Consider the following 72,089-nt stretch of genomic DNA (forward strand, 5'->3'; position numbering starts at 1 on the left):
GTATGCGCCACAAGATGCGCGTACTTATCCTCGTTTTTATTAACCTTTAGAGCATGCTCCCTAAGCCGGTCATTTAGGCATCTCTCGGTCATCCCGATGTACTCTTTTCCGCAGGATAATGGAATAGAGTATACAACTCCCGTGGAACATTTGACGTAGGCTTTCTCATGTTTCTTCAGGCAACCGCGTCTCTTGCTATCGCAAATGCGCGGACACAACTTGGCTAGCTTCTCTGGCGCCGAAAAGACCAGAGCCAATCCATGCCTAGCAGCACCTTCTTCAGCTTATGGGAGAGCTTGTGCACGTACGGCATAAACATGAAGCTTAGAACCCAATGGGTCCCAAGCAGCTCCAATCCCTTTGTGTTCCACGTTTCATCTTCTGCATGAGAGCCTCAGCGACCGTGTTTATGAACGACGAAGGGAAGCGCGCCGCCGTTAACCGGTGGATCTGATCATAAAAAATACTGCGCATGTGGTGTGGACACGACTTTGTCAACGAGATTCCAGGCAAAGTGAAGCTATTCCTCTTTTAACATATGCATAACGTTAAGCGCAATACTGAATCGACGAGGACGGGACAGGGAGTGACCACACACACAGCACTAACTTTCAACAATGCTTATTGTGAGCCGGATCACTGCATAAATACATGAAAATTGCGGACATCAGGCATGCGCAAATGTGAAGGATCTAGAAATGACAATTCTTTTCTGGACAATGATAATGAAGGTGCGCTGACACAATCTTGGCCTAACTCGTGTATGGTGGCTGATTCAACTATCAACCGCGTGGTCTCACCTTTGTGCGTGCGTACGACAGAGCACTCATGAAAAGCAGGCGAACACCCACACGTGCTGCAATGTGCGGTTAACAAACCATCGCCACCCTTCTTTACATTGTTTTTGTGTTCTCTAAGCCTGTCGTTAAGACAGCGCCCTGTCTGCCCCACGTAGAATTTCCCACACGAAAGGGGGAGCTTGTACACGACCCCTTCTTTGCATTCCACGTGGCGAACTCTGTGATTTTTTACGCAGCCGCGCGCTTTGTGAGCAGTTGGGTTGCTGAGCCTGCACAGCTTTCCGAGCTTGTTTGGAGCCGTAAAAGCGACGCCAATGTTTGCTCGAGCGCCCACTTTTTTTAAGTTGTGGGAAATCTTGTGAAGGTATGGCATGACAGCGAACCTCTTCCGGGAATTCTCACCTGCGGCGGCGTTCTGTTGGCGACTTGAAGGCTTTTTGAGCAGGGATTCTGCCACTGACACCAGAAGGTAGCCAGGGTAGCCTGCTTGTGCGAGGCGAGCCTTTTGGCGATCAAGGCTGGTTGTCATTAAATGGCGGCATGATTTGTTTATATTATCATTATTTATATAATGATAATATATGTTTATATATTATCATTGTCCAGAAAAGAATTGTCATTTCTAGACCCTTCACATTTGCGCATGCCTGATGTCTGCAATTTTCATGTATTTATGCAGTGATCCGGCTCACAATAAAGCATTGTTGAAAGTTAGCGCTTGTGTGTGTGGTCACTCCCTGTCCCGTCCTCGTCGATTCAGTATTGCGCTTAACGTTATGCAAATGTCGCACCAACAAGGCCAAAGATCCACCCTTGCTCTTTTAACAATCTTAGAGTGCGCAGAATCATACGGCAACAGCCCCTTTTTCACACGAGGATGGTAATACCAACAAAATGTTCACGGTCCCACAGTAGCTTGAGGTCTAAAAACTGTAGGCATGTCTCTGCGGGTACCTCGGAAGTGAAACTAAGTCCGCGTCCAAATTCTTTAAAAGCACTTAGTACGTCGTCACAATAAGCACGCTCAACTTCATAAAAGGCATCCTTGATACACACACTTATCGAAGTAAAACCATCCTCTTGAAAAATCTAAAATGTGATCGGGGAGTGTATAGGCTCCCGTTTGTCTAAAAGAATTAAGAAATCGTCAACATATCTAAAAATCTTTAAAACCTTCCCCCCACTTAAAAAGTTATCCAACGCCCTATCTACGTCAGCTAAAAAATGTCACACAGAACTGGGGCGACACACGAACCTATACAGATTCCTTGTCACTGCAGATAGGGCTTGTCGTCAAAAGTAATAAAAGTGACGTTAAGATAAAATTGTAAAAGCGCTAAAAAGTTCTCAACGGACACACCCGCGTTGTTCATAAAAGAAACGTCGCCATTATCTTCTATGCACTTTCGGACCGAGGCCAAAAGCTTATCGTGAGGAACAGAATAGAACAGGTCTTCAACATCTACTGAAAAAGCAAAGGAAATCTGCTGGTTAGTCCGAATGAAATCGCAGACATCACTAGAACTTTTGGTGCGGAAAGGGTCATTGACATAAAGCGTTTTTAGTTTGCTTAAAAGTAATTTGCTAACGTTCACCTGCCATGAACCACTTTCACTAACGATTGTTCTGAAGGGTATGTCCACTTTGTGGGTTTTCGCGGAAAAAAACACATTCAGATTTTAGCTTTTGCAGCCTGCTAAGGCTGCAAAAGCAGAAATCTTTATGTCAATGCTTTATGTCGAACGCTTTATGTCAATGACCCTTTCCGCACCAAAAGTTCTAGTGATGTCTGCGATTTCATTCGGACTAACCAGCAGATTTCCTTTGCTTTTTCAGTAGATGTTGAAGACCTGTTCTATTCTGTTCCTCACGATAAGCTTTTGGCCTCGGTCCGAAAGTGCATAGAAGATAATGGCGACGTTTCTTTTATGAACAACGCGGGTGTGTCCGTTGAGAACTTTTTAGCGCTTTTACAATTTATCTTAACGTCACTTTTATTACTTTTGACGACAAGCCCTATCTGCAGTGACAAGGAATCTGTATAGGTTCGTGTGTCGCCCCAGTTCTGTGTGACATTTTTTAGCTGACGTAGATAGGGCGTTGGATAACTTTTTATGTGGGGGGAAGGTTTTAAAGATTTTTAGATATGTTGACGATTTCTTAATTCTTTTAGACAAACGGGCGCCCTATACACTCCCCGATCACATTTTAGATTTTCAAGAGGATGGTTTTACTTCGATAAGTGTGTGTATCAAGGATGCCTTTTATGAAGTTGAGCGTGCTTATTGTGACGACGTACTAAGTGCTTTTAAAGAATTTGGACGCGGACTTAGTTTCACTTCCGAGGTACCCACAGAGACCTGCCTACAGTTTTTAGACCTCAAGCTACTGTGGGACCGTGAACATTTTTGTTGGTATTACCATCCTCGTGTGAAAAAGGGGCTGTTGCCGTGTGATTCTGCGCACTCTAAGATTGTTAAAAGAGGAATTGCTTCACTTTGCCTGGAATCTTCGTTGACAAAGTCGTGTCCACACCACATGCGCAGTAGTTTTTATGATCAGATCCACCGGTTAACGGCGGCGCGCTTCCCTTCGTCGGTCATAAACACGGTCGCCGAGGCTCTCATGCAGCAGATGAAACGTGGAACACAAAGGGATGGAGCTGCTTGGGACCCATTGGGTTCTAAGCTTCATGTTATGCCGTACGTGCACAAGCTCTCCCATAACCTGAAGAAGGTTGCTGCTAGGCATGGAGTGGCTCTGGTCTTTTCGGCGCCAGAGAAGCTAGCCAAGTTGTGTCCGCGCATTTGCGATAGCAAGAGACGCGGTTGCCTGAAGAAACATGAGAAAGCCTACGTCAAATGTTCCACGGGAGTTGTATACTCTATTCCATTATCCTGCGGAAAAGAGTACATCGGGATGACCGAGAGATGCCTAAATGACCGGCTTAGGGAGCATGCTCTAAAGGTTAATAAAAACGAGGATAAGTACGCGCATCTTGTGGCGCATACTTCCGCATGTGGGTGTGAACCACGATTTACAGACACGCAGGTTCTTGGAAGAAGCTTGAAATCATCTGCACTTCTGCTGTTGGAAGCATATTTATTGGAAAATATAAGGACAATTGTGTTAGCGAGCCGTCGTTGGTGTTACATCAACAGGAAATTGGACAATTGTGTTAGCGAGCCGTCGTTGGTGTTACATCAACAGGAAATATCTTTTCTCGAGGCAAGGTTTTAGTGATCTGCTGGTTTATCTGCTTTTTCGTATTTCTTTTTCAATTTGTTTAATTTTTTTGCCTGGTGGGGTGGGGGCGCTCATACTTCGCTTGTGTGTTGCTTTCCACATGCGCACCTTCCTTCTTCATTGGTTTTGCGCATTTTTCTGTACCTATATAAGAGGGTCATTCAAGTGCAATAAACAGTTGGTAGTGAGCGCTGAGTGTCGTGTGTGTTCCTCGAGTGGATGTGTGAGTGTTTGTGTGAGTGTTGCGGGAGTCAAGGTTGCGCTGATCATCCTACACTATGTCGAACTTGCAGCTCACCTGCAGACAGTGTCACAACCTGCCCTGGTACAAACGCACAAGTGAGACCAGGCTCGCTACTTCAGGTCTCACACTCGGCGTCGGTATCCAACACCATAGTATGTCTGACAGACGCCCAGACCACATCCATTCACAGCCTATGGAGAAGCGATCCCGAAGCTCACCATCGTATGAGCACGTCAGTGCGACTTCTTTCCACCAGTGACAGTCGGAGAAGCGGGCATCACGTCACACGCAGCCATACTGGAAGCGTGACCTATCTGCGAATTCTTGGAGAGAGTTCCTTCTTGTCGCGTCAAGCATGGTCCTCCGCTTTCAACGTAGCCATGGGCTCAATTCGCAGACGCTCAGTTACTGCTAAGCGGCATATCGCTTCAAGAATTCAAAACGATACAATTTGTCGCATTCGTCAAGGGTCAGTACGCTTCATCAAGCGCGTACCAAAGCATGGCTGAGCCTACCGATACACCCCCAGCTCTTAGAAGCCGATGTCCGCGAGCCCTGCACCCTGGCGTGTGAGCCTGCTTCCGACAAGAACCACTTCACTCGGACTGCCAGTGTGTTGCCTGAACGCCACGTGGATCGCAATGGAGTGGTTGTTCCTATGGGATACGTCGCTGATCGACCGGGTGTCGACAAGGTCGGCGGGAGAAGCAGCGAGATCGCGATTCCTTTGGACACCCGTCACAATATTGGCGTAGAGTGCAGATATGTCCGAGCTCGCTTGCATCCTTTGTCCAGCCAGTACGTGCCGACTCGAGAAGCAAACGCGGAAGAGGACAATTTAGATTATCCGTGCGACCGCAATCGTCATGCGACAAGCTCACGCGTGTGACCACAACGGCACAGTCAGCGCCACCAAGCAGAACCATCGTCATCGGCAGTATTTTAATCCAGACCTCAGCGCGTCCGAGACCTTTGACCGCTACGAAATAGCCAGTTACGGCCACCTTTGGCTAATTTCCAAACAAATTCTCAGCGGGGCCGAGCCCGGCCACTCTGAAATAGCCAGTGTCACCCACCAGACACACTTGTGGCCGATCCACGAGCCAAGTCGCGCCGTGGTTGGGACAGACCGCCGCGATGCAGCCAAAGTTCCCACGAAAGACACCGTCAGCAGCCCTGCGCAATCAGTCATGGCCGAGTGTAATGACGAAGAGCAGCACCGGGGCGCGGGCGCGCGCGCGTTGCGACCAGACGCACGAAGGCGAAGAGGAAGACGACGTGGCAGAGAATACAACAACCGGCCCGCAGCAAGGGTGCTGTCTCTTCATATGGTATCCCATCAACGCCTGGAGCTGTACGAGCTATAGCCTTGTCGATAGCCGCCAACAGCTCGGCCGTAGTAAACGCTGACTCCATACCTTCGAGATCTTCGGCGCTTGGGACTGCTCCCGCCTGTGTCGGAATGAAGAATGGGCGTTTGAAGGTGGCTGGCGCACTGTCGAAGTTTGGATACAGGGATCTTGCAACCTCTGCTGCAAAGAGAGCAGGACCTTTCCCAGATGCCAGGCACGCACTGGATACTGAATCGGGTACTCGTGCACCTCGTTCCATCGCCTGAAAGGTACGCCAGATCGAATAGGTTGTCGAAGAAGTGCCAAGCGACGCACATCATTGCACCCAGTTGCTTCTAGAAAAACGCTTTTCATGTCTGCGAGCCGCTGCAGTCAGTCGGTTGAGGCAGTACCGGTCCACAACATAGCATTTGTAGATCAGGTGTGGGGCTGCACTTGTCGACCGAAGAAATTACGGTAGCTTTGGAAACCGACGGTACGGAATGTCTTTAGGCTCTTCCTCTTGACTACACGGACTTCGAATGGAGTTCGGATGATATCTAATGGATCTTCGCTAGCGGCCGCCGCAGTTGCTGATATCCACTCATTTAAGTGTATTTCGTTAGCATCACGCTTCCTTTTCCTTCATGCAACCGAGCAATGCATCTAGCGACACAAATGTCACGGTCTAGCAGCAGACGCTGATCGCTCTCGGTGACAGCTTCGATGTCTTCAGCTTTTTCGGCGCGGACAAGAATTATGACGCTGGAGCGAGGCGGAATGGTGACTTGGTCTTCGAGCACGTTCAGGGCACGTTGATATGAGTTCGTGTCCGACAGGTTCGTAACGTCGCTCTTTCGAGGTGCGTAGCATTGGCCTGCAGGCGGGCGGAATGGCGTCGGAGGTGCCGGTTGACGGCGCGGGGCTTTGGGGATTGCGCGGAGGGGCGACAACGCGGTGTGCAATGGCGGCATAGCTCATGGCTTCCAGCTCAGGTTGCGGCGGCACAGCAACTACCAGCGAATTCCGAAGTTCCTCGCGAACGACGTCGGCTATGGAGTGCAGCTCGGGTTGCGATGCAGGAAAGATCTTTCGCAGATCTTCACGCATGACCAGCGTGATCGTCTCACGCAGGTCGTCGGTAAAGTCCCTAGATTTTTTCCCTTTTACGTAAGTACCGACAACTGCCTCCTCTCCCGACCCTCTCTCACGCGCAGCTGACGTCTGCCACCATTTTCTTCCTGACTTGGAAGATTTACAAAGCCACTTACGTCTAAGTACATTAGCCACGCATCTTTCCGCGGGCAATATGCTAGCGTGGCGCGCATTTCTCCTCCCGCCAATCCCCCGTCATTAGTGAGCGGGGGACGTGTTTCACCAGGTGCTTGAAAAACGTTAGGAAGAACATGGCTACCGAAAACGAGCGTTCGCCAATGAGATTCGTCGGCGGCGCTTCAATTGTTGTCGGTACTGAAGAACGAACCGGGAAAAATCTAGGGACTTTAGTCGTCGGTGCCCAGGGCATGTATTTCGCCGTAGTTCGTCATCGGCATGCGGCGGTTGTATTGCCTTGTAGGCATTGTATATCCTTTTCACTCGTTTTGGCCTCCTAAATGCATTCCGTGACTGTTTTGGGCGGGTTTCTTACAAGTCCGCCAAAGAGCGCTTGCTCCACTCTCCGCATTAGGAAACCAAACTTTTTTTCTATGGATATAACAGGGTCGGCGTGCCGCAACAATCAGGTCATTAGTTCGGTGTAAATCCCGATGCTTTCGTTCGGCAGCTGTACACGGGTCTCCGACAGGGTTTCGGCTCTTTGCTTACGGCCCACGCTGGCGAAGATGTCCAGAAATGCGGCGCGAAAAAGGTCCCAGATCGTCAGCGTGGCTTCTCTGTTCTCGAACCATGTCCGAGTGATGTCTTCCAGGGCAAAATAAACATGCCGTAGTTTGTCTCCCCTGGTCCAATTGTTGACAACGGCGACCCGTTCGTACCTTTCAAGCCAGCTCTCCGGATCTTCTAGCGATGACCCGTGGAAGTTTGGTTGCTCCCGAGGCTAATATAGCCGGAACGATGCAGGGGCCACTGGGTCATCGTTGCGATCTAGGCGACAGCCTTAGGCTGCCTGTCGTTTTCTGGAAGGGGTCCGTACTCTGGCTCGAGTCCTAGCTGCCTGCGGCTAGTTCGATGGTCCGGGATGTCTTTAGGCTCTTCCTCTTGACTACTCGGACTTCGATCCCGACTTCGGGAGGGCGTCCGGAACATGGACGAACCAGCAGCTCCACCAGATATCACGTAGTCATGACGGTGAAGACTGCAGCAGAACTCGGAAATACGTAACTCTTTATTTGGCCGAACCTCTGGCCTGGAAACGGAAAGTCAAACTGCAAGCGAACAATGCACGCTGTATACTGATAGCGGTGAACAGTGTTGGCCGTCGATAATCTTACAAGCAGTAAAACGCGCCGGCTTTTATACATGTGATATTGAACATTCCAGCGTTATCGCTGGTGGCCGCGTGAGCTCTCCATCGGCTGCGGGCAAGGTACTCGTCAAAGACGACACCAAGGTGCCTGTTAACTCGTTAACGGATTTGTCAGTCTCTCCGAGACCGTTGCACTCCTCTCGCCATCTGACCATGTTTGCACGGGGAAAGGCTTGCTCGTGCCTTTGGCGACCGTGGAAGTCACTCGTGGCAGCACCTCTATATTTTGTTATGAACCCATACCAGTACAGTATTACGTTGTTGCGAGGGGAATGCCTCGGCAGCGTGGAACCCCTCGAAGACGCACAAGTTATGGACGAACCAGAGGACACGCACTGCCCAAGTTCCAGTACGTTCAGTGCTGTTTCCACGACTGGGTCATCACCCACTGATGTATTTAGTTCCTCCATTGCTGACAACCTTACGCCGGTCCAGCGTTCCCAGCTTCTAAGCTTGCTCGAAGAATTTCACTCTTTCCATGTCGCTCAAACTTCTCTCGGCCGCACGTCCGTCGTTACCCATCGCATCGACACTGGCGCCCAATCGCCACTGCGGCAATGTCCATATCGCTTATCTCCCACAGAACGCTGCGTAATCAACGAGCAAGTCGACGACATACTTCGACGCGATGTTATTCGACCCTCTAACAGCCCCTGGGCGTCTCCTGTCGTTCTTGATGCGAAGGGTGGTTCTGTGCGGTACTGTGTGGACTTCTGACGACTCAGCAAGATCACTCTTAAGGGCGTTTATCGCCTACCTCGAATAGACGACGCGATTGACAGCCTGCAAGGAGCAGAATTCCTTTCATCTCTCGGTTTGCGGTCAGGGTATTGGCAAGTACCTATGGCTCATGACGCTCGACCGAAGACGAAATTTGTCACGCTGGATGGCTTGTACGAATTCAACGTCATGCCTTTTGGGCTGTGTAATGCGCCCGCGACCTTTGAGCGCAGACAGCCTTTGTCACGCCGGATGGCTTGTACGAATTCAACGTCATGCCGTTTGGGCTGTGTAATGCGCCCGCGACCTTTGAGCGCATGATGGATACCGTTCTGCGCAACTTGAAATTGCACACGTGCCTGTGCTACCTCGACGACGTCGTTTTCGCCCCGGACTTGTCCACGCATCTTCAACGCCTGCGGCATGTGTTGACGCGTTTGAGCGACGCCGGGCTACAACTGAATCTAAAGAAGTGCCGATTTGCAGCCAGGCAGCTGACAATGCTGGGCTACGTCGTCTCCAAGGACGGAATTCTCCCCGAGCCAGCCAAGCTTCGGGCCATGACAGAGTACCCCACACCTACTTCGGTCAAAGAACTGCGCAGTTTCTTAGGACTATGCTCCTACTTTCGGCGCTTCATCCGAAACTTCGCGACTATCATATCGCCGCTGACGAAGCTCCTTGGCAGCAACGGGCCCCTCAATTAGTGGTCATCAAAGTGCGACGACGCTTTCGCAAAGCTCCGTAGTTTGTTAACGTCTCCTCTCACACTACGCCACTACGACCCTACGGCCCCTACAGAGGTACACACGGACGCCAGCGGTGTTGGCCTCGGCGCTGCCCTTGCGCAGCGCAAATCTCTGTTCCCGGAATACGTCGTGGCATATGCAAGCCGTACGCTTAATTAAGCTGAGACCCACTATACCGTTACGGAGAAAGAATGCCTGGCAATCATCTGCGCCCTTACGAAGTTCCGACCTTATTTGTATGGTCGCCCATTTGATGTCGTCGCCGACCATCATGCACTGTGCTAGGTTGTCGTCCTTGAAGGATCCCTGAGGCCGTCTCGCCCGGTGGGCACTTCGCCTGCAAGACTACGACATCCGCCTGCTGTACCGCAACGGACGCCAGCATGCTGACGCCGACGCGCTGTCCCGCTCTCCGTCGCCTGGCGACAATGCCCACAGCTCAGTGTGTCAATTTGCCGTTTCTTCCCTTGACATTCACACCATCGCTACCGAACAGCGCCAGGATCAATGGATTGCCTCACTGATAGACCTGCTGACTGATCTATCGGCCACACCATCCTTTCGCGCGTTGCGTGGTCAAGCCCACCATTTCGCCATTCGCGACGACCTCCTCCACCGACGCCATTACGACGGCGATGGCTGTCGTAATGGCGCAGCGAAGGCTACTAGTAATACCCCGCAGTCTGCGTTCTCACATATGCGAGTCGTTCCACTCTACTCCGCAGTGTGCACACTCGGTAGTATCGAAAACCTACCACCCCATTCGCCAACGGTGCTTTTGGCGAGGAATGTACCGCTACGTGCATAAATTCGTTCGCTCCTGCATCGATTGTCAGCGCCGCAAAACTTCAATGCACCTGTCGCCGGCAGATCTGCAACCTCTACCTTGCCCTGACCGACCGTTTGGGCGCGTTGGCGTCGATTTGTACGGGCCACTTCCTCTGACGTCCGCTGGTAACCGCTGGGCCATCGTCGCTGTAGACCACACTCTAAGCCAAAATCGAGTATTTGGGGAGTATTTCTGCCACACAACAATAATCGTCATCTGGCTTGCTCGCGTTTCTTTCTTGAAAACCCAGCTCTCGTCACTTTCCTGTCAAGAATGCTATGTCACGCTGATAACGCGCGTGCCGTTCGTGACCGGGAAGTGCCGTGACCGCGGTGATAACACGAGGAAAGCACGCGAGGTGGATGACTATTGTTTTTGTGTGGCAGAAACACACCCAAAATGCTCGATTTTGGCTTAGAGTGCACTTCACGCGATACGCTGAAACTGCCGCCCTCCCTGCGGCTACAGCGCGCTATGTGGCCTCCTTCTTGCTCCACCGATTCATGCTGCGTCACGGTCCACCCCAGGAGCTGCTCAGTGATCGAGGCTGTGTCTTCTTGTCGGAAGTCGTCGAAGCCATTCTCAAAGAGTGCAACGTTGTTCACCGCAAAACTACTGCTTACCACCCGCAGACGAATGGCCTCACTGAACGCTTTAACCGCACGCTTGGCGACATGCTCTCGATGTACGTCGCCGCCGACCACACAAATTGGGATGCTATTCTGCCCTTCGTCACGTACGCCTATAATACCGCCCCTCAGAGCACTACTGGTTTCTCACCCTTTTTCTTATTGTACGGCAGGCACCCGTCGCACGCAATCGACACCATCCTTCCATACACGCCGGATCGATCGGAGTGTGCGCCTATTTCTGCCACAGCCAGACTTGCTGAGGAGTGTCGTGAGCTCTCCAAGACCTTCACTACGCATAACCAAGAGCGGCAGAACACCATTCGCGGTGCCACCACCACTTCTCCGCCCACGTGGCTCCCTGGAGCGCTCGTTTGGCTCTCTGTCCCTACCACTGCAACTGGCCTCTCTTCCAAACTACTGCCCAAATACGAAGGCCCCTACCGTGTCGTCGAACGCACGTCCGCGGTCAACTACCTGATCGAACCCATAGAACCATATTCTGACATGCGCCGTCGAGGGCGCGACATTGTCAACGTGGAGCGCCTGAAGCCCTACCACGACCCCGTCATAGTGACAAGTTGCTAGGTCGCCAGGCGGCTCTCTTTTCGTACCCGGAGTAATTGTAGCGAAGCGTTGGAACTCGGTAATGGGTCGTCCTCTCGAGCACCTTCTAGTGGGTCGCCCTCTTCGGCTCTTTTCGGAGAACGCAGCTCGTGCTGAGAGTCGGCCCCGCCTTGACTGTCGCTGTCGAGTATCTTCGTCGAGTGCCCGCTAATAAACCTCTTTATAATATATATATATATATATATATATATATATATATATATATATATATATATATATATATATATATATATATTATCAAGCACAGTTTAAGAAAACGCTTTTAATTAAGGTATCGCAATAGGTATTACTAAGTATCAAAAGGACTGTCTTCCCACGGAGTCTCACACCTCTTCATCGTCTGGAGTCCCGCGCCGTTCGCACGCGCCTTTGTTGGCAGAGCCCATGGCATCCACCGGTAATTGTCTTTCTTTTCCGTGCACAACTAGGAGGGCGTAGGAAACGTCCGGCGCGCGTACTTTGAACGTGGGATGTTACACCCTTTCTGAGAATGCATAGTCATGATGCTTGCTGTAAGCTAGTTTCCAGGGTGGCATTCATGACCCTTGTTGGCGAAAGTAGACATTGTCCAGCAGTGGTGCTTGTTGTATCACTGTATGTCGTAGTACGGCTTCATTCGGACGACATGCACAATTTCTGTGCGATGCCACCGCCTCGATAATGCTACTTGTTCTTCTACGACAACTTCGTAGTACAGTGGACCAAGCTGGTGAAGCACTTTAGAGGGGCCAAATTAACGTCTGATTAGCTTTTCGGAGAGCCCACGTACACGTACTCGAGTCCACACCCATATTTTCTCTACAGAAGAGTACTTGACGTCTCTTCGTCGTACATTATAACGACAGGCGTCGGCTTCCTGTTGCTGTTGGATGCGATGTCGCGCAAGCTGTCTTGCTTCTTCGGCTCTTTGCGTGAAGTCACTGGTATTTTGGACGCTGTCAAAATCTTCATCAACTGGCAGCATTTCATCTAGGGCCGTGGTAACTGCTCTGGCAAAAACAAGTTGAAGAGGTGTCATTCGAGTCGTCTCCTGTACAGCGGATTTGTAGGCGAACGTTGCGCACGGTAATATTATACTCAAAGTTCGATGCTCTGTGTCCACGTACATAGACAACATATCAGTCAATGTTCTATTGAGCCGCTCGGCGATTTCATTTGCTTGGGGATGATACGCTGTTGTTTTTCTGCGACTGATGTGTGTCAATCTCATAATGGAGTTTGTCAAATCAGCCGTGAATGCGGTTCCTCGATCCGTTATCAGCACTGAAGGAGCGCCATGCCGCCGTGCGATGTTCGTCACAAAGAATTCGGCTGCATCAGCAGCAGTTCCCCTCACAAGAAAAACTGTCTCGACATATCAAGTTAAATAGTCCATTGCGACGATGATCCATCGCTTCCTTGACGTCAACGTAGGAAATGAGTCGAGTAAGTCCATTCCCACATGTGCGGATGGGACTTCTGGTGGATCTATAGTCTGCAGGAGACCAACTGGTTTCAGCGGTGGTGTTTTGCGCCTTTGGCAATCCCGGCAAGTTCTTACATAGTTCTGCACAGAATTCAGCAACGTTGGCCAGCAGTATTTCGTGCGAATGCGTACTAATGTTCAGGTCACTCCTAAGTGTCCTGCTGATGGTCATCGCGGTACGCTTCCAAGATCTCGGGTCGTAACCCTTAAGGGACGACAAGCAGGAAGGTCTCTGTACTGTGTTCAAAGTTTCTTTTGTACAAGACGTTATTTCTGAGTACGAGTGACGACAAGCCAAGGGAAAAACACGTGGAACATCAACAAGTTGTCCCTCTAAGTACTTCATTAGGATAACTATCAGGGCTGATTCTTTGCCATTTGCGACGAAGTCAGAGCTCCCAAAAAAGGAAAGCCTTGCCCGTTTCCCGTCGAAGTAGGGCCACTGCATTCATTCAGTGCGCGCGAGTAACAGTCATCATCACTGTGCTTACGCCCGGATTGCAGAGAGAGTTATATCATATTCCTGCAGCCGTAGGCTCCATCTTGCTGGACGTCCTGACGGGTCTTTGAGATTCGCCAGCCAGCACAGTAAATGGTGGTCACTGGTGGCTCGAAAAGGTCTGCCGTAGAAGTATGGCCGAAATTTACTGATGGTCCACGCTACCGCAAGGCATTCTTTTTCTGTCGTCGAGTAGTTTACATCCGGCGTGCATACTTTGAATGTAGGTCGCGTCACTATATATATATATATATATATATATATATATATATATATATATATATATATATATATATATATATATATTCCTTTTCTTCGTTCAGCGAACTGGGAGCGCGGAAAATACACAAAGGACGAAGCGAGGAACCACATAAGACGAGCGCTCACTAACAACTGATTTATTTTCCACATCGGAAGGACACATTTACACACAAATTGCGCATGTCAAGAAAGATTATGACTACGGCATGAATAGCATGCGACGCGTATAATCAAGGCACATGTCTAACGGTTATCTAGGTAGCTCAATTCACAGTCATGCAGTGACAGGGAAGGATGACTTATACATTGATCTGTATTCCTGGAAATGTGATATGCTTCAGATATTTCGCGCGTAGTTTGATGAGGATGCCGGAACAACACAACTGTATTCTCAAACAGAGGTTGGCACTTGCACGAAAAGCAATGTGACGCTAAATGGGAGTAAGGCGTGTTCTTCAACGAGCTTTTGTGTTCTCTGAGACGCACGTTCACACATCGGCCGGTTTGGCCAATGTGCATACGTCCACAAGAAAGGGGTATCTTATATACCACTCCGGTGTTGCACTTAACAAACTTGTTTGCATGCTTCTGGAGGCATCTTCTACCTTTAGATGCATTCTGTGCCCTCCTGTGCACCATTGAATATATACTGCCCAATTTATTGGGTGCAGAGAAAACAACGCGCACGCCAAACCGGTTTCCCACATTTTTTAACCCATGGGCCATTTTATGAATGTAAAGGATTACAGCCGCACGCTTCTTTTTTTCTTCATCCCTGTTCCCTGACGAAGCCACTGTGCCACGATGCTACTCTTGCCCGACATGTGACCAAGACTTGTGACCAAGACGGACATAGAAGCAACAACCGCGGTTCGTATCGCGACTGGTGCAAAACTTCGACATCTGTCACGGAAACCCTGTGGAATTGCATCAGACCACAACTACCTGTCAGGAAAGAACAAGCTTCAGGCGAGGGACGTTTCTTGAACCTAAGTGATGTGTCTGTGCCAGAAGAAATTCAGCAAGTTCTGCGAAAAGGCCCGAAGTTCTCCGTGGAACCTACCCTTCGACCTGAAGAAAAGATTGCCACAGCAAGGACCGTCTCCAAGCTGGCCAAGGAGGAAGAACGTTATAGGTGTGTAACAGAATGTGTTCAAGCAGTTTCGAGCAGTGTTAGCCATTTCAGTAGAAAATTGAGCATTCAACCAGTTGTTAAGTTTTGTTTGAACAATCAGCTAAGGGTACTCATTTCTGACAAGGAAGGGTTCTTCGTCATCATTAATGAACAAGATTTTTTTAAGAAGGCCGAGGAAGCCATAGAAAGGAATTTCAAACCACTTTCTGTGAAAAGCAAGGAAGTAAAGACAAGAGCGATATCGCTGCTAAAAAGGCTTAACCTGGGAAAGCTTGGTTCTTCAGTAGAAAAGGCGAAAGGTGTAGAGCTGGAAATTTTTTACTCCATTAAAACACACAAACCGGAAATGCCGCTGCGCGCTATTGTTTCAGAAAGGGATACGTGGCAGTTGGCTGTATCTCAGTATCTGCAAAAACATCTTTCTGCGTTGCGCGTAAATGATCCTTTTCACGTAAAAAATTCTGGTGTCGTGGTTGAATACCTCAACAAATGTGAATGCTCCGGTGTTACAGCTTTTAGTCTTGATGTAGTCGACTTATATTACTCTTTGCCGCATGATCAACTGTTAAACAGCGTAGAGCAGTGCATTGTGGAAGACAATGATGAGATATCGTTCAGGAATAGCACAGGAGTGTCGACTCAGTCTTTTTTAGAAATTCTGACGTTCTATTTGAAGTCCACCTTCGTCGTATGGCTTGGGAACCTGTACATGCAAAAATCAGGTGTTTGTATAGGTTCAAGTGTGGCCCCTGTTTTAAGCCAAATTTTTCTTGGGAAGGTGGATGCAGCCCTAAGCACTAAACTTCAGCCAAACACAAAAGTATTCCGTTATGTTGACGATTATCTAATCATCATCAAAAAGGGTTCAGCAGTGGACGTTGAAAGTGTCAAGGCATGCTTCGAGAATGAAGGCATGGGCCTCCGGTTTACCTCCGAGGTTCCCAAAGATAACAAATTGCAGTTCCTAGACCTTTCCCTGTTTTTCGGTAATAAGCATCTTTGTTGGAGATATAATCCTCGTTCTGCAAAACCCGTTCTAGACTACTCTTCTGGTCATTCCAAGCTCGTTAAACGCGGAATAGTAATGTCGTGCTTACGTTCAGCCCTCGAAAAATGTTGCCTTCATACCATGCAAAGTGGTTTCGTAGCACAGTTAGAACGGCTAATAGGTGCTGGATACCCTTCCTACGTAATAGCCTCAGTCTGTGAAAAGCTCTTGTGTACGGTCAAAAATAAAGAAAGACGCACATGCACTTCGTCAGGGAACAGGGATGAAGAAAAAAAGAAGCGTGCGGCTGTAATCCCTTACATTCATAAAATGGCCCATGGGTTAAAAAATGCGGGAAACCGGTTTGGCGTGCGCGTTGTTTTCTCTGCACCCAATAAATTGGGCAGTATATGTTCAATGGTGCACAGCAGGGCACAGAATGCATCTAAAGGTAGAAGATGCCTCCAGAAGCATGTAAACAAGTTTGTTAAGTGCAACACCGGAGTGGTATATAAGATACCCCTTTCTTGTGGACGTATGTACATTGGCCAAACCGGCCGATGTGTGAACGTGCGTCTCAGAGAACTCAAAAGCTCGTTGAAGAACACGCCTTACTCCCATTTAGCGTCACATTGCTTTTCGTGCAAGTGCCAACCTCTGTTTGAGAATACAGTTGTGTTGTTCCGGCATCCTCATCAAACTACGCGCGAAATATCTGAAGCATATCACATTTCCAGGAATACAGATCAATGTATAAGTCATCCTTCCCTGTCACTGCATGACTGTGAATTGAGCTACCTAGATAACCGTTAGACATGTGCCTTGATTATACGCGTCGCATGCTATTCATGCCGTCGTCATAATCTTTCTTGACATGCGCAATTTGTGTGTAAATGTGTCCTTCCGATGTGGAAAATAAATCAGTTGTTAGTGAGCGCTCGTCTTATGTGGTTCCTCGCTTCGTCCTTTGTGTATTTTCCGCGCTCCCAGTTCGCTGAACGAAGAAAATGAATTACCAACTGGCCCACCTTTCGATCCTCCTGCGATATATATATATATCTATATATATATATATATATATATATATATATATATATATATATATATATATATATATATATATATATATATATATATATATATATATATATATATTTTTTTTTTTTTTCAGCAGTTCTGAACTGCTGGTCAGACTTGCTGGTCAGGGCGAAAACACAAACATCCGACTACCATCAGGGCTGTACACCATGGGAGAAACCTCGCTGCAGAGTGTGCAAACACATGGTGACCACAAATACGGCCGAAGCCTCCTATTCGGACTTTATAAAATTAAAGACGACCTTAATTGCGACTCGTGCAATGTGGTATACAAAATTCGCTGTGAAGTGTGCAAGCAGGAATATGTTGGACAGACAGAAACCGCGTTCCGTTTACGTTTTAACAACCACAGGGAACACGTGAAAGGCCTCCTTAATTTGCCGTTCTCCAAGCACATTAATCTACCTGGTCACTCTTTTGAGTACATAAGTGTTACACTTCTACAATCCGGCTTCCAGAACACACGGGAGCGCGAACAGCGGGAGTCCTATTTCATAAACAAATTCAAATCACTCCCACGGAATCAACGAGAGCCCTGGGCGACTGACGTGCCTCCGTGACCAATGGTAGCGCCCAGCAAGGGAATTAATTAATTAATGTATTTATTTAAACACACGTTAGTCCAGACTCACGGGACGCTAAGGAAACGATCGAGCGCGTGAAAACAGACCCAATCATTACCACATGTATCAGCCGGCTCCACTCTCTCTTTTTTTTTTCAAAAGGGAAAGGGGGAGGGCGCACTTTTAGCCTTGTATCGTGGCCAGAGTCTTTCGACAGCTGGAACGGATCGTATGTGTGTACGCGGCCCGGCGCCGCGAGCTAACCGCCGAACCATCGGAACTTGTACGCCGTGCTTGTGATGTGTAGAAGCGACGTTTGTCTTTTCCCCTTGCTCACGCCGCTTTTTATCTACCGTACAAAGATAAGACGGGCATAGCCTGCAGCCTCTCCTGCCGCTGTTCTTTCCCTCCCTCGTTTTGTCACTGTTGCTTCCTTCGTGAGTTCTCGCTTCCTCTTTCTATTTTCTCTCTCTCTTTTTTTTAAGTATTGTCTGGCCCCCAAACTGGGTGGGCGGCCCTTGTGCAGCGGGTTCGGCAATGGCCGTTTCATTTCACTTACATCCTTTGAACAAGGCTGGTCCTCCAGCCGAGACTGTCAGGGTAAAATAAATATTTGTTTTGTTTCTCATATTGCAGTACGAAGTTTTTCACAATTTTTATTTCAGTAGCCAGAAGAAGTTCTCTTTATCCATCCTATATATATATATATATATATATATATAAGGAATGAAGAAAGAAACTACGACTTTGGTTGGTTTGGCACTGTATATTTTCACTAACGTTTCGTCTGGTGGACCAGACTTTGTCAAAGTGACACTTTCAAATTGCCATGGTTTCTACCGCGTGGACCGCACGTCATCCGTCAATTACGCCACTGAACCGTTTACGCAGCTCGGTGACCGTCGTCGGCGTGGACATGATATTGTCACGTGGTCGTGACGTCGACGAAGACAGCAGTTAGCACGTCCGAGATGAAACTGTTTATTTGGCCGAACTTGTGGCCGGGAAAATGAAAGTCAAACTACAGCAATACACTGATAGCGTCGAACAGAGCGTCGACCGTCGATCAACTGACAAGCGGTCACGCGCGTCGGCTTTTATACAGGCGCTATCGAACTTTCCAGCAATATCGCTGGTGGCGGCGTAATCTCTAGACAAAGCTGGAACATCCGCGTGCGGGGCGCAATCTTAACAAACCGATCTACTACAATCGCGACGCTTCTAGAACACTACTTCGCGGACAGCGTCGAGCGTTGATAACCGTCCCTGCCGGTCAAACCCGAATACATCAAAACAAGACAAGAAGTGGGCGTGGCATTGCCCCCCTCTGAAAAAGCATCGTCCCGATGCTTGTAAAAGAACATAGAAGAGAAAAAAACAAGTGCACACACAAATAAATTAGTACAATAACAAAGGAAAAAAAACAGAGTCCCCAGGATCGCTAACGTGCAAAAAACGGCTTAAGGCGCACGACATGGACGACTTCAGGTCGCGCACGGCGCCGCTGAGAGTTCGTAATGCCGTCAGGGACAACCTCATAGTCGAGTGCACCGAGGCGTCGAAGTACCCTGTACGGTCCGAAGTATCGTCGAAGAAGCTTCCCACTAAGTCCTCGTCGGCGTATTGGCGTCCATACCCATACACGGTCACCGGGTTGGTATTCCATGTGGCGTCGTCGAAGGTTGTAGCGGCGGCTGTCAGTCGTCTGCTGGTTCTTGATCCGTAGGCGGGCGAGCTGTCGTGCTTCTTCGGCGCGCTGTAGGTAGGTGGTCACGTCGATGTTTTCCTCGTCGGTCACGTTTGGTAGCATGGCGTCGAGCGTCGTTGCCGGGCTCCGTCCGTAGACCAACTTGTATGGCGTTATCTGCGTCGTTTCCTGTACGGCCGTGTTGTACGCGAAGGTCACGTACGGAAGGATGGCGTCCCACGTCTTGTGTTCGACGTCGACGTACATGGCCAGCATGTCGGCGATGGTCTTATTTAGACGCTCGGTGAGGCCATTGGTCTGTGGGTGCTAGGCGGTGGTGCGGCGGTGGCTTGTGTGGCTGTATTCCAAGATCGCCTTAGTCAGGTCAACCGTGAACGCCGTACCTCTGTCGGTGATGAGAACCTCTGGGGCGCCGTGTCGAAGGACGATGTTCTCAACGAAGAACTTGGCTACCTCAGCGGCACTGCCTTTGGGCAGGGCTTTTGTTTCGGCGTAGCGGGTGAGGTAGTCGGTTGCTACGACGATCCACTTGTTGCCGGAAGTCGACGTCGGGAACGGCCCCAGTAGGTCCATCCCGATTTGCTGGAACGGCCGGTGAGGTGGTTCGATTGGCTGCAGAAGTCCCGCGGGCCTCGTCGGTGGTGTCTTCCGTCGCTGGCAATCTCGGCAAGTCTTAACGTAGTGGGCGATGTCGGCAGCAAGGCGTGGCCAGTAGTATTTTTCCTGTATTCTGGCGAGCGTGCGGGAAACACCGAGGTGCCCAGCCGTCGGGTCGTCGTGTAGGGCCTGGAGGACCTCTGGTCGCAATGATGAGGGCACGACAAAAAGGTAGTCGGTTCGAATTGCCGAAAAGTTCTGCTTCATGAGAACGCCGTTCCGTAAGAAAAACGACGGCAGTGCTCGCTTGAATACCTTCGGAACAACGGCGGTCTTGCACTCGAGGTACTCCATAAGGCCCCCCAGTTCCGCGTCGGCTCGTTGTCTTTCGGCGAAGTCGTCGGCACTTATAGTTCCGAGGAAGCAGTCGTCGTCGTCCTCTTGCGGCGGCGCGTCGACGGGGGCTCGGGACAGGCAGTCGGCGTCAGAGTGTTTTCGTCCGGACTTGTACACGACGGTGATGTCAAATTCTTGAAGTCTGAGACTCCATCGTGCGAGACGACCAGAAGGGTCCTTCAAGTTAGCTAGCCAACATAAGGCGTGATGGTCACTGACAAATTTGAAGGGCCTACCATAGAGGTAGGGGCGAAACTTTGACGTAGCCCAGATGATGGCAAGGCATTCCTTTTCTGTTGTGGAATAGTTGGCCTCTGCATTGGATAGTGACCGGCTAGCATAACTGATAACCCTTTCAAGCCCGTCAGTCTTTTGCACAAGGACGGCACCGAGTCCTACGCTGCTTGCGTCGGTGTGTATTTCCGTATCGGCGCAATCGTTGAAATGCGCAAGTATGGGTGACGTCTGCAGGCGTCGTTTAAGTTCTTGAAATGCTTGCACTTGCGCCGTTTCCCACCTGAATTCCACGTTAGCCTTCGTGAGAAGCGTCAGTGGTTCGGCGATCCGTGAAAAGTTTTTGACGAAGCGTCTGTAATAGGCGCATAAGCCGAGAAATCGGCGCACTGCCTTCTTGTCAGTGGGTGGCGCGAAGTCGGCGATGGCAGCTGTTTTCCGTGGGTCTGGGCGCACTCCAGACTTGCTGATCACATGACGCAGAAACAGAAGCTCGTCGTATGCGAATCGGCACTTTTCTGGCTTCAGGGTCAGTCCAGAGGTCTTGATTGCTTGAAGTACTGCCTCAAGCCGCCGGAGATGCTCGTCGAAGGACGAGGAAAACACGACGATGTCGTCCAAATACACAAGGCACGTCTGCCACTTCAGTCCGGCCAGTACGGTGTCCATGACGCGCTGGAACGTCGCAGGTGCCGAGCAAAGACCGAAAGGCATGACCTTGAACTCAAAGAGGCCGTCGGGCGTTATAAAAGCGGTCTTTTCTCGATCTCTTTCGTCTACTTCGATCTGCCAATAGCCGGTCTTGAGGTCCATCGACGAAAAGTACGTCGCGTTGTGAAGTCGATCCAGGGTGTCGTCTATCCGTGGGAGGGGGTACACGTCCTTCTTCGTGATTTTATTCAGGCGCCGATAATCAACGCAGAAGCGCAGTGTCCCATCCTTCTTCTTCACTAACACCACAGGTGATGCCCACGGACTCTTTGAAGGCTGAATGATGTCGTCGCGAAGCATTTCGTCCACTTGTTTTTTTATGGCCTCACGTTCTCGCGTCGAAACTCTGTAGGGGCTCTGTCGGAGTGGTAGAGAATTTTCTTCTGTTATAATTCGGTGCTTAGCAAGGAGCGTTTGTCGGACCCGCGATGACGACGAGAAACAGTCCTTGTATTGCAGGAGCAGGGTTTTGAGCTGGTCTTGCTTGACCTTCGGAAGGCTCGGGTTGACGTCAAAATCCGGTTCGGGACCTCTATTCGTCGAAGCAGGCTCGGCAGCATCGAAGAGGACGAAAGCATCGCTGGCGGCTACACATTCGTCGATGTAGGCAACCGTCGCACCCATGTTGAGGTGCCTATATTCGTGGCTGAAGTTTGTGAGCAGTACCTTTGCTTTACCGCCATGCAGCTCGGCGATACCTCTTGCGACGCAAATTTGACGGTTCAGGAGTAGTTGCTGATCGCCGTCGATTGCGCCTTCAAGGTTCGCAGGTTTTTCGGTGCCGACGGAAATAATGACGCTGGAGTGCGGCGGAACGGTCACCTGCTCTTCTATCACCTTCAGTGCATGGTTCCCTGGCGTCGCGTGGGGTGGGAGCGCTTTGTCTGAGCTTAGTGTTATCGACTCAGACCTCAGGTCGATAACGGCGCCGTGGTCACTTAGGAAGTCCATTCCGAGTATCACATCCCTGGAGCAGTTTCGTAGGATTACGAAGCTCGCAGGATAAGTCCGGTTATTGATGGTGACTCTCGCCGTGCAGATACCAATCGGCGTTATCAGGTGGCCTCCAGCTGTCCGGATTTCGGGTCCACTCCAAGCGGTCTTTACTTTCTTCAGCTTGGTGGCGAATGGCCCACTGACGACGGAATAGTCGGCTCCGGTGTCGACGAGAGCTGTGACGCTGTGGCCGTCGATAAGAACATTGCGGTCGCTAGTACGTCGTCTTGCGTTGCGGTTAGGTCGTGGCGTCGGATCACGGCTTCGTTGATTGGTCCCGCTGTTTCGACGTTGCGTCGTCAGGTTTTCTTCGGGCCGCGAAATTTCGTCGTGAGGGCTCCGTCCGTTTTGCGTCGTGTTCTGAAGGTCTCGTCGCGTTGTCGTCGGCGGCCGCGGGGGATCTTCGGCATTTCGTCGTACAGCAACCGCACCTCCATCGGTTGCTGCCCTTAGTTTCCCGGATACGGGCTAGGCGACCGGCCCCGGTTTGGGCCAGTGTACTGCCGGCGGTGCGGTGACATGTAGCGGCCGGGCGACGGCGATCGGGAAGGTCGTCGTTCTTGCCACTGTGTTCCGGTGAGGTAGTCGTCAATGTCGCGAGGCCGTTCGCCTGGCTGCGGGCGCGGCGCGTTGATGGCGAATCCGCGTAGCCCCATGTGTCGGTATTGGCAGCGGCGGTACGTGTGGCCGGCCTCTCCGCAGTGGTAGCAGAGCGGGCGGTTGTGAGGGGCACGCCAAACGTCGGTCTTTCGGGGTGCGCATCCTTGTCCAGTCGGCGGGCGGTATGGCGTCGTTGGGGGTGGCGGCGGTGCCTGGCGGCGGAACTGCTGCGGCGGCGCGGCGTCTTGACGCGGGCGAGGAGGGGGGGCGTTGCGTCGGGCTGCAGCAGCATAGTTCATTGCTTGCAGCTGCGGCTGCGCTGCATAGGGGGTGCCCAGCGACTGCTGGATTTCCTCGCGGACCATGTCGGCGATCGAATCGACTTGAGGCTGCGCTGAAGGCAACAGCTTGCGCAGCTCCTCCCGCACTATCGCTCTGATGGTTTCCCGTAGGTCGTCGGTGCCTAGCGAGTGCGCTTCGGTGTAGCCTGTCGACATGGTTGAGCGGTTGTACTGCTTCGTCCTAATCTCGAGGGATTTTTCGATTGTTGTAGCCTCCTTTAGGAATTCGGTGACAGTTTTCGGTGGGTTCCGCACCAATCCTGCAAAGAGGTCTTGTTTCACTCCCCGCATAAGGAAGCGGACCTTTTTTTTCCTCAGGCGTGGCAGCATCGGCCAGGCGGAAAAGTCGCGTCATCTCTTCCGTGTAGATAGTGACCGTCTCATTCGGTAGCTGTGCTCTTGTCTCCAGCAGAGCAGCGGCCTTTTCCTTGCGGACGATGCTCGCGAAGGTATTGAGGAACGTCGTCCGAAAGAGGTCCCAGGATTGAAGGCTCGATTCATGGTTCTCGAACCACGTCTTCGCGGCGTCTTCTAAGTAGAAGTAGCCGTGGCGCAGCTTCTCTTCAATGTCCCAATGGTTGAAGGCGGCGACTCGCTCGTACGTCTCCAGCCAACTCTCCGGGTCCTCAAACGACGATCCACGGAAAGTTGGTGGCTCCCTTGGCTGTTGCATCACTACCGTTGTAGGTGGCAGGGGGTCTGTCATCGTCTCGGCGGTCGATGTGACGGTCTTCGGCTGCCTGGCGTTTTCGGGAAGGAGCCCGTACTCTGGTTGTAGTCCCTTCTGCCGGCGGCTGGTTCGAGGATCCGGGTTGTTCTTAGAGTCGTCTTCTTCGCGGCTTGGGCTTGGGTCAGCGCTCCGCGGTGGCGTCCGGATCATGAAGCAGCACCTCCACCAGATGTCACGTGGTCGTGACGTCGACGAAGACAGCAGTCAGCACGTCCGAGATGAAACTGTTTATTTGGCCGAACTTGTGGCCGGGAAAATGAAAGTCAAACTACAGCAATACACTGATAGCGTCGAACAGAGCGTCGACCGTCGATCAACTGACAAGCGGTCACGCGCGTCGGCTTTTATACAGGCGCTATCGAACTTTCCAGCAATATCGCTGGTGGCGGCGTAATCTCTAGACAAAGCTGGAACATCCGCGTGCGGGGCGCAATCTTAACAAACCGATCTACTACAATCGCGACGCTTCTAGAACACTACTTCGCGGACAGCGTCGAGCGTTGATAACCGTCCCTGCCGGTCAAACCCGAATACATCAAAACAAGACAAGAAGTGGGCGTGGCAATATTGTTCACGTACACCGCTTGAAGCCGTACTTCGGCCCGCTTGTTCCCACCAGTTAGAGCGCCAGGATGACTTCATCTTTCTCGACGGCGGCAATTATAATGAAGGAACGAAGACAATGACAGGGGCTCAACGATTATCATCACGAGCGCAGGCACCACGAGATGTGCGTTCGAACCCCGCCATCTTCTTCGCCCTGTGCCCATTTCCGATCTACCGCCCGTTTCTTAGGCTTGCCCAATAAACTTCATTACAATATATATATATTGCAACAGGCGGGTTCTTCTAAAGAGGTTCGGCACGGCGCCTTGCACAAGGGTCACAAAGGCGAGACAGCGTCAGCACAGAAAACAGACCGAGCGCGCAACACACGAACGTCATCGTCTTCACTCTCGCTGGCACAGAGCGGGCGCCGATGCGCACCGGTACAATCTCTCCTCGCACAAAAAGGAGCCAACCTGGCGACCTAGGGAGAAGATGCTACAGGCGGGTCGTAGCAGGGCTTGAGCCGCGCCACGTGAACTGTTTCGCGGCCGCGGCAGCGATGATCGGCCGTTGAGTCGACTGGCTCGACGACGTAGTTCACGGGAGATGTCTGCTCCAAGACGCGGTAAGGGCCTTGGTACCTTGACAAGAGTTTGGTGGAGAGGCCTGGAGTTGTGGACGGGACTCAGAGCCAAACCAGCGCTCCCGGGGAGTAATGGGCACTAGACGCAGCAGCGTCATGGCGTGATTTCTGGCGACACTGGTCTTGCGCAGTAAACGAACGAGCCAGTTGACGGCATTCTTCTGCGTAAGCAGCAGCTTCAGAAATGGGTTTGGCTTCAGAAATGTCCGGTTGGTAGGGCAGAATGGTGTCCATGGAGCATGAGGGTTCACGTCCGTACAGGAGAAAGAAGGGAGAGAAGCCGGTGGTAGTTTGGGCCGCAGAGTTATAAGCATATGTGACGAAAGGAAGTACTCGGTCCCAGTTGGTATGATCGTCCGACGCGTACATCGCAAGCATGTCGGCAAGGGTACGATTGAAGCGTTCCGTCATGCCGTTAGTTTGGGGATGGTATGCGGAAGCGGTGCGGTGTACAATGTGGCATTCTTTTAGAAGGGCCTCAATTGCGTTTGAGAGGAAGACGCGGCCATGGTCGCTTAGCAATTCACGTGGTGCACCATGTCGCAGAATGAGGTGACGAAGAAGGAACCAGGCGACATCTTTCGCGGTGGCAGCTGGTAGCGCAGATGTTTCGGCGTACCGTGTGAGGTGGTCTATGGCGACTATGATCCAGCGGTTGCCGTCAGGAGTGTTCGGGAGTGGGCCGAAAAGATCGATTCCGACGCGGTCGAATAGTCGGGCAGGGCAGGGCAATGGTTGTAGAGGACCAGTGGTGCTGCGAGTAGGTAGCTTACGGCGTTGACACGCAGGGCATGACTGAACATATCGGCGAACGTATCGATACATGCCTCGCCAGTAGTACCTCAGGCGCAGACGGGAGTACGTCTTGAATGTGCCAGCATGACCGCATTGGGGGTCGTCGTGGAAGGCGCTGCAAATGTCCGTACGCAAATGACGAGGAATAACGAGGAGCCACCTGCGGCCATCGGTTAGGTAATTGCGACGATACAGCAAGCCTTCACGAACGGCGAAGTGTTGAGCTTGACGACGAAGGGTGCGTGAAACGGAGGCAGGGGGATGATAAGACAAAATGTCAAGAAGGGAAGCGATCCAAGGATCTTTGCGCTGTTCGGCCGGCATGTCGGTGATGGTCAGAGATGACGAATCACATGTAGAAGCTGATGAGCAGGCAGTGTCAGAAGGCAGTGGCGATCGAGATAGGGCGTCAGCGTCCGAATGTTTTCGCCCGGAGCGATAAATGACACGTATGTCATACTCTTGTAGGCGTAAAGCCCACCGAGCGAGGCGTCCATTCAGGTCTTTCAGGGACGACAGCCAGCATAAGGCATGGTGGTCGGTGACAACGTCAAACTGACGCCCGTAAAGGTAGGTGCGAAATTTACCGATTGCCCAAACAATTGCCAGACACTCCTTTTCTCTTACGGAGTAATTTGACTCTGCCTTTGTGAGGGTACGGCTGGCATATGCTACAACATACTCGCCAAAGCCGTGTTTGCGTTGGGCGAGGACAGCGCCAAGTCCCACGCCACTAGCGTTCGTGTGTATTTCTGTAGGCGCGTTGGGATCGTAGTGACGCAGGATTGGTGGGGACGTGAGAAGTCGGCGGAGCGTCGTAAATGACTCATCACAATCGGTATTCCATGCCGAGAGGTCGGTGCTGCCGGCGAGAAGCTGCGTCAAGGGGGAAATAATGGAGCCGAAATTGCGAATGAATCGCCGAAAATATGAAGACAAGCCGATGAAGCTTCGGAGCTCCTTTAGAGTGCTGGGCTTGGGGTATTCGGCAACCGCTCGAAGTTTGGCAGGATCTGGTGAAATACCGTCTTTCGAGACGACGTGGCCTAGAATGGTAAGCTGACGGGCGCCAAAATGACATTTCTTTAAGTTTAACTGCAAGCCAGCAGTAGTGAGACACTCGAGAACTTGTTCAAGGCGAGGGATATGAGATGGAAAATCTGCAGAAAAGACCACTATATCATCTAAATAGCATAGACAGGTCTGCCATTTGAGTCCACTGAGAATAGTGTCCATCATCCTCTCGAAGGTTGCAGGCGCGTTGCAAAGCCCGAAAGGCATTACATTAAATTCGTATAAACCGTCAGGGGTGACAAAAGCTGTTTTTGGACGGTCGGCTTCAGCCATCGGCACTTGCCAGTAGCCAGAACGCAGATCCAGAGAAGAAAAATATTCGGCTCCTTGAAGGCAATCCAGGGCGTCGTCGATTCGTGGTAGGGGATAAACATCCTTTCTCGTAATGTTGTTTAGCCGGCGGTAGTCAACGCAAAATCTGATCGAACCATCCTTTTTTCGCACCAGCACGACAGGAGAAGCCCAGGGACTGTTGGATTCCTGAATCACGCCGCGTTGCAGCATATCATCTACGTGATCGCTAATAACGCGACGTTCGGCTTGCGATACTCGGAAGGGACGCTGTCGCAGTGGAGCATGGTGACCAGTGTCGATGCGATGAACAACCGCAGACGTGCGCACCAATGATAATTGGCCGACGTCGAATGAACCACGAAAGCGTTCAAGCAGTTGAACAACCTTTGTGCGCTGAGCTTGCGTAAGCGCGTTATCGATGCTACGCAAGAAGGCGTCTTGGTCAGGTGAGGCGGATGCGGTGGCGGAAGTGACGGCATTTATCGGTAGTGCTGCCATATCGTAGGGTGCATCCAACGGGAAGATGGCATCAAAAGTGTCCAGACGACCGATGCATTCGCCTTGTAACAGAGTTGATGAGCAGGGGAATGGATTGCAATATATATATATATATATATATATATATATATATATATATATATATATATATATATAATATATATATATGTTGAGGACATGGCCCGTCTATTTCATCGGGCAGATCCGGATATGTCCGAAGCCAAAAAGATCAGCCACCTCATGCGCGGCGTTAAGGAGCAGCTTTTTGCTGGTCTCGTGCGCAGCCCGCCTACGAGCGTCGACGAATTTTCTAAGGAGGCGATAGCCATCGAACGCGCACTACACCTACGCTACCGCCAGTATGACCGCCCAAACAACAGTGGGCCAGTCAGCGCCACAGCCGTGACCGCAGTGACAACACCTGACGAGCGTTCTTTGCGCCACCTAATACGAGAAATCGTACAAGAAGAGGTGAAGAAGCTCGTAGCCACGCCGAATGACTGCGCAATTGCGTCAGTCACCGAAGTTGTGCGTCAGGAGATAAGGCAAGCGCTTTCGCTTCCCGAGCCGAACAGCGACAATGTTAAACCATCGTATGCGGACATTGTCCGTCGACAGCCATCGCGTGGGCCGCCACCGCAGCAGTACCACCAGCCACAGCCGCCGACAGCGCCTTGGTACTACAGGGAAACTTCGACGCCGATGCGACCACCACTTCGCAAAACCGACATTTGGCGTACCCCTGACTACAGGCCTTTGTGCTTTCATTGTGGGGAACCAGGCCACATCTTTCGGTATTGCCCTTATCGCGTCACAGGGTACCAAGGCTTTCCGTCCACTACTCCTCGGCGCCATTTCAATGGAAGACCTCACATCGACACGGGTATGACGACCTCGCGGGATGATTCTCCTGGGTTCCGGTCGCGCTCGCCTTCTCCAGGACGTTATTCCCCCTCTAATAGACGTACCCCCACTGACATGGCGAGAGGGAGGTCTCCCAGCCCACGCCGGGGAAACTAAAAGCAGCGACCTCAGGGGGGAAGGTTGCGAATCGTCGAAAAGCTGAAAATCCCCCATTACTGCTGAACGAAGAGCCGAAAATTGGCAATGACTCGACGACAGATCAAATTGTTACCGCCGACATTACACTTAAGATTGACGGTCACGACGTGACGGCACTGGTCGACACTGGTGCGGACTTTTCAATAATGAGTGAGAATCTGGCAAATAAGCTCAGGAAGGTGAAAATGGAATGGACGGGACCTGAGATTAGAGGAGCTGGAGGGCAGCTGCTCACACCTATTGGAAAGTGCACCGCAAGAATCAAGATAGGGGATTCATCATTCGTCGCAACTTTCGTTATTCTTTCCGAGTGTTGTAAACAGGCAATCCTAGGGATGGATTTCTTGCGTGAAAACGGCGCCATCATCAATATACCGGACGGTGTCCTGACCTTTTCAGCGGATCATAGCGCACCGCTACAGCGCAAGTCCCTGCGTGTCATCGACGACGTGACCATACCACCGTTATCGTGCCGCCTTGTTTCTGTCACTTGCAACACGCAGCATACTGGAGAAGGTATCACTGAACAAGTATCGACGCTTTTACTCACTCGAGGTGTTGCCATTGCCAGAAGTCTCGTCAGTATCGTGTACGGGCAAGCAGAGGTCCTGATGACGAACTTCAGCAACGAGCGTCGACACATTACAGAGGGCACCACAGTTGCTTACTTCGACGAGATTGTAGACGTCCGCGAGTGTTTTGCAGTGCAACAGGAAGAGACGCCAGCCGCTTCAGCACCACCACCTGTTGACGTGAGCATGGATTTATCACCAGCGCAGAGGCAGCGTCTTGTAGATCTTCTGCACCAGTTCGAAGATTGTTTCTCATCGACCTCGAGGGTAAATCAAACGCCACTGACGAAGCACCGGATTATAACGGAAGAGACAGCAAGACCTATTCGACAAAATCCATACCGTGTAGCACCGAAAGAGCGCGAAGCAATCCAAGAACAAGTGCAGAAAATGCTCGACGATGACGTCATCCAGCCGTCAAAAAGCCCTTGGGCATCACCGGTAGTGCTGGTTAAAAAGAAAGACGGCAGCTTACGCTTCTGTGTCGACTACCGCAAGCTGAACCGCGTGACAAAAAAAGACGTATACCCATTACCGCGTATCGACGATTCGCTTGACAGGCTGAGGCATGCACGATTCTTCTCGTCGATGGACCTCAAAAGTGGGTACTGGCAAATTGAGGTCGATGAGCGAGACAGAGAAAAGACTGCTTTTGTAACGCCTGATGGGCTTTACGAGTTTAAAGTCTTGCCCTTCGGGTTGTGCTCAGCTCCAGCAACATTTCAGAGACTAATGGATACCGTCCTATCAGGCCTTAAGTGGCAGACTTGTCTGGTATATCTAGACGACGTCATTGTTTTCTCAGAAACATTTGACGAACACCTAAGACGGCTGCTAACGGTATTTCGAGCAATACGGTCTGCCGGCCTGACACTGAAACCTGAGAATTGTCATTTCGGTTTCAAGGAACTTCAGTTCTTAGGACATGTTGTCAGCCATGAAGGTGTTCGACCAGACCCCGACAAGATCGCGGCCGTCAGAAAATTTCCGGCGCCAACGGATAAGAAGGCAGTGAGACGTTTTCTTGGCCTCTGCGCATACTACCGCAGATTTATTGCCAATTTCTCGCACATAGCATCGCCTTTAACACGCCTAACGAGAGAAGACGTTCCCTTCGTATGGGGCGACGATGAGCAAGCGGCATTTGACGATCTGCGACAGCGCCTGCAGACACCACCTGTGCTTGCTCACTTTGACGAGGACGCTCCTACCATGATCCACACAGATGCCAGCAACGTAGGTTTAGGCGCTGTACTCGTCCAGTGGCAAGACTCAGCCGAGCGCGTGATCGCATACGCAAGTAGGACGCTTTCCCGTGCCGAGTCTAATTACTCCACAACGGAAAAGGAATGTCTTGCGGTCGTATGGGCAGTCATGAAGTTTCGCCCATATCTCTACGGCCGTTCCTTCCACGTGGTCAGCGACCACCACTCTCTTTGCTGGCTGACCAACTTGAAGGACCCATCTGGTCGGCTAGCACGTTGGAGCTTACGCCTTCAAGAATTTGATATGACGGTCGTGTACAAGTCGGGACGGCAACACTCCGACGCCGATTGCTTATCCAGATCACCGATAAAGCAAGACGATGCCCCAGAAGATGATGACATGGCGTTTGTAGGAGTAGTCGACACGGCCACGATTTCGAGTAAGCAGAAAGAAGACAGCGAGTTGCTTCCCCTTATTAATTTCTTGAATGGCCGGACTACAAGCATTCCTAGGACATTTGCAAGGAGCCTGCCGTCATTCTGCTTGCGCAGTGGTGTGCTATATAAGAAGAACTTTTCCTCCAGCGGAAGCACCCACCTACTTGTCGTCCCGACGTCCATTCGTGAAGAGGTGCTGAGAGCTTGCCACGATGAGCCGACGTCCGGCCATCTCGGATACACGCGCACATTGGCCAGAATCCAACAAAAATACTACTGGCCAAGGCTTCCAGCCATTGTGAAGCATTACGTGCGCACGTGCCTCGATTGTCAACGACGGAAATCGCCACCTTTAAAACCAGCTGGATTGTTGCAACCAGTTCAAGTGCCCACCATGCCGTTTGCCCAAATCGGAATGGACCTTCTAGGACCATTTCCGACTTCGCATGCAGGAAACAAATGGGTAATAGTCGCCACCGATTATCTTACGCGCTACGCAGAAACAAAGGCTCTATCAAACGGCACCGCAGTAGAAACCGCACGGTTCTTCATTGAAAACATCGTTCTGAGGCATGGTGCTCCGACAGTCATAATAACGGACAGAGGTACCGCTTTCACGGCCACGCTCCTGAAGACAGTGCTTGAGCTCAGTGGAACAGCTCATCGAAGAACTACCTCCTACCACCCACAAACCAACGGCTTAACAGAACGTCTCAACAAGACTATTGCCGACATGCTGAGTATGTACATAGACGTGGATCATAAAAATTGGGACGACATTCTACCGTACGTCACGTTCGCCTATAATACAGCTCAGCAGGAGACTACGCGAAGGACGCCATTTAGTCTTCTTCATGGCCGTGAAGTGACAACGATGCTTGATTCTATGTTGCTGCATGACTGCAATGATACCGACACGGACGCTGAAACTTTTACTCAACGAGCTGAAGAGGCGAGGCAGCTTGCACGCGTCCGAATATCCCGGCAGCAGAGTTACGACGCACAGCGTTATAACTTGCGACATCGATACGTCAGCTATCAACCAGGCGAGAAAGTGTGGGTCTGGAGCCCTATTCGCCGACGGGGACTTTCTGAAAAATTACTGAAGAGGTATTTTGGTCCCTACAGTGTTGTGCGACGCCTAAGTGACGTGAACTATGAGGTTATCCCGGACAGTCAATCGCGAACTCGCCAGCACAAATCGGAAATTGTGCATGTTGTACGAATGAAGCCCTATTGTGCAGATTAACTTGCATTATACGTCTACTACACCGTCTTTTGTAGTAGCGCATCGGGACGATGCTCTCCTGGAGGGAGGCAAATGCCGCATCCAATCTGCACAGCGACAACAAAGAAGATCTCGCGCAGGAAGAGAGGAAGACGAGGTTCACGCCCGATCCCTTTTTTCTAGTGCCTCGCATAATTAAAGTGAGCTGTGCTACGAGTATATCCGACTTCTGCTGTTTCTGCGTCGTGACAATATATATATAATATATATATATATATATATATATATATATATATATATATATATATTGTAGAGAAGCATTCGAACGCTCTAACGGGTCGTCCTCTCAAGCGCCTCCTAGTGGGTCACCCTCGTCGCCTGTCCTCGGAGAGCACGCCCCTCGTGCTCGTGCTCGTGAGAGTCTGCGAGTCTGCGCTCTGTCGTTGTGCATCGTCGCTGTCAATCTCGCCGTCAATAAACGTCTTGTAGCCAGGCCGCCCCCAGCGATTCCTGTGGCTGCACCGCGAAGTTACGCCGAAGCCGTCGTCGGACCCCAGGCCTTCGACGCGCCTGTGCCGCCTACGTACGTCGACGTTGTCCCCAGGCCCCGACTCCTGCCCACAATGCCCTCATATCAGCAGCCGTCTCGTCCGTCCCGTTCTGCGACATGGATGGGACCCGCGAACCGCTGGCGCACTTCCGACAACCGCCCCATCTGCTTCGCGTGCGGTTGCGCCGGTCACGTCGCACGCTACTGCAATCGCATTGAGCCGCCTCGGGTCGCATCAGCCCTCCCCAGCCAATCAAGCCGACCTTATTATGACCAAGCGCCGCCTATGTCACCGACGTCCCGCGCCGCAACATCTACCCGCCGGTCACCGTCTCCACGACGTCGCTCACTGTCGCCCATGCGGCCACGTCCGGTCTCACGTGACCAGGAAAACTAGTCGTCGTAGTCCACGAGGCAAGGGCTGCGACGCTATCGCTCTGCGAAAGCCCTCAGCGAAGCCCATCGAACGTGATAGACGTGTTTGTGGACGGTGTTCGCGCATCTGCCCTTATCGACACTGGAGCCGCCGTATCCGTCATGGACGCCAAACTTAGCCGATTATTGCGAAAAGTGACGACGCCACTTTCCGGTCTCTCCCTCCGTACAGCCAGCGCCCAAAGTATTCACCCTACAGCGGTGTGCACCGCCCGCGTCATTATTCAGGATGCTCTGTACGCCGTCGAATTTATCATAATTCCAGCCTGCTCTCACGACGTCATCCTAGGATGGGATTTTCTCTCCCTCCACGACGCCGTCATTCATTGCGCACCAGCCGAAATAGAGCTCTCACCGTTCCCTGATTGGACGCCGGCAGACAATCCATCGGCTGCGGGCAAGGTACATGTCAAAGACGACACCAAGGTGCCTGCAAACTCGTCAACGGCGGTGTCAGTCTACTGCGCAAGTCTTTCCGACACCGTTGCACTCCTCTCGCCATCTGACCGTGCTTGCACGAGGAAAGGCTTGCTGGTGCCTTTCGCGACCGTGCAAGTCATTCAGGGCAGCACCTCTATTTTTGTTATCAATCCATTCCCGTACAGTGTCACGTTGGTGCAAGGGGAATGTCTCGGTAGCGTGGGACCCCTCGAAGACGCACAAGTTATGGACGAACCAGATGAAATGCACGGCCACAGTTTCAGTACGCTCAGTGCTGTTTCCACGTCTGGTTCATCACCCGCTGATGTATTTGGTTCCTCCATTGCTGACAGCCTTACGCCAGTCCAGCGTTCCCAGCTTCTGGGCCTGTTGAAAGAATTTCGCTCTTCTTTCGATGTCGCTCAAACTTCTCTTGGCCGCACGTCCGCCGTTACGCATCGCATCGACACTGGCACCCAGCCGCCACTGCGGCAACGTCCATATCGCGTATCTCCCACAGAACGCCGTGTAATCAACGAGCAAGTCGACGAGATGCTTCGCCGCGATGTTATTCGACCTTCTAACAGCCCCTGGGCGTCTCCTGTCGTTCTTGTGGCGAAGAAGGACGGTTCTGTGCGGTTCTGTGTGGACTACCGACGACTTAACAAGATCACTCGCAAGGACGTGTATCCACTACCGCGAATAGACGACGCAATTGACAGCCTGCAAGGCGCAGAATTCTTTTCATCTCTCGATTTGCGCTCAGGGTACTGGCAAGTACCCATGGCTGATGACGCTCGACCGAAGACCGCCTTTGTCATGCCCGACGGCTTGTACGAATTCAACGTCATGCCGTTTGGGCTGTGTAATGCGCCCGCCACTTTTGAGCGCATGATGGATACCGTTCTGCGCAACCTGAAAAGGCACACATGCTTATGCTACCTTGACGACGTCGTTGTTTTCGCTCCGGACTTCTCCACGCATCTTCAACGCCTGCGGCATGTTTTGACGCGTTTGAGCGAGGCCGGTCTGCAACTGAATCTAAAGAAGTGCCGAATTGCAGCACGGCAGCTGACAATACTCGGTTACGTCGTGTCCAAGGACGGCTTTCTCCCCGATCCAGCCAAGCTTCGGGCCGTGACCGAGTTCCCCAAACCTACGTCCGTCAAGGAACTGCGCAGTTTCGTAGGACTGTGTTCCTACTTTCGGCGCTTCATTCGAAACTTCGCGACTATCATATCGCCGCTGACGAAGCTCCTTGGAAGTAATGGGCCGCTCAATTCGTGGTCGTCAGAGTGCGACGAAGCTTTCACGAAGCTCCGTCGTTTGTTGACGTCGCCTCCCATACTACACCACTACGACCCTACGGCCCCTACAGAGGTACACACGGACGCCAGCGGTGTTGGCCTTGGCGCTGTCCTTGCGCAGCGCAAGCCAGGTTTCCCTGAATATGTCGTGGCATATGCAAGTCGTACGCTTACCAAAGCCGAGACTAATTACACCGTCACCGAAAAGGAATGCCTGGCGATTATCTGGGCCCTTACGAAGTTCCGACCTTATTTGTATGGTCGCCCATTTGATGTCATCACCGACCACCATGCACTATGCTGGCTGTCATTGAAGGATCCATCAGGCCGCCTCGCCCGCTGGGCACTTCGCCTACAGGACTACGACATCCGCGTGCTGTACCGCAACGAACGCCAGCATGCTGACGCCGACGCACTCTCGCGCTCCCCCTTGCCTGACGACAATACCCACAGCTCAATGTCTCACAATGTCGTTTCTTCCATCGACATTCACACCATCGCTACCGAACAGCGCAAGGATCAGTGGATCGCTTCACTGATAGACTTGCTCAATGATCCATCGGCAACACCATCCACTCGCGCGTTGCGTCGTCAAGCCCATCATTTCGCCATTCGCGACGACCTCCTTCACCGACGCAATTATAACGCCGACGGCCGCCAGTGGCTACTAGTAATACCCCGCAGTCTCCGTTCTGACATATGCGAATTGTTCCACGCTGATCCGCAGTGTGCGCACTCTGGGGTATCGAAAGCATACCACCGCATTCGCCAACGGTACTTTTGGCGAGGGATGTACCGCTACGTCCAGAAGTTCGTTCGCTCCTGCATCGATTGTCAGCGCCGCAAAGCTTCAACGCACCAGTCACCAGCAGGTCTACAGCCTTTACCTTGCCCTGACCGGCCGTTTGGGCGCGTTGGCATCGATTTGTATGGGCCACTTCCTCTGACGTCGGCTGGTAACCGCTGGGCCATCGTCGCTGTAGACCACCTTACGCGATACGCCGAAACTGCCGCCCTCCCCACGGCTACAGCGCGCGATGTAGCCTCCTTCCTGCTCCACCGGTTCATGCTGCGCCACGGTCCACCCCAGGAGCTGCTCAGCGATCGAGGCCGTGTCTTCCTGTCGGAAGTCGTCGAAGCCATCCTCAAAGAGTGCAACGTTGTTCACCGCAAAACTACTGCTTACCACCCGCAGACGAATGGCCTCACCGAACGCTTTAACCGCACGCTCGGCGACATGCTGTCGATGTACGTCGCCGCCGATCACACAAATTGGGATTCGATTCTGCCTTTCGTCACCTACGCCTACAATACCGCCCCTCAAAGCACCACTGGTTTCTCACCCTTTTTCTTATTGTACGGCAGGCACCCGTCGCACACAATCGACACCATCCTTCCATACACGCCGGATCGATCGGAGTGTGCGCCTATTTCTGCCACAGCCAGACTTGCTGAGGAGTGTCGCGAGCTAGCCAGGACCTTTACTACGCAGGACCAAGAGCGGCAGAAGAGCATTCGCAGTGCCACCAACACTTCTGCACCCACGTTCCTCCCTGGAGCGCTCGTATGGCTCTCGGTTCCTACCACTGCAACTGGCCTCTCTTCCAAACTACTACCAAAATACGAAGGCCCCTACCGTGTCGTCGAACGCACATCCCCAGTCAACTACCTGATTGAACCTATTGAACCATCTTCCGACATGCGCCGTCGAGGGCGCGACATTGTCAACGTGGAGCGCCTCAAGCCCTACCATGACCCGCTCATAGTGACCAGCTGTTAGGTCGCCAGGCGGCTCCCTTTTCGTACCCGGGGTAATTGTAGAGAAGCATTGGAACGCTCTAATGGGTCGTCCTCTCAAGCGCCTCCTAGTGGGTCAGCCTCTTCGCCTATCCTCGGAGAGCACGCCCCTCGTGCTCGTGCTCGTGAGAGTCTGCGAGTCTGCGCTCTGTCGTATATATATATATATATATATATATATATATATATATATATATATATATATATATATATATATATATATATATATATATATATATATATATATATTGCAATGAAGTTTATTGGGCAAGCCTACGTAACGGGCGGTAGTTCGGAAATGAGCACAGGGCGAAGAAGATGGCGGGGTTCGAACGTAGATCTCGTGGTGCCTGCGCTCGTGATGATAATCGTTGAGCCCCTGTCATTGTCTTCGTTCCTTGATTATAATTGCCCCCGTCGAGAAAGATGAAGCCATCCTGGCGCTCTAACTGGTGGGAACAAGCGGGCCGAAGTACGGCTTCAAGCGGTGTACGCGAACAATATCATGTCCACGCCAACGACCGTCACCGAGCTGCGTAAACGGTTCAGTGGCGTAATGGACGGATGACGTGCGCTCGACCACGCGGTAGAGACCATGGCAATTTGAAAGTAGTTTGGTAGACAAACCTGATGCGCAGTATGGTACATGCAGCTATACAAGTGTTCCAGGTGCGAACTTTGCAGCAGGAGGGTGGTCGTCATCGCGGGCCTTTTTTCTGGCGTTGTTGGTTTGTTGTAGTAAGCTGCTTGGCTAGTTGGCGGCATTCTTCAGCTTGACGGGCGGCTTCTGACACGGTAGTGCACTCGGATGCATCTGGTGCGTATGACATCACAAGGTCGATAGTGTGCGTCGTCTAGCGACCGTACAGAAGGAAGAATGAAGAAAATCCGGTTGTGAGTTGCGTAGCGGTGTTCTGTGCGTAGGTCGCAAATGGAAGAACTACGTCCCAGTTGGTTTGGTCAGAACCAACATGCGTCGCGAGCATGTCACCCAGGGTCCGATTAAACCACTCAGTCAGACCGTTCGTCTGAGGGTGTTAGGCAGTACTCGTCTAGTGTACGTTATGGCAATGGTGGAAAAGTGCTTGACTTACATCAGACAGAAATACGTGGCCACGGTCACTGAGGAACTCGTGAGGAGGACCGTGACGGAGCACAAACCGATTGAGGATGAAAGATGCGACGTCATGAGCGGTGGCCGTGGGAAGAGCAGCGGTTTCGGAGTACCGTGTAAGGTGGTCGACAGCAACGATTGCTCATCGGATACCTGCTGCGGTCAATGCAATGGTCCATAAAGGTCAATTCCGGCGCAGTCGAATGGACGGTCTGGGCACGGAAGCAGCTGTAGTGCACCTGCTGCAGGATGCGATGGTTTTTTCCGTAGCTGACACTTGTGGCAGCCGCGAATAACTTGACGAACAAAGGTAAACATTCCGTGCCAGTAATACCGTTCCCGTAAGCATTCATAAGTCTTGAAGACACCGGCGTGAGCACATTGCAGGTCGGAGTCAAAGGACGCGCACATTGTAGAGCGCAGCGTTCGGGGAATAACGAGGAGCCACTTCCTCCCATCTGGTGAATAGTTGCGCCGGTAGAAGAGGCGTCTCGAACGCTGAAGTGCGAGGCCTGGCGTCGCAGGGCTCGAGTGGTTGGAAGTATGGGTGCCTCAGACAACACGTCAAGAAGCGAAACTGTCCATGGATCGTTGCGCTGGGTAGAGGAGATGGTGTCAACGTCAAGATCTGACACCGTGTGATCTAGTGAGAATATGGATGCAGTCTCACTGGGTAGTGGTGACCGCGAGAGTGAATCTGCATGGGCGTGCTTGCGGCCGGAACGGTATAAGACACGGATTCCATACTCTTGAAGTCGGAGAGCCCAGCGGGCAAGGTGACCTGACGGATACTTCAGGGAAGACAGCCAACATAATGCATGGTGGTCCGTAACCGCATCAAACGTGCGGACAAATAGGTATGGGCGGAACTTGACAATTGCGCAAATTATGGCCAAGCGTTTTTTTTTTTTTCCGTAACGCTGTAGTTTGACTCAGCCTTGATGAGCGTTCTGCTGGCGTAGGTGACGACATACTCAGGAAACCCAGGCTTTCGGTGTGCGAGAACCGCACCGAGGCTGACACCGCTGGCGTCTGTGTGCACCTCATTTGCAGCCGCAGGATCGCAGTGGCGCAATATAGGTGGCGATGTCAGGAGATGGCGAAGAGTGGAGAACGCTTTCTCACACTCGGAAGACCAAAACGAGACATCGGTGGCGTTGCTTAAAAGTTAGGTCAAAGGCGCAGTTGTAGAGGTGAGGTTGCGCACAAACCGGCGAAAGTAGGAGCATAATGCTATGAAGCCTCGTAACTACTTAACAGTCGTCGCTTTGGGGAAGTCGGCGACAGCGCGTAACTTAGCCGGTTCTGGAAGTATGCCATCCTTGGATACGACGTGACCAAGAATCGTGAGTTTCCGCGCAGCGACGCTGCATTTCTTGAGATTCAGTTGGAGCTGTGCATTCTTCAGACACCTCAGGACATATTTCAGGCGTACAAGATGTGTTAGAAGTCTGGCGCAAAGATTACAATTTCATCGAGGTAGCAGAGACATGTGTTTCATTTCAAACCCCGCAGAACCGAATCCACCATGCGCTCTAAGGTGGCCGGCGCATTGCAGAGGCCGCAGTGTATGCCACTGAATTTACATAGACCGTCAGGTGTAAGGGAGGCTGTCTTTGGACGATCGGCATCTGCTGATTGCACCTGCCAATACTCCAGACGCAAATGTAACGATAAAAAAAAACTCGGCGCCTTGTAAACAATCAAGGGCGTTATCAATCCTGGGCAAAGGGTACACGTCTTTCCGAGTGGCCTCATTTGAGCGCCAGTAATCCACACAGAAGCAAATCAAACCATCCTTCTTTTTCAGTAAAACCACAGATGATGCCCACGGACTTTGTGAAAGTCGAATAACGTCGCGTTTAAGCATATCATCCACCTGTTCGGTAATAACTTGACGTTCGCCGGCGGAAACACGGTGTGGTCGCTGTCGCACTGGCACGTTGGAGCCTGTGTCGATATAGTGAAGAATGGTAGACGTTCGTCCCGGGGCAGGTGGAGCAACGTCGAAAGATTGGCGTAACTCGTACAGCAGCTGGAGTAGATCAGGGCGTTCATATGGCAACAGTCCGTCTGCGATCGACGAATTGAATAGGTCGGAAGGTGACACATCAAAAGGGTTGAGGGCACCGATGGCGTCGAGGTGGATGCCATATGAATGTTGCTGCATGGAAAAAATTTGTGCTTTGTCAATGGCCTGCACGCGTCCAACAGATTCACCTTTAAACAGTTGGATGTGTTACGGAAGGGGATCGGTGATGCAGGGAGCGCTGTTTTCTGGAGAAATGGAGAGGGTCGAATAAGCCAGAAGAAGTGGTTACCGACTGAGCAAGAGGCTTGATAGTTCAAAGAAGGCAGCTTCATCACATATGCCGGCACAGAACACGGGTATAGAAGAGCTGCTGTCGGGGAAATTTTAGCGTCTTCTTTAACGATTAGTTTGTGTGCAACTTGCTGACTGTAGTGGGCTGGTCGTAGAACGGGAAGAGTTCAAGTTCAGACCTGGGATAATAGATAACAGCATGATGACGGGATAAAAACTCCCTGCCAAGTATGATGTCGTGCGAGCAGGATGAAAGGATGATAAACTCCACAATGTAGTGGTCCTTCGCGATGATCATCAGGCAGTGCAGGCGGCTATAGGCCGAACAGGTTCTCCATTCGCTGTTCGTAAGGACATCTTATCAAGAGGCGTGGTCACTTTTCGAAGCTTTCGGCAAAGTTTAGCGTCCATAACGGAAACGACAGCACCGGTATCGACAAGCGCATATGCAGGAGTGCCTTCTACAAAAACTTCGACAATATTCTAGTAAAGTACTTCGCGGTAACGGACGCAATCGTCTGCATATAAGTGCATTATAAGACACGTGGTTAGGCAAACCATTATTATAAATTACAAAAAGCAGCGGACCTGGAACAGAACATTGAGAACACCAGATGTTGCCTCAGATACTGGTGATTCCTGGTCGTTAAGAGTAGCATACTGAATGCGATTAGGAAACACTCGAGCCGTAGTGGCCTATTAGGATCTAGATTAAGTAAAAGCTTATGCATTAATAATCTACACAATGATAGTTAATACATATGTACGTTACTGTGTAACACAGTCACTACATAGCAATATATATTTTCTACACTGAGACTGGTGACATGGCGATCGGCGAAAACAGGCCACTTGGCGCGCACAACCTCGTCTTCTTTCTTCGAGCTCACGCAAAGAGAGAAGTAGGCGCTAAGGGCCTTCCCCCTAGTGAGGAAGCCATGAGGCTGCTGAGCGGTGCTAAGAAGAAATGAAGGTCGTATCTTTGAAGGTGTTTGCGGTTGTGCTTGTGGTTATCGATTTATTTTCTAAATGAGCTGGTTTGAGGTCGATGGACATGGTGTCTTTGCGCCGGTTGATCATCGGTGTACTGTGCTTAGGTGTACGGCGGAGTACCCTGAAGGGGCCATTCTATGGTGGTTGTAGTGGGGCACGGGCTGCGTCGCGGCGTATGAGGACGTGTGTGCAGTCGCTGAGGTGCGGGTTGAAAAACGCGTGCTGACGAGCCGAGTGAACAGGGGGAGAAACAATGGAGTCCATCGTTACACGAAGCCGGCTTGCGTAGTTAGCGATGTCCATGGGTACAGGTGACGACTTTCTACAAAAACGTCACAGCTTCGCCGCAAGGGCGAAGCAATGAATGCGATAGCAAGAAATTGGAATGTCACACGAAGAACAAGACGAAACTCGATACTTGCAGCGCCTGTCACAGTTCTTACGTGTTTGTGCTAGAGCGACGCGCTGCAAGTGTTGACAATGGAGAATCAGATGCTCTTAGATATTTCTTTTAGATGCGAAGTATCTCTTGCTCGGGAGTATGTCACGCGGCGTGGTCATCCGCGTTGTGGTCCGCACTCATACTAGGCTGCGGAGGGGGCAGGTGGGGAACCGGTCGGGCTGCTCTCCGCGGTGGAGACGGCGGGAGAGGAGGACGCCGGCGTGATGTGCGAGCACGAGGAGGGGGAGGTGAACTCGTGACTGCTGTTCCCGTAGCTCTCTTGGCGAGGGAGGGAAGACAGGTTTTGCTCCAGCTCCGTCTCTCCTTGGTTGCATTTGTCGGGGGCTCCTTCAACGGCGGTGGCAGATGGTGTTTGCGGCGAGAAAATGGCGGCGGCCGTCTGCTGTGTTGCCTCGTATTGAGGGGAACGTCGATGGAAGCAGGGAGATTCGTGCCGTTCTCTGCCTTGCCTGTTTTCGCCCGTGGTGTGCGCCGCGGGAAGGCCGAGGTTTTCGCCGCCCTTCGAGTACGCCTGGGAGTGCTCGGGGCCTCTTCCTTGCGCAGGAGGCTGGTGGCGTCTCTCAATTTCCTCGTGCGACATTTTGCTGCAGTGGTGGCTGAGAGGCGAGGTGGGCTGGCCGGTGGGCCTCCTCCTGTCACACGAGGCCTGCTGCCTTCTTCACAAAAAGGTCGTAGGCCCTGGAGTGGCTGGTGTTGCCACTCGAGGTGTAGCCCGGGGGAAAGCCCGGGGGCAGGTTGTCCTCCATCACAGATGGTGGAAGGACACCACAACACGTGCTGTCATGGAAGGCGGTGCATTAAGGGGGACGGGTTAGGGGCCTACACTGATCTTGAAGCCCTAATGTGGGCTGCGCGCTAGGCGCTTGTTCAAGAAAAATGAAATGAAGCACGCACGGGTGGCATGAAAAAACTACACAAAAGAAGAAACTTAAAGACGGCGCGACCCGTTCGCGCTACTCTCCTGTCCGTTGGCGTGACGACGCGAAACTCCTGCTACGCAGGAGCCGCTGCAACACGTGAACACCCCCAGTCATTTGAGCCTCAGCCTCGGTTGGCTCCTCTGAAATGCGGGCTCGACGTGCCGAAGTTCTCTCCTGCGCAGCACCGCGATGAGGGCCAGCGCATGCGTGTCCCTTCCCCCTCTCTCTCCTCTCCTACGCTGCCTCTCTCGCGCGCGCATGTCGACCGCGTTCCCCGCACAGCCTGTGAGAAATAACGGCCATGCTAGAGGGAAGACACGACGCGCGTAGTGTTCCTCTTCGCGTTCCACGACGCGAGGTCGGTAGCGTGCCCAGCGAACGCCAACGGAACGCGATCGTGTAAGTGCTCCAGCTTCGCATCGCGTCATGGTCCCCTTTAGCGGGAAATTGATTGATTCATTGAAATAACTTTATGGTACATTCGACTGGTCGTTTTCGAGCGCTCCAGAGCGCTCTCGCGATGCGTCACGTTCACCTGGTCGAAATCGAGCGCTCTGAATACGTTCGGCTGGTTCTTTCAGAGCGCCGCGCTCCATCTCAGAGCGCTCTGCGGCGCCCTCACTTTGAAGTCGGAGCACAACTGAGATCTCACAGCTCCGCGTTTGGTGTGTAGCGACACCACGGACCCGAGCTAACGGGGGGGTTTCGACCCCCTCCCACGCCTAGCCGTGCGTGGCATTGCCGTGTCCGGGGAAATGGGGATCCTGGGGGTTGAGCCGACGCCGGGTGATTGGACCTTTAAGGCCCCCCGGCAGAGGCAACACACCCCTTTGGCCCCGGCTTCACGTAGACGGCACCCCTGGGCTGACCCACCCAGGGGAAACCGGCAGTCGCCTTTTCCTGTCTCTCTCTCTCGCCTCATCTTCGTCTTTCTCTCTCACTTTTAAACTTTCCTGTCTACTTCTCCCTTCTCGTTACTTCCGATTTTTCCTGGCGGCAAGGGTTAACCGTGTGTGGCTCCCAACCTTGGGTAGACCATATTAGGTTATAGTGACGGCGTACTGCTGGCGTTGCGCAGACTTTTCACATGTTCTGCCACGTCCCCCTGTTGGGATCCGTGGTGGGTGGTAGGCGCCGTTGCCGAACAAGCGACTTTTTCCATGGGACCCTCGAACCCCTCTTCCACCGATCGTGCCCCAAAAAGGGTACGCACCGATGCATCTGAATTCTTTTGGCCCAAAAACAAGGACACTTTTCCGAAATACCACGTGGTTCACTGTGAACAATCATCTGAAAAAGCTAGAGCCATTTCACCTTTCCTTGTTGCTAAGTGCTTGAAAGACACCATAGGAACGGGTTATAAGGCCACAAGGATGGCAAGCGGGGACCTACTCCTCGAATTAAAAGACAAGGAACAGTACATTAATCTGTCACATCTAGTCGCGTTTGGAAACATCCCCGTCTCTGTGAGCGCGCACCGAACCATGAACACTGTCAAAGGTGTAGTCTCCGATGAGGATCGATTGGCCTCAGCGAGGAAGAACTACTAGATGGATGGAAAGATTCAAATGTCACTCATCTTCAAAGGATCAAGATAAGGCGCGACAACACCGAAATACTGACCAAGCATTTGATACTTACTTTTGCCTCCACCACACTACCCGAGACCATAGAAACCGGCTACGTCAAGCTTGCTGTACGACCTTTCATACCAAACCCGCGGCGCTGCTTTAAATGTCAAAGATTTGGTCACGCGTCTCAAAGCTGTCGAGGGCAGCTCACCTGTGCAAAATGCGGAACGACGGGTCACTCTGTTGATGACTGCGCTGGCGATGAGACTCACTGCGCGAACTGTGAAGGTGATCACCCTGCGTACTCCAGGGCCTGCCCGGCCTGGAAGAAAGAGAAAGAAATACTCACGATAAAAGTAAAAGAAAACATAACGTTCCGCGAAGCACGACAGCGAGTTTCATCGTCATTTCCAGCAAGAACATCTCTTGCCGAAGTGGTGCGACGGGGGGCAGCACCACAACGGCCTATCGCGTTTGCCCGGACCACTCGCAGCGTGCCGAGGCAAACGCCACCCGCCTCCACGTTTTAAGCAGCGAAGGCTGCCCCGCCTACTCTGAACCTGACCACACCGGCGGCCACTACAAGCTCCGGCACCGTAGAGGCCAAGGAGAGCACATCGCCCTCCGGCTCGGTGGCGTCCAAGACTTCGTCACACCAGGCGAAGTCCCCACCTGCCAAGCCAGAGATGCCGGCGACTCCAGGGTCGTCGGGTCTCACGACCACGCCTCGCCAGGCGAGGTCGGACAAACAAGCCAGCAGCTCGCTTACGCGGGCGTCCAGTGCCTCAAACGAGGCAATGGACACAACTCTGGTGCCTCTGGTACCGAAAGAGCGGCGTAGCTCCCTGGAGCGCGCTAAGAAAACCAAAAAGCCGATAATGGGGCCCGACGACGGCCCTGCTACTTGAGCTCTAAATCTCGACCTAAACAACACCCACTTCCTTCTCGTACACACAGCACTACCTGACATCCAATATGGAAGCACAAATTATACAATGGAACGTGAGAGGACTGCTTAGAAATCTCGACGATGTCCAAGAACTCTTACACAAACATACACCAAAGGTGCTGTGTGTACAAGAAACACACTTAAAATCCAAACACACGAACTTTCTACGCAGCTACATTATTTTCCGGAAGGACCGGGATGATGCCATCGCGCCATCCGGGGGTGTAGCCGTTATAGTTAGTCAAGGAGTAGCCTGCACACATTTACCACTTCGAACTTCCCTTGAGGCAGTGGCTGTTCGAGCGGTTCTTTTCAACAAACTCGTCACCATTTGCTCTCTCTATATACCTCCACATTACCAATTGCAAAAACATGAATTTCAGTTTTTAATGGATGAGCTCCCTGAACCTTACTTGTACTTGGGGACTTCAATGCGCATAGCTGTCTATGGGGTGACTCCCGCTGCGATGCGCGAGGTCGTCTAATTGAACAGTTCCTTTTCTCTTCCGGCACGTGTCTCTTGAATAAAAAAGAGCCAACATACTATAGCCTTGCGAACAATACCTACTCGTCCATAGACCTCAGCATCACATCTCTATCACTTCTGCCCCTTCTAACATGGAAAGTCATTAATAATCCCTATGGAAGTGACCATTTTCCTATAGTTCTGAGCACCCCAATAGTTAATGAATGTTCTCAACAAGTTCCCAAATGGCAAATTGACAAAGCCGATTGGGAACAGTTTTGTAAAATGGCTCTCTTAAGTTGGACCAACATGCGTGCTTTAAGCATAGATGAAGCTGTCGACTACTTTACAGCTTTTTTGATTGATGCCGCAATGAAGTGTATCCCACAAACAGCTGGACTGCCCGGCAAACGACGTGTGCCATGGTGGAACACCGAGTGTCGAAACGCGCGCAAAAAACAAAATAAAGCATGGAGGCTGCTTCGGGACTCGCCGACAGCCGAGAATCTGGACAGTTTTAAAAACATAAAGTCACAAGGCAGGAGAACTCGCCGACAGGCAAGAAGACAAAGTTGGCAGAAATTTTTATCGGGAATTAACTCATATACAGGAGGCTAAAGTCTGGAACATGGTTAGTAGGGTAGCAGACCGACAAGCACATTCACTTCCCCTAGTAAACACACAAGGTGACAGCTTGGAAGACCAGGCGAACTGCCTAGGTGCACACTTCGAACAGGTGTCGAGCTCGTCACACTACACAGAAGCTTTCCAACGATACAAAACAAAAATCGAAAAAGAGAAACTAGAGCGTCAATTCACAATAATAATAATAATATCTTGGGTTTAACGTCCCAAAACCACCATATGATTATGAGAGACGCCGTAGTGGAGGGCTCCGGAAATTTCGACCACCTGGGGTTCTTTAACGTGCACCTAAATCTAAGTACACGGGCCTCAAGCATTTCGCCTCAATCGAAAATGCAGCCGCCGCGGCCGGGATTCGATCCCGCGACCTTCGGGCCAGCAGTCGAGCGCCATAACCACTAGACCACCGTGGCGGGGCACGTCAATTCACAAAACACGAAGCATACAATGAACCTTTCTGCATAGCTGAGCTACAAGCATCGCTTAACTGCTGCAATAATTCCGCCCCAGGCTCCGACCGTGTTGTGTATGAAATGTTGAAACACCTGCCATTTGAAACACAAAAAACCCTCCTTTCCCTATATAATGCTGTTTGGTATTCCGGTGAGATTACCTCGGCCTGGAAAGAAGCCATTATTATTCCTATTTTAAAACAGGGCAAGGACCCATCCTCCGTTGCGAGCTACAGGCCCATTGCACTAACAAGCTGCCTGTGTAAACTTTTTGAAAAGATGATAAACCGCCGACACTTATACATTTCCTCGAAGCAAACAAATCACTTGACCCATACCAGTGCGGTTTTCGAGAGGGTAGATCTACCTCTGACCACCTTATCCGTATCGAGGCACAAATTCGCGACGCTTTTGTTCACAAGCAATTCTTCCTTTCGGTGTTCCTCGATATGGAAAAGGCCTACGACACCACATGGCGCTTTGGAATATTAAGAGACCTATCCCACTTAGGTGTCCGAGGAAAGATGTTGACCATAATCGAAAGCTATTTGTCCAATCGCACCTTCCGTGTTCGAGTGGGTAATATCTTGTCCCGAATATTTGTCCAGGAAATTGGAGTGCCGCAAGGTGGTGTCCTGAGTTGCACACTCTTTATTATAAAAATGAATTCCCTACGTCTGTGTATTCCACGGAATATGTTTTATTGCACATATGTCGACGACGTGCAGATCGGTTATAAATCTTGCAACCTTTCAATGTGCGAGCGGCAGGTGCAACTTGGTTTAAACAAGGTAACCAAATGGGCAGACGAGAACGGGTTCAGCCTTAACCCACAAAAAAGTACTTGTGTATTATTCTCAAGAAAGAGAGGCCTCCATCCCGATCCGCACATTGATCTGCATGGTCAGCGGCTGCCTGTGAAAACGGAGCATAAATTCCTCGGCGTAATTCTAGACACGAAACTAAGCTTCATATCACACATAAAGTATACAAAGAACAAGTGCTTAAAAACCATGAATATTCTAAAGGTGTTGTCACGCACTACGTGGGGTAGTGACAAGAAATGTCTGATGAATCTTTATAAAAGCCTCATACGCACGCGCCTGGATTACGGGGCGATAATATATCAGTCTGCGACACCAAGCGCGTTGAAGATGCTTGACCCTGTCCACCACTCGGGTATTCGTCTTTCTACGGGTGCTTTTCGCACCAGCCCCGTGGAAAGCCTCTACGTCGAATCGAACGAGTGGTCGCTCCACCTGCAGCGATCTTACATGTCGTTTCTATACTATCTCAAAGTGAACGCAGACAAAGAACACCCCTCACACCCCACAATAAATGATTTATCTAGTTTTGCCCTTTTCGACCACCGTCCTTCGGTGCGACAGCCCTACTCACTTCGTGTGAGGGGATTGGCTGAGGAAACGGGTGTGCCACTTTTCGAACACTGTCTATTGGCTCCCGCTGCACAACTACCGCCGTGGCGGTGGCAGCTTATAGACTGCGACCTTTCTTTCATGGAAGTAACGAAACACGCGCCTATTGCACATGTCCGTACACACTTCCTTGAACTACAACACAAATACACTTGTGCAGAATTCTTTACGGACGCCTCAAAGTCCAATACTTCTGTGTCTTACGCAGCCGTTGGGCCATCCTTTACAGATTCCGGTATTCTACACCCTGAATCAAGTATCTTCACGGCAGAAGCTTACGCGATACTTGCGGCCGTTAAACACATTCAACAATTAAAACTACAAAAGGCAGTGATTTACACAGATTCTCTAAGCGTGGTAAAAGCTTTAAAAAGCCTGAAAAGACACAAAAACCCCGTCTTTGTCTCGCTGTATTCTCTTTTAAGCACGATCTACGCACTCGAACAACATGTCGTAGTGTGCTGGGTGCCAGGGCACCGCGAGATTCAAGGCAACGTGTTGGCGGACCAGCTAGCAGCATCCGCCAACGAAAACAGTCGCAATACATCCTTAGCTATTCCCCCACTAGACCTAAAACACGTCCTGAAAAGAAAGCTCAGAGTCTTTTGGCAAACCACATGGGATATGCATACACGAAATAAGCTACACGTTGTCAAACCGCATCTCGGTAATTGGCCGCCAGTATCAAAATCACGCCACACAGAAGTTACACTCTGCAGACTTAGGATCGGTCACACATACAGTACACACACACACCTTCTGTCCGGTGGCGAGCCACCTTTGTGTGATAGATGTGGTCAGCCGCTCACGGTCCTTCACGTCCTCATCCAGTGCAAGGAACTCGATGCTATCAGAAAAAAGCACTTTTCATTACCCTACCGACAGCAATATCCACTTCACCCTTCAATGTTCATCGGTAGGGACCCGCTTTTTACATATCAGTCACTGTCTGCTTTTTTAAACGATGTACCCAGTTTTCATGTCATATATCAAGGTGATCCGTAACACGGCCTCTAAACAGAGGTCGCTGCTGCGGTGTATACGTTAAGACAGCACTTGCCTCGCGGCCCTTGGACTCAAGGGCATTGACGAGGCATTCGTGCTGATGTCATATCTTCATAGTTTTATTCTTGCGACCACTTGTCATTCATTCTACTACACATACTTCACGTCACTCTCATGATTTTAATATATATATATATATATATATATATATATATATATATATATATATATATATATATATATATATATATATATGTTTTACCCGCCTTTAGCGCGAGGAATTTTAAGGCCCCTATACAGCTACTTACCGCAACCATTGTTCATATCCTTTGTCTCATGAACTGGCGCTCTTTGGCCATCAATTGGCCCTTGCGCCATTAAACACCACATATCATCATCATGAGATCTCACAGCTCCGATCACGTGAGTTTGACGACGATTTCCGTCAGTGCGTCATCCGCTGCGGCGTTTGTAGCAGAAGGTCTGTGCGAGCGCAGTCCGTGTTCTGCAGTACTCTGCTTCGGAACCTCAAGGACGCACGCTATACGAAGCATGCCGAAGAAACGGTACGCGAAGGCTTTAGCCATGCCATTGGTGCTGCTTTCTGTCATGGAAGCCGAAGACGACGGTAGCAACAGCAGGGGCTCCGACGACACCCGTAGCGTTTGCGAAGGCAAGTTTGATGAACTGTTCGGCCCCCGAAAACGATACCTAATGTCATTAATATGTTGGAAGCGCAGTCCGGACGTATACCGAGAAGGAGGTAAGCAATGAAATGAAAAATACCACAAAATAAACTACAAAAAAAGAAAACAAAAGTACAATACTTTGTTTTTTCTTATTATCAGTAGGTTAGCAGTTTCACAAGGTTTTTACGTCTCCAATTACGTACTTCCGCTTTCGGTTTCTGGTTGCTCCAGCGAGCCGCTGTACGTTCGGCTCGGTCAAGCTTTCTCCATTTCCGATCTCGAGCTTCCCAGGTGTCACAGCAATCTGAGTCAGAGCATGGCGGCGCCCAGTCGAATGTACCATTAATGAGGTCCTGCGGGAGATCGTGTAATTTTTTTCCTTCAAACTGCGGCGCGTGGAGTGACACCCTGCATTTCTTGTCACACGGGGGCGTCTGATGCAAAGTGTGCCTAGGGACTTTAGTGGTGCGATCTTGTACGCATTCCAAATAAACACGGAGGCGTGGCGTTACATCCAGCCGCACGCGAATGGCCCATGTGAACCGCGACAGACGTCACGGCCCTGCATTGGCCAATCGCGTGTGGTCACGTGCGGCTGGATGTAATGCCACGCCTCCGTGGCATGACATCCGTTCTTGGTCAATAGTGGATAAAGAAATATTGCACAACAACGGGGCTACACCGGATCCTACAAAAATGGCCTTTTAACAGCGAAGCTGTTTAGAAAATCGTTCCTCGTCCGGCGAACCAAAATACTATCATGATAGAAAATGGGTAAATCCCTCTACTCACCTCTGGTCCACTAAAATGAAGAAGGCAACAGTTAGCCCAACAAATCGCTGCGAAGCAACGGCGGCTCCGAAGCAATGGAAAACCTACGCCAACGACGAAGTGCCCTAGACCTATGAGAGGTGCGAACACTTGGTTTCAGTGCGGGGTTGTGTCTATGCAGTTTGGACATGCGTGTCGTGTCTGTGACTGTCTGTGGTTTAACTCGCACCTCTCTGCGCTGAGAATCAACGTAGCAACCACCTAGCATCACCTAGCTAAAGTCTAGCAATGACCTAAAAGCAACCTAAAAACAAGTTCCGTCACCTACCTAAGGCCTAGAAACAACCTAGAAGCAACCAGGTTAGTCTTCAGAATCGTACAGTTTCGCTGTTTCAAGCTTTGCACAGCTTAGTGCAAACTTCAATTTTTTTTCTACATCCATGCTTTTGATACAGGCATGCCTGATACAATCCTGTATCAAAGGACACTACTGTGGAACTAAGGTAGATCTGAAAGATGGACAGGAACCTTTCCACATTAATCAATGCTGAATTTTGAAATACAGCTGTTCCTTTAACCTCATCACTTTCTCGTACAGACTCATAAAGTTCTGCGTGTCATGCGGAGTAAAATAAATCTTCAGCATCAACAGAAAATGAAAACCCTGGTTCTGACTGTTCTGTTAGAAAAGGCAATCTCGTCTATTGAATATCTTGTTATGAAGAGATCATGCAACTCAATGGCTTTCAAGTGGTGAAGTAAAGACGGGCTAATATGCTGTGGTCATGTACTGCGCTCACTAACGATACGTCGAAACGGCATATCCAGCTTATGTGTTTTAACAGCAAAAAAGACATCTAGAGTTCTCTGTTTGCATTTGTTATTTCCTTTACCGGATCTAGAGAGATGCGTGCCTTTAAACATTGGTATGCTTTAGTCTTCACTCTGCGAGCATTGCTGCTCACCTGGATATACTTCTTTGCCAACGCTTGGGCGTCCTTTTCTTTGTAGGTGGGCGCTAACATCACCATGAATGCACCTTCGTCATCCGCGTGTAATAGCCGTGGGTTAGGTCGCTTCCTTCATAGTGGAACACGAGCCGCTGCGTGCTGTCATTTGGTACTAGGTCCTTTTTCGTAGAGCTCTCAAGATACTTTCAGCACCATCCAAAAGGCACCTTTCGCAATCTTTAGCACCTTGATTAGTCAGTTTCTTGTTTATCGCGAGCAGTTCGTGCGTCGGGTTCTTGTGTGGAACGTTGTATTTTGGTCCGTTCCTCAGTGTGGCGGCTATGCCTTCAGGTATCTTGCCCCGCCAAGGAGAACCAGACTACACGGTTTGACGACCGATTCATTCGCTTTCAATGACGATCTCGGAACAATGATACACGGTATGTAGTGAAGCATCTATCCATGTCAATGCGGTCGAAATGAGGAAAATACCTGTGCATATATTTGCACACTCGAACAACCTAAGCGGCAAAAATAACTTCAATATCACCTTACACAGCCTGGCTCTCCATTGTATATGACGGATTACGCACGTAAATCACTACGTTTAACTTAGGATGTTTTTCTAACGGCGGTTCCACATTCAAATATGCGCAAGGACCATCAAAGACACCTAATTCTTGATACACTGACGCACGGCCGGACTGGATAGGCGCGCGGGCGTTCACGCCCGCGCGCTTCTCTAGTCTGGTCGTGACCGACGTTGGCAAACACATTGTTGCCGCCGCGGTGACTCACTGCTTACGGTGCTCGGCTGCTCACCAGAAAGCCCCGGGTTCTATCCAGGCGAAATACTAGAGGCCCGCCTACTATGCGATGTCAATGCACGCCTTAAACAACCCCAGGTCGCCGATTTATCTGGACCCCTTTAGTACGACGTCTTTCGTAGCCTGAGTCGCTTTGCAACGTCAAACCCCATAAGCTAACCAACGCCTTCTCTAGGCGCTCAACTAATTCACCAAACGTTCTGGTATGCCTTGCACCGTTTCCTATAATGACACAGAAGCGTGTCCCCTTCCAGATAGTTGTTTCAGGCGCGCGCTTCCATCTGCTGCAGGGCCTCCATGTGGACTGGGATCACCCGCACGGTGTGTGCGGCGACCGCAGCGACAAGGCGAACTTGCTGCGGTTCGCGCAGATGCTGCGTTCGCTACGACCGGAACGTCTCCTCTTGCTATCCGTCCGACCGGAACAAATTCAGCACTACGGGTTAGAGCAGCTGCTGCCGCTGCTTACCTACGTGGTGGTGGCCACGCACCGCTTGAATCGCCACTTATCAACCTCCCTGGTGCAATGTTCGTCGCGTGGGGGTGATGTGGCAAGAGTGATGTTCAATGTGCGCAAGAAGTTCCCCGACATGTGGCAATACTTCATCTACAGCGTCTCGGTTGGTATACTGTCGTACTTGCGTAATGCAGAATGAAACATCAAAGTTGCCTTACGATCAGACGTCTCACTGGATATGAGGCGATCGATTTTAGGGGCGAAGCACCTTAGGGTCTAGGCCTGTCCGTTGTGTGGTGTCGGTGCTCACGGCACAGCACCGTGTAAAATCCCCTAAACAAGGTTTACAATAGACTAATATCAATCATAATTGTGACAGTATAACATAAAACACCTAGAAGTGCAAACGCTTTATACTAGTCGGCGATTTCAACGTAGACATTATGGACCTTAGGACCTAGCGTAGTCGTCGACGCTCACTGTCTGCTGTCATGGTGGTTCCAAAACCGTTGCTATAGTCGAAACATACTTGTGTATGTGAATAAAAAAAAGGTTTACAATAGACGAACAACAATCATAAATATGACGAAGCAACATAAAACACCTACAAGCACAAACCCTTTATACTAGTCGGCGACTTCAACGTACACATTGTGGACCTTAGGACCGAGCTTTGTCGTCGACACTTTGTCACTTTCTGACAATCACTTTACATTGTATGGGGAAACGCTCGGGTAATGTATGTGAGACATAAAAAAAGGTTGAACAGTACACTAATATCAATCATAATTGTGACGAAACAATATAAAACTCCTACAAGCACCAACCCTTTATACCAGCCGGCGACAAAAACTTAGACATTTTGTACCTTAGGACCTAGCTTCGCCCACTCGTCATCATTCACTTCGTGGAGATGCGTTCATTTTTTTTTTTTTTTAATCACGAAAGCATTTTATGCCGGGGCCCACCAAACTTTAGTGACATATTTCCGTCGCGCATATGACGTTCATGAAATGGACGCCAACGGACGAGAAAGAAAAAACTAAGAAAAAAAACACCGCCATATCCACGAAGTGAATGATGTTCGAGGAGATTGCTCGGAGATGATCGGGTAACCCACGAATCCTCCGTACACGTTCCTCTACCATCATATTGCCGCGCGTCTTATTTTTCATGAGTTGAAGCTTCACCCACAAAGCCTGTGGGCAACGCGCTGCGCAGGCCGCGCCGCGATGTGTAAGAAGCTTCGCGATTGTTTTAGAACGTCCCGTTAAGATTGCGCGCCGTACGCGAATGTTCCCGCTTTGTCGAGAGATAATGCCGCCACCAGCGATATCGCTGGAAAGTTCGATAGCGCCTGTATAAAAGCCGACGCGCTTGAGCGCTTGTCAGTTGATCGACGGTCGGCGCTCTGTTCGCCGCTATAATTGTATTTCTTTCAGTTTCCCGGTCACAAGTCCGGCCAAATAAAGAGTTCTGCGCGCAACGATCCGAGCAATTGTTCGGGAGGAACTGCGCAAGCTGTTACCCTGACCACAGCCTCAAGTGGACTCGATCGCAGAGCTCGTTCGATCAGAAATCCAGCAGTCGCGGGGCAACCATGAACCGCCACTGCCTCAGCTGCAAGCCATGAGCTACGCTGCTGCAACCCGACGCAACGCCCCCGCACCTCGTCCACGTCAAGACGCCGCGACGCCGCAGCAGTTCCGCCGCCAGACGCCGCCGCCGCCACCACCACCGACGCCCTAACGTCCTCCTGCCGCCCAGCGCTATGCCCCGCGCAACGCGCCAAGGAGGACCGACGTTTGGCGTGCCCCTGACAACCGCCCGCTCTGCTACCATTGCGGGAAGGCCGCCCACACGTACCGCCGCTGCCAGTACCGACAGATGGGGCTAGGCAGTTTCGCCGTCAACGCGCCGCGCCTCGCGACATCGACGACTACCTCACCGGAACACAGTGGCAAGAACGACGACCTTCCCGCTCGCCGTCGCCCAGCCGCTACATGTCACCGCACCGTCGGCAGCACAATGGCCCAAACCGGGGCCGGTCGCCTAGCCCGCATCCGGAAAACTAAGGGCAGCAACCGATGGAGGCGCGGTTGCTGAACGACGAAATGCTGAAGATCCTCCGCCGTCGACGACGACGACGCGACGAAGTTCCGAGACCCCCCCCCCCCCCCCGCACGCTGAACGATGTCCTGAAGACGAAACTTTGCAACCGGAAGAAGACCTGACGACGCAACGCGGAAGCAGCGGTGCAAACCGACGTAGCCGCGACCCGACGCCGCGACGTAACCGTAACGCAAGACGGCGGACTAGCGACCTCGACGTTTTGATCGACGGCCACAACGTAACCGCTCTCTTCGGTACTGGAGCCGACTATTCCGTCATCAGTGGCCAGTTCGCAGCAAAGTTGAACAAAATTAGGACTGCTTGAGAGGCCCCGAGATCCGGGCCGCTGGAGGCTATCTGATAACGCCGATTGGTGTCTGCACGGCGAGAGTAACCATAAATATCCGGACTTATCCTGCGAGCTTTGTAATCCTACAAAACTGCTCCAGCGATGTGACACTTGGAATGGACTTCCTAAGTGACCACGGCGCCGTCATCGACGTGAGGTCTGAGTCGATAACACTAACCTCAGACAAAGCACTCCCACCCCACGCGACGCCAGGGAACCATGCATTGAATGTGATAGAAGAGCAGGTGACCGTTCCACCGCGCTCCAGGGTCATTATTTCCGTCGGCACCGAAAAACCTGCGAACCTTGAAGGCGTCATCGAGGGCGATCAGCACCTACTCCTGAACCGTCAAATTTGCGTCGCACGAGGTATGGACACCGTGCATACGTTAGGAGCCGCCACAGCCGCGCGCTGCCTCCAGCGCACAAGCGGCCGCGGCAGCAGATTTGGCGGGATAAGGGAGCAGACGACGCAGGCGGCGGCAAGCCACTGCGCCGTGCTTTGGTGCTTCGCATGAGGCGTTTTATTTCCCGTTTGCTTCCAAAAGACGTCAAATTTTAGCGGCTCTCAGAGAACGTAGCGTTAGCGCGTGTGCTTCTTTTCGCCAGACCTCATGTGTCCTCAGGCGAACGGGGCAACATAAAATGGATGACGTGGGGGAAGACAACGGAGGTGACAAGCCCATTGAGCGAAACTGCGCACGTGTAACGCGGGCCGCCTCGCTCACTATACAATCACAGCTTATCACACTCGGGCTAACGTGGCAGAGAACTCAGCGGCAGCTTGAAACTGGCGACACCAGCGATTGCGCTGTCACGGCCGCTGGATGAAAAAAAAACGCTTTCCATCTGTGTGAACCTGTAGCGCTCAGAAAATATCGATGGATTGTACGCTGGGTGCGCCTCTTGGCATTTTCTACAAAGTGCCTGCTGCATATTCTGCTGTACGGCCTGGGTGTTCAATTAGACCCATCGTTGCTGTAGTGCAATGTAGCATCCATAAATTCTCACTCGCACAGAAAAAAATACCCCATATATTCAGAAAACTCACTTTTGTCGTCGAACGAGTGCGATCCACAGTTCATGCCGATTCCGTTCATATTCTCTAAATGGAAACCGGTAAAAACGCGTGCCCGGAGAATTCCTGTAGGTGTTATTGCACCCAACAACGCAGCAATTATTCCTGGAGTTCGGCATTCCTACGAACAGCGCAACCGACACAAAACGAAGTGCCCGCGAAAATACCTCGCGCCGTCACAGCGGGAGCGAGCAGGGGTGCAATCGCGGAGCGATGTTTTATATTATTCTTATCGTCCACCACCTGCGGCTGACTGATCGCGTTGATAACGCGGACGGACCGTCGCTCTGGTCACTGGCCAAGCGCGAAAAGCACGAAAAGTATAGTCGTCGTAAAGGGCATAGTGCCTCGATTTCACCCCATTGCGAGCGCGTGAGAGCATCCCGCCAAATCTGCGCTTCTCGCCGCTAGGGACACCTTCGCTCGGGCAGCGGAGTTACGTCTGCACGGAGCCTATAGCCGAGCTGCGTGACGATAAAGCAAAGGTAGTGCTGACAAATTTCATCCACCAATATAGGCACCTCAACATTGGTACGATGGTTGCCTACATCGACGAATGTGTGGCCGCCTGCAATGCTTTCACCCTCTTCGATGCTGCCGAACCTGCTTCGACGAATAGAGGTCCCGAACTGGATTTTGACGTCAACCCGAGCCTTCCGATTGTCAAGCAAGACCAGCTCAAAACCCTGCTCCTACAATACAAGGACTGTTTCTCGTCGTCATCGCGGGTCCGACAAACGCCCCTTGCTAAGCGCCGCATTATAACAGAAGGAAATTCTCGACCACTCCGTCAGAGGCCCTACAGTGTTTCGACTCGAGAGCGCGACGCGATAAAGAAACAAGTCGACGAGATGCTACGCGACAACAACATCCAGCCGTCCAAGAGTCCGTGGGCGTCACCCGTGGTGTAAGTGAAGAAGGACGGGACACTGCGCTTCTGCGTTGATTATCGGCGCCTGAACGAAATCACGAAGGACGTGTACTCCCTCCCACGGATAGACGACACCCTGAATCGACTTCACAACGCGACGTAGTTTTCGTCGATGGACCTCAAGACCGTCTATTGGCAGATCGAAGTAGACGAAAGAGACCGAGAAAAGACCGCTTTTATAACGCCCGACGGCCTCTTTGAGTTCAAGGTCATACCTTTCGGTCTTCGCTCGGCACCTGCGACGTTCCAGCGCGTCATGGACACCGTAATGGCCGGATTGAAGTGGCAGACGTGCCTTGTGTATTTGGACGACGTCGTCGTGTTTTTCTCGACCTTCGACGAGCATCTCCGGCAGCTTGAGGCAATACTTCAAGCAATCAACACCTCTGGACTGACCCTGAAGCCAGAAAAGTGCCGATTCTCGTACGAGGAGCTCTTGTTTCTGGGTCATGTGATCCGCAAGTCTGGAGTGCGCCCAGACCCGCAGAAAACAGCTGTCATCGCCGACTTCGCGCCACCCACCGACAAGTAGGCCGTGCGCCGATTTCTCGGCTTATGCGCGTTTTACAGACGCTTCGTCAAAAACTTTTCACGGATCGCCGAACCACTGACGCTTCTCACGAAGACTACGGTGGAATTCAGGTGGGAAACGGCGCAAGTGCAAGCCTTTCAAGAACTTAAACGACGCCTGCAGACGCCACCCATACTTGCGCATTTCGACGATTGCGCCGAGACGGAAATACACACCGACGCAAGCAGCGTAGGACTCGGTGCCGTCCTTGTCCAAAGACAGACAGGCTTGAAAGGGTTATCAGTTATACTAGCCGGTCACTATCCAAGGCAGAAGCCAACTATTCCACAACAGAAAAGGAATGCCTAGTCATCAGTTGGGATACGTCAAAGTTTCGGCCCTACCTCTATGGCAGGCCCTTCAAAGTTGTCAGTGACCATCACGCCTTATGTTGGCTAGCTAACTTGAAGGACCCTTGAGGTCGTCTCGTACGATGGAGTCTGAGGCTTCAAGAATTCGACATTACCGTCGTGTACAAGTGCGGACGAAAACACTCTGGCGCTGACTCCCTGTCTCGTGCCCCCGTCGACGCGCTGCCGCAAGACGACGACGATGACTGCTTTCTCGGAACTATAAGTACCGACGACTTCGCCGAAAGGCAACGAGCCGACGCGGAACTGGGGGGCCTTATGTAGTACCTCGAGTGCAAGACCGCCGTTGTTCCGAAGGTATTCAAGCGAGGACTGCCGTCGTTTTTCTTACGGAACGGCGTTCTCCTGAAGAAGAATTTCTCGCAACTTCGAACCGACTACCTTCTCGTCGTGCCCTCATCATTGCGACCAGAAGTCTTTCAGGCCCTACACGACGACCCGACGGCTGTACACCTCGGGTGTTTCCCGCACGCTCGCAAGAATGCAGAATGTGAGAAGGGCTAGAGTGCCCACCTGCACCACTAAAGTATCGCAGGTTCGCCAGAATACAGGGACAATACTGGGAAAATACTACTGGCCACGCCTTGCTGCCGACGTCGCCCACTACGTTAAGACTTCCCGAGATTGCCAGCGACGAAAGACACCGCTGACTAGGCCAGCGGGACTTCTGCAGCCAATCGAACCACCTCACCGTCCGTTCCAGCAAATCGGAATGGACAAAATGGGGTCGTTCCCGACATCGACTTCCGGCAACAAGTGGATCGCCGTAACAACTGACTACCTCACCCGCTACGCCGAGACAAAGGCCTTGCCCAAAGGCAGTGCCGCCGAGGTAGCCAAGTTCTTCGTGGAGAACATCGTCTTGCGTCATGGCGCCCCAGAGGTCCTCATCACAGACAGATGCACTGCCTTTACTGCGGACCTAACTACGGCGATCTTCAAATACATCGAGACGAGCCACCGCCGCACCACCGCCTATCACCCGCAGACCAATGGCCTAATAAATAACACAATCGCCGACATGCTGGCCATGTACGTCGACGTTGAGCACAAGACGTGGGATGCCGTCCTTCCGTACGTGACCTTCGCTTACAACACGGCCGTCCAAGAAACGACGCACATGACGCCGTACAACTTGGTCTACGGAAGGAGCCCGGCGACGACGCTCGACGCCATGCTACCCAACGTCACTCACTAAGAAAATCTCGATGCTGCCATTACTTACAACGTGCCGAAGAAGCTCGACAGCTCGCCCGCCTGCGCATCAAGACCCAGCAGCACACCGACAGCCGTCGCTACAATCTTCGACGACGCTTCGTGGGGTACCAGCCCGGCGACCGTGTCTGGGTCTGGACGTAAATACGACGACGCGAACTAAGCGAGAAGCTTCTTCGACGATACTTCGTACCGTACAGGGTACTTCGACGTCTCGGCGCACTCCACTACGAGGTTGTCCCCGAAGGCATAACGAACTCTCAGAACCGCCGAGCTCGACCCCTGGTCGTGCATGTGGTGCGCCTTAAACCGTACTATGCTCGTTAATGCACCCGAGGACTCTGTTTGCTTGCTTTATTAGTTTTCTTTAGTATTGCATGTATTCATGTTCTGTTTTTAAGCATCGGGACGATGCTTTTTCAAAGGGGGCATTGCCGCGCGTCTTATTTTTCATGAGTTGAAGCTTCACCCACAAAGCCTGTGGGCAACGCGCTGCGCAGGCCGCGCCGCGATGTGTAAGGAGCTTCTCGATTGTTTTAGAACGTCGCGTTAAGATTGCGCGCCGCACGCGAATGTTCCCGCTTTGTCGACAGATAACGCCGCCACCAGCGATATCGCTTGAAAGTTCGATAGCGCCTGTATAAAAGCCGACGCGCTTGACCGCTTGTCATTTGATCGACGATCGACAGTTGATCGACGCTCTGTTCGCCGCTATCATTGTATTGCTTTCAGTTTCCCGGCCACAAGTTCGGCCAAATAAACAGTTTCATCTCTGACGTGCTGACTGCTGCCATCGTCGACGTCACGACCACGTGACAATATAGAGACGTGACGACGTTTTATATATACATTAGCTATCTTCGCTTCGGCCTCCCGGGCTCTCACCGCAGGGTCTTGGTGGCGAACCCGAGATGCTGCTGGGTTGCGAGCCCACCGCGCTGCTGCCTTGGCTGAGGTGTTCATGCTGCGGAGCGGCAACGAAGAGTGTTCACAGAGTGAGCTCCCGGCGAAGAGAAAGGAAGCGCGCCAAACGCGAGCGCCAAACGAGACAAGACGGTGAGATGGGCTAGTTGGTGAATATGCGTGCTTAAAGTGCAAAGCTTTTAAGCGCACATAAAACGAGGACCGAAGAATTAAGAACTTGACAGGACAGCGCTTAACTCACAACTGAAATTTTTATTGGACAGAATAACATTTAAAAGCACAAGAGAACCAAATTGCAGATGCGTAGTCGAACAAGAGGCCCAACTGCCTTCAGGACCAGAACAATGATAACAGCAGAGTGAAACTAACAATCTTCACTTATCAAGGAAGTCAAACTTCTTATCGTGTAACTTGATGGAAGGTTCATTAACACAGTCACGGCCCCTTTTTCTAATATGATATGCCTCTACTATTTCACGTGTTGCCTGATCTTTATGCCTGAACAGTATCTCGGTTTCATGCAACACAGGATAACATCCACATTTATGGCAATGCATTGCGAGATGCGAATGGGCTGAAGCTTTTAAGGAAGCGTGGTGTTCCATAAGACATCCATTTACAGACCTACCAGAATGGCCAATGTATACCTGTGTGTTCATTCTAAAAAGACAGGGCGTGCAAACACGGGCACAAGAAAGAAGGACACCACAAACGCTGAATAGACGCACAACGGCGGAAAAGAAAGAAGGCACGAAAACTGATCTGCGCATGCCCAGGCAATGGGGGCCAACGCGAACGATAACTGTTAGGCATTTAATTTCATCTTTATACAAGTTAATCGACAGTTGCCTCACGCATAGGCTTCCACTTTCTCGATATGCCATGCCTCAATCATAAGACGCGTTTCTCCATTCCTATGTCGGTACAAAACTGCTCATTCATTGAATTTTGGCGTGAATCTACACTTTCGACAACGTAAAGATAGATTAGAAGGTGAGCCTCCGGTTAGTGATCTTTTATGTTCTAATAATCTCTGGTAAGTGCAGCGGCCCGTCTATCCTACGTAGAAGCGGCCGCAGCTGGATGGAACCTTATACACCACACTTATACGGCAATCGGTGAATTTGTTTGTGTGTTTTACGAAACAAATATCGGTTCGCTTCTTGCCTTTACTCGCTCATTCTTCCTCTGCACAGCGGCACATATCTTACCTAGCTTATTGGCGGCCGTGAAAACAACATTAACGCCGTATCTACTTCCTACTTTCTTTAGCCTGTGAGATACGCTATGAATGTACGGTATACCTACGACACGTTTCTTCCTATCGCTTTCTGCAACCATGCTCGGACTTAACACAATGGACTTCTTTAAACGCTCAGCGACAGTGGCCACTGCATCACGGGGATAACCTACATCTAAAAGATGCGTAAGCTGTGCGTTAAAGCTATCACTCATTTTGTGCTCACACGACTTGGTGAGGGCAGGCTTATCGCAAGACATGGCGATACCGTTTTTTACAACCTTCGAGTGCTTCGACGAAAACTTTACCAGCGGTTTTGAAGATCTAGGAGTATACTGTCAGCACACAATGGAATACAATTTCTAGAAATTGTATTCCATTATTCTAAGACAACTTTTTAGTAAAGTTCAGCCCTCCTCCATTAAATTCAAATTTTTCGCTCACTGACGTTACCACGTTTTCAAAGTCCTCACCACTGCAAAATATCAAGTAATCATCCACATAACGAAAAACCTTAATAACCGAATTACGTAAGGCGCCTTCCAAAAGATTGTCAATCTTGCTAAGGTATAAATCACTAAGAACCGGAGCGACCTAAGAGCCAATACACATCCCTGATTTCTGCACATAAACACCTTCCTTCCAACCTACCAGCGTCGACTTTAAATACATGGAAAGAATTTCTAGAAAAGCCCCGGTAGAAACACCACATTTATCGGTGAAAACCGTCTTGTGCACTTGTTCGTTAATACATTCATTAACACATTTTAACAACTCATCATGCCGGAAGGAGTAATAAAGATCTTCAATATCCATACTAAAACCTTTACAGCAGCCGGGGTTCTCCACTGAGGGGAACTGAACTAGCGCCTGCCCAGGTAGCACAAAACGGATAATTGACGTTTTATAAACGTTTATCCGAGACGATAAAAACGTTTAGAAAACGTCACGGAATAGAAGCCAAAGGTCTAGAAAACGTTTTATATCTCGTCTAATGTCCGGCTAGAATCCGTTTTTAAGACCATCTAGAAAACGTTTTTAAGACGATCTAAAAAACGTTTTTAAGACGTTCTAGAAAACGTTTTAAAAACGTCGCAAGAAATCCCATTTTTAAAACAGATAAAAATATCCCATTCCATCGTCTTTGAAAAGACGTTTTCTAAACGTTTTTAAGACGATCTAGAAAACGTTTTAAAAACGTCGCAAAAAATCCCATTTTAAAAATGAAAATATCCCATTGCATCGTCTTTGAAAAGACGTTTTCTAAACGTTTTTAAGACGTCATGCAGGATCTCTTTTCTTTTAGCTGTTTTGTTTTTGCGCATGCAATTATATTAGTGCGCGTTTGTAGGAAGCCCCCTCTGTTATAGTAATTACAGTTACTTTATTCCGTAATTCCTATTACAGAGTGAGAGCTCAGTAGATTCACAGACAAAAGTGGTCATGTCATAATTTATTATGTAAAACAGCAACGATTCCTGTACAGCATAGAAACGTAAAAACCACGAAATGAGATATAGCATGCGACTATATAATATTATTCAGAAGCGGCAAAAGAATACAAAATATCGCGGTAATTAAAATGCGGCTACATAGTATTCAACCTTCAAGAACACTTTTTGTTGCATGATTCATCATTCGCAAAACTGTTGTCAAACAGCTAACAGTGCAATATGACAAAATTTAGGATCTGGCACAGCCATTCTGCAATATGTAAGCGTCGACTCATTAGCTTTACTTAATCAATCGCAAAGATGAAGTGAACAGAAATTGTCGAAAAAGGAATGTCGCTGAAGCCAACGCCTCGACAAAACGACTAGTTTCCGTCAGGCAGGGGCGTAGCCAGAAATTTTTTTTTTTTTGGGGGGGGGGAGGTTCAAGCATGCTTTATATATCTTCGTGCGTGCGTTTGTATGTGTGCGTGTATATAAATACGAGCAAAATAGAAAATTTTCGGGGGGGGGGGGGGTTGAACCACCCAGCCCCTTGGCTACGCCCCGGCCGTCAGGGCCCTGACGAAGACAAGCATTGATAATGAAACGTTTCCTCAACGCTTCATCTTCCGCTGAACTTTTTTCTTGTAGGAAGGAGAGAGAGAGAGAGAAGAAACAGAGGATAGGCAGGGAGGTTAAATAGCGTTCAGTTTGCTACCCTACTCATGGGAGGAGAATGAGGGAGTAAAAATAGAGAGAAAGAGACACATTTCACAACACACACACAGAGTGGTGTATCACAGGTGGTCACTCAGTTTGGTGCCTTGAAGTACTGCAGGAGGGCTCGTGTGGTTTTCTGGGCTGATCTGCTATGAAGATCTTTCCTTCGGGAAAAGGCCGACCGTCAAGTCTCCTGAAGGCACACTGGAGAGTCCGGCGATGTGTTTGAAATAGCATACAGCGGCACAAATGATGATCGATAGTCTCTATGCAGTTGCAGTTATCGCACATTGATGAATCTGCCCTTGTCATGGTCTCTAGATGGTTAAACACGACACAGGAACGTTGCGGACCACGAAAAACCTTTATAACTGAAAAGCGTAAAATTGAAGAACCCCAGTATCTAACAAGCCATGCAAAGCAACTATAAAATTCCCTTAAGCAACCCTGTACAAAAAAACTAATAGTCATATTTACAGTTCGTCACAAGCGCGTTGCCTTGACGTAGCTGCTGCTTCGGGGTCACGTCGTACGGCTCGTCGCGTCAGCGATGTTCGCAGCGTCGCTGGTGTACGTCCGTCAGCTGTGCCGCCGATGTAGCTCAGGAACGACGTCGAAGTCGGCTCTCCGCAGCGGCTGTACCGCTCGTCCACTCTGGTGCGAGGCCTACGGGGCTTAGCCGTAGGAAGCCTGGCGTGTCCACACGGGGATAACGTCGTTGTGCCCGAGCTCTACTCCTGGCCGTGCACCCGCAGCTCACAGGACGTTGCTGCGAAGGCTGGGGTACTCCTTGTCAGGTGCACTGCGAGCCGTCTCGGGTCGCACGTCATGCCGCCGCTGCCGCTCGCCCACGCCACTTCTCGTTACAAGCGCGCTCTGTCCTCTGCCGGCCACGTCGCCTCTCGTGCCCCTTGCTTGCTTCTTCCTCCTCAGGTTCTTTTCTTAATTCCGTCTTCAATATGTATTCTTCTTTTTCTTTCTTTCTCCTATATTTCTTCAACTGGAACACGTTATTTTATGTTACTTCTTCCTCTTCTTCTCTTTGTTTTCTATCCATGCTAATATAATCATGACATTGCGCCCTCCTTTCAAGAGTTTTTCATCCTGAAAAACTGCTCATGACGTCCCTTCGTGATTTCTCGCCCTTTTTGTCGTCAATGTGCATCATAAGCACGTTATACGCGTCCTACCTATGCACTTCACTTCACTCCACGCACACACTCACATCACTAATCACTAGTCACATCACGTGCGTCGTTGAACACTTCAAAGTTCGTATAAAGATACCAAGTCGCTGTGTTTACTATTACATTTTCACCAAATGTTCCTAATAACAGTAATGTCAGGTCCCAAATACACTTAGAGTAAAGAAGGCACCCTGACTACTCAACATTTTCGCCAGTTCATTGTCTCGAGAACTTTCGTATTACAAAACTGCATGAACAAATTACTCAAACATACAAAGAGGATACCTTCTTCTCACCCTCTGCATGTTACCGCAATCTTTCATTTTAGCTTGCCCGTCTACTTGCAGCATCCCTCCACAAACCTTTTCACATCTCTACGCAACCCAGGCCAGAACACTACTTTAGTTAATGCCATTACCGTTCGCCTCACTCCCTTATGTCCCTTGGCATGGCACTTCTCCAATACAGATAGTCTATACCTTGCCGGCACCATCAATTGCATACACTCTCTACCTTTGTGCACGAACTTTCTGTACACTACGCCATTGTTCAGTACGTACGTCACATCTGTTCTCGTTCCTTCACTCATTGGCCTATCTCCAATCCTACTTACGGCATACTTGAGTGTCTGATCATTTCTCTGCTCCTTATTCAGTACAGATGCGGGTATACCTAACTCATCCAGTACTGCAGTCGTTTTAGCTTCCCGTCCGTCCTCTCCTTTACCTAAAATCTGCTTCCTTGTCGCTGCGTCCCTTTCTGTGTCTGTCGTCTTTCCTATGCGGCTCCGTATGCGTGCACTAGGCATTTTCCATTGTGCCACTGGGTTGTCAACTTCTCTTACGCCTTTCACATTACCTAACACTACGTCATACAAGGGCTCTTTTACACACAGTGCACTTACACGACCTGTGAAATATGAAGTGGCTAACATTATTCTGGCTTCCGGCAAATACCTCTCTGACCCATCTGCCAGCACTACTCGTGACGTTTTTCCTGTCAGCTCCATGTCGTTGACCAAACTTCGTCTAACGAGCACCGTACTAGCACCCGAGTCTCGAAGTACCGACACACGTTTGTCGTTCACTGTCCCTTTGACAACTGGCATATTAATATGTTTCAGGCCAGCTGCGGCCACAGCTGCACTCACTACGTTCGTTATCTCAGTTTCCTTTAATTCTGTCATCTTTCTGTCCTTCTCTATGAGCTATCACCGCTGATACTTGATCTCGCGGTTTCCTTCGACATTCGTCAGTCTTATGGCCTCTCATATTGCACACCTGGCAATAACTTCTTTCCCGTTGTACACCGCATTCCACGAGATAGTTACGGGCTTGATGACCAAGGCGATTACAGAGGAAGCACCGTTGCTGCATCTGCTGCTTTCTTTGCTCATTGTTTCGGGGCTCAAACTTTGTCTCCTCTTCCTCTCCTCTGATCCTGTCTTTAACCATATGTCCTAAATTACCCATTGCCTTAGCTTCCATGTATTGGTCTGAATAATCGGCAACCTCATCGAGCGATCCCAGCTTCCTTTCCTTTAGAAAAACACTTAGCTTCGGGTGACAACAAGCAAGAAATTGCTCCCTAACCATGCTGTCACGCACACCCTCATACGTTTTGGGAGTATCAGCCATCTCCATCCATCTGTCAAAGTAGTTAGACAAGCGGCCCACAAACTGCTTTCCCGTTTCACCGTCTTCGGGCTTACATTTCCGAAATCTTTCGCGGAAGCCTTCAGCAGTCAGCCTGAACCGCTGAAGCAGTGCTTTCTTCACTTTCTCATAGTCCATTGACTCGGAGGCGGGCATTCCTCCAAATACAGTCAAGGCTTCGCCTACTAAACACAGACTAAGTGCCGTCGCCCACTCGCTTCTATCCCAGCCTTGTCCCATAGCAATTCTTTCGAACCTGTGTAAATAGGCATCTAGATCATCTGTATTCTCATCAAATGGAGCCATTAACTTCCGCGGACAAATGCTCTTAGCTCTAGGCGACTCCCTTTCGCTAGAAACCGACTATCTACTGTCATCATCTCTGGGAATAGAGGCGTCTGCCAACCGCAACTTTAAGAGAAGAATCTCTTTCTCACCTTCACGTGCCTCGCGCGCTTCCTTTTCCGCGCGTTCAAACAAGGTAAGTGACTCCTCTCGGCTGAGTCCCAGCGCAGTCGCGATTCCCAACAATTTCTCGTAATCCATGTTCCTGTGAAGTGAGAGACCAATTGGGTAGGATAATCAATCCTGGCAGGCTCGCCAATATTTTGTCATGGTCTCTAGATGGTTAAACACGACACAGGAACGTTGCGGACCACGAAAAACCTTTATAACTGAAAAGCGTAAAAATGAAGAACCCCAGTATCTAACAAGCCATGCAAAGCAACTATAAAATTCCCTTAAGCAACCCTGTACAAAAAAACTAATAGTCATATTTACAGTTCGTCACAAGCGCGTTGCCTTGACGTAGCTGCTGCTTCGGGGTCACGTCGTACGGCTCGTCGCGTCAGCGATGTTCGCAGCGTCGCTGGTGTACGTCCGTCAGCTGTGCCGCCGATGTAGCTCAGGAACGACGTCGAAGTCAGCTCTCCGCAGCGGCTGTACCGCTCGTCCACTCTGGTGCGAGGCCTACGGGGCGTAGCCGTAGGAAGCCTGGCGTGCCCACACGGGGATGACGTCGTTGTGCCCGAGCTCTACTCCTGGCCGTGCTCCCGCAGCTCACAGGACGTTGCTACGAAGGCTGGGGTAGTCCTTGCCAGGTGCACTGCTAGCCGTCTCGGGTCGCACGTCATGCCGCCGCTGCCGCTCGCCCACGCCAGTTCTCGTTCCAAGCGCGCTCTGTCCTCTGCCGGCCACGTCGCCTCTCGTGCCCCTTGCTTGCTTCTTGCTCCTCAGGTTCTTTTCTTAATTCCGTCTTCAATATGTATTCTTCTTTTTCTTTCTTTCTCCTATATTTCTTCAACTGGAACACGTTCTTTTATGTTACTTCTTCCTCTTCTTCTCTTTGTTTTCTATCCATGCTAATATAATCATGACAGCCCTACCAATCCAATAGGTGAATGAGAAGACGTTACACCGAGCCACAGCCAACACAGCAACACAACAAAAAGACATGGGCAGTAGAAGTGGACAGGACAGCACTTACTCCTGTCCACTTCTACTGTCCACGTTTTTTTTTTCAGTGTGCTTCAACCTAATTTTCCAAACATGAACGTAAACCAACAGGCCCAACTCGCCATCTTGCTCCAACGCAGCATTCCAAGCAGGAAAGGAGGCATGCATCAAGCACCTGGTGTGTGTCTCCCTTCGTTTCAAAACAATCGTTCAGTAGCGCTACTTAAGACCACAGTTAAAGTAAATCGCCTCCAATGTGTTGAAATCACTAAGAACAAAACAAAACTGCAAAATAATATTTGGCCCACCGAGCCAAGAATGCGTAATGAAAAAAGAACGTAAATTGCTTGCAAAATCACTGTTGCTGAAGTGTATTGCTCACAAGATGAAACATTTAGGAACGTTCTTACAACATGCCTCTGTTGGAACATTTCTCACTGAAAAAAATTTTGGAAAAAGCTCTGGCATCATTACAGAAGTAAGATAGACGTTGGGAACAAAAGGCGCCATTTTAGACGTTAGCTAAAAATATTTGTGGATGCAGCATACGTGTTTCAACGGTGCCCACTAAAGGAGTAACGGTTTCAGGCTTCGAAATGCAGCGTACAAAACTTATCACAGAAATTATGGTCTGACATCCCTAGAGAGCACACAGTTAAGCTTAAATGTGGCATAGCTAGCAGAAAATATGAGCACTGTAAATTACAGCGACGTATAACAAAAAGTTCAACTAAACCAACTGTAGCGCGAAAACAAAATATATGAACAGAAAACTAATCGAAACGACCGCAAAAATTACAATGATTGAGCCACTTACTAAAATGAATAAATCAAAATTAGGAATATGAAAATACCAGCCAGATAAAAAAAGAACATGATTCTTTTATGATGCCCAGTATTAGAAAATGTCAGGCTAGAAGAACAAATTAATGTTATAAGACACATCAGCTAAAGAAATTGGGACTCTTCCCCATTTTTTACTCAATAAGCACACAGCTGTAAACTCAGTATTGTCAGAGGCAGATCAGGGCATTGCACTTAGTACATCACATTGCTCAGTGTCACAATATCACAATGCGTGGCAAGTCAGTCTGAACACATGGCTTCATGACAGGTACTTGATGGAAATCACTAGGCACATCAGGAAGTCTGCAAAGAACACTACAAATGGCATACACACGAACGTTGTTGTGCCATTAACAGCATGGGGCAGCGTTCCACATCAAATATATTTTAGCACAATAGCCCTAGTGCGGTTTCTTGAAGATGCCGACAAACAAAGAGGCTCAAAAAAGTTAACTGCTTTACAAACTGTGACCTTTTGTTTTTGAAAGTTTGCAAGGAAAAGAGGAAAATGTCAATCTCTTTACATCCATCTTTCTTCATACTAAAACCTGTCAGTCAGCCCATCAAAAAGAAGAAAGTAATAATTTAGTTGGTGTAGCCTTTGTTTCTAAACATCTAGGGCAAGTACCATCTGCAATAAATAGTAGAAAAGATCACTTCATTATTTGTTAATATACCTATAGGACAGTGTGAAAAGTTGAGAACTCGATAACACCGCACGGCGACAGAGAGCGAGCCTGCTATATTTAACCAGGTGCGTCTCTTAACATCTAGGGCAGTACCACCTGCAATAAATAGGAGAAAAGATCATTTCATTATTTGCTACTATACCTAAAATAGGACGGTGTGAAAAAATAAAAACTCGATAACACCGTACGACGACAGAGAGCGAGCCTGCTATATTTAACCAGGCACAAAAGACGCGCAAGAGAACCTCTTGGTTCTGCTAAGAGCTGCAGGCTTTACCGAGAAAGGAGGAGGTTAACAGAGTAGGGGAAACATAAATCAGAAGTCCGAAAGCGCATCGAGATAGTCAAGGCAGCACTGAGAAAAAATGCCGAACTCCTCCCGTGAAACGCGTCTTTGACACTCATGCCCTCAGAAATTCGCAACTAACGGAGAAGCGTGACCAGCCTCTCGTTACATGCAGCTAGTACTGTGGAAGAAACCATGAACCAGTACGCTGTCGCTGCAAAGATTCTCGCATCCACAAACTTCAGTGACACAATAAAACAGATGACACATGCCGTTACTTCCAACAATGCAGTTTTAAAATTGGGTGCGCAAAGCTTTGCGTTCGTTTATCGCCATTGCGCATGCATTATACGCTACGTACATAACAAACGCTATCTGCGTATCCCATTGTAAAACTGGCTACTCCGCATGCGTCGCACGCCATCCTTGCGCCCAACGAACGCTATCTTTGCGTACCCCATTCTAAAACTGCTTCTTACGCGGCACACGTAGCTTAAGCTAACGTATATATTGAAACTACCTCATCAAGCGGCCAAGAAAAAAACATAGTCATTGTGCTGAAATTCGGTTAACAAATATACATACGGTTTTCGCTCATGTTCGTTCGAACATGGACGGAAACCATGACGTGCATTTACGTTTCGACAGCCTTATCATGTATGCTGAATAAATTCCGCAATCACGTAGTGCTGAAACATGTCACACATGCAGCCCGTGATGCAACGGAACACGCTTTTTCATTTGTCATAGTTCTCAAATATTGAGCGCAAATGCAGTAAAGATGAACGTACCTTCAAAAGTGACAGAAGCTCGTGGTTTACAGTATCCGCAAATTCCCAGAAAACTAATCGCACATCAAAGTAACCACGCCCGTCCCTCGAGCATAGAAGAAAGGAAGTTGCGAGCGCGTCCCGCGCGCAAGCTGATGAGTGAAGTTTTCCACAGAGAATCTTACGGGATAAGAACTTGTTGTTGGGCGAGTTGGTGAGTACTTAACATCGTGGTTTAGCGCTGGTTTTATGCAACATTTTTCTCGCTAACATTGACCAATGCCTTGAGCAGGTTCTAAGCCATAAGGTTAAAAAAGTTTTTAGATACATGGACGATTTTTTGATTATTTTAAGCGACAGTAGCACAGTGCCGTACCGAGACCAGGTGGACCTAGTGATCAACATTTTTAAACAGCATGGAAAAGGCTTATCGTTCACGCGAGAGCTGCCCCAAAGTAACATGTTGCAGTTTTTAGATCTTAATTTGCGCTTTTGTAAGAGTCACACATGTTGGATGTATTCCCCTAGGGCACGAAAGGAACTCTTACCCTATGACTCTGCCCACTCAAAGCTTGTTAAGAGGGGCATCGCTATATCCTGCCTGGAATCGGCCTTGAGAAAGTCGTGTTCACATGTAGTAGGAGCGGCCTTTGTGAAACAATTGGAAAGACTATTGTCCACGGGTTTCCCTGGACCGGTCTTGGTGGCGGTGGCTGAGGCCCTACTCCGAAAACTGAAGGGCAGCGCCAAGCGAAAAACAGCGGATGAGGGAGCACCGGGGAAGAAACCTGAAGTTGTGCCGTATGTGCACAAGGTTTCGCACAACCTGAAGAAGGTTGCCAATAGGCATGGGGTTCCGCTTGTTTTTTCGGCGCCCAACAAGCTTGCACAACTGTGCCCTCGCACAACAAAGGTGGGCTGCAAGAATAAAGGGTGCTCAAAGAAGCATGCCTCGCCCTTTGTGAAATGCGTGCAAGGAGTGGTCTATGACATACCGCTGTCTTGCGGTAAGTCGTACATAGGGCAAACAGGCCGATGCCTTAATGACCGGTTAAGGGAGCATGCGCAAAATCTAAAGAAAGTAGATGGGGCCCATCTTTCGTCCCACTGCCGAAAATGCATGTGTGAGCCGATATTTCGAGAGGCTAAGATTCTAGGAAGAAGCTGGAACAAATCAGCCCGCGAACTCTGGGAGGCGTATCATATAAAGAAAAAAGGTACTAACTGTGTTAGCGACACATCTATCTGCTTGTAGAGAAATGAGATTAGGCTTTTTGATGTCACATGCCTGTAGCCTGATAAGTGGTGACGTCTTGTTACGCGTTCGTCACGTCTGCGCACCAGTGTGGTATTTATTCCATTGCAACCCTTGCAATA

This window comes from Rhipicephalus sanguineus, chromosome 10 (assembly GCF_013339695.2).
Source record: "Rhipicephalus sanguineus isolate Rsan-2018 chromosome 10, BIME_Rsan_1.4, whole genome shotgun sequence".
In the NCBI taxonomy this organism is placed as follows: Eukaryota; Metazoa; Arthropoda; class Arachnida; order Ixodida; family Ixodidae; genus Rhipicephalus; species Rhipicephalus sanguineus.